At 39.9% G+C, this 72,089-nt stretch overlaps 1 protein-coding gene and 1 non-coding gene across 2 annotated transcripts; one reads left to right on the forward strand and one right to left on the reverse strand.

The window, feature by feature from the left end:
• Positions 1-20,833: 20,833 nt before the first annotated feature.
• On the reverse strand, positions 20,834-20,941 carry LOC111907650 (small nucleolar RNA R71). Its single transcript, XR_002855630.1, has one exon. It is a non-coding gene; the product is annotated as a small nucleolar RNA R71 (small nucleolar RNA).
• A 976-nt stretch (positions 20,942-21,917) lies between these two features.
• LOC111907277 (uncharacterized) lies at positions 21,918-22,364 on the forward strand. Its single transcript, XM_023903056.1, has one exon. It carries the CDS (start codon positions 21,918-21,920, stop codon positions 22,362-22,364), a length of 447 nt encoding a protein of 148 aa, XP_023758824.1.
• The last annotated feature ends 49,725 nt before the right edge of the window (positions 22,365-72,089 follow it).

Here is a 72,089-nt window from a genome sequence, read left to right on the forward strand (position 1 = left end):
GGATGTACAAGAGGTAATGGTGAAGACTCGTAGAGAAATTGAGTAAATGGAGGAAATGAAGAAGGCTTATGATAGTGGATGACACCTATAAGAAGATATCGTAAGAGTGGTATCTTGCCTTTAGAGTATGTCTTATGAAATAACAGTACGTTTAGAGGAGTACGGCACGTCTGAAGTACACCTTCGATTGGTAGGATGATGGAACGATTGATGAAATTCTTGAAGTTGTCTCATCGTCTGGTATTTCCATCACCAATCGAGTTGAAGTAGAATTGATGATTGAAGATATGCAATGAAGAATTCCTAGTAGAGTCTAGGGAAATTGTTTATGATTATTTGGACACATTCGTATGTGTTAAATTGTTTTGTGATTTTCTTGTATGGTGACTTGGTTGACTGCGGGACAATACTTGGGACGAGTATGAGTAGGTGTGAAAGGTAGTAGATGCATATACTACCGGAAGCACAGGACTCGCACTTGGATCAGGGAAAGTCACAAGGTTACCAAGAAGCTAGTGATTGATTCCATTTTATTCAAGTGTGTCATTACCCTTGTTTCGGTAGTGACTAGTAAGATGGTTGTTATTCCGACCCTAGTGGTCATATCCAAATTGAGTCCGACTACGAGGAGTTTGTTACGTGGTCTAGAGGACCAAGTTAGATGTAACATCTGACTTAAGTCAGAAGGTTGAAGTTAATGCGATTGATAGTGTCGCGCTCGTTGTTAAAAGAAGTTTGTAGGTAGAAATGCTACATGCTGAAATGTGATTATATTGCATTAGAATATGAAGGAAGGTATATTCCATTTTGGAATTTAACTCTAAGAGACCTGAGTCTAAGCATTGCATCATTCGATGAGAGGTCAGTAGAGCACGACCCATCAGTTTGTTACAATAGATAAGGGAAAGTATTTATCCTGAGAAGAAGAAGGAGTCCACAATGAGGACTTATTTTGTAACTCGAAGGTTATGATTGAAAGTCCAAGATAGTACGAAGTCAGATGCAGGATTGAGCATCAAGGTTATTACTTAGGATGGAGAGATAACGTATGGAGTCATTATACGAGTCCTATTTCGTTGATGATTCCGGGACGTAATCATCCTAAGGGGGAGATAATTGTAACGCCCATAGATCAGGGCTAGTCAATTTAGAGACGTTAAGCATCAAAAATGACTTTTTGATGGAAGATTATTTATAAAGATTAATCTTAACCAAGTTGTAGTATATGTCACAAGGTTTCCGTGCATATAAAGAACGCCGAAATCCAAGTTATAACGAAGAAGTTATGACCTGTCAAAGTTTCACGACAGAACCGGCACGACCCAACGCGACGTAAGTAGTGAATTTAAGGTAGATAGATATCTATCCTTAGTGATATAAATGAGAATTGAAGATCTCATAGATAGTAGTGCAAACGACGGAAAGACGGACGGAATCGGAGTTCAGATGAAGGAGTTATGAATTTCGAACGGAGTTTTCCTGTCCCGGCCTACTAAAGATAATATATAAGTAATATACTTATAATATATTAAAAATCAACTCAAAATTAGCCAATGGAGTCTAAACGAGAGTTGTAGAGCATAATCTCACCTTCGCGGCGATATAAAGAACGTCGAAAACGGAGTTCGTATGCGAAAGTTATGAATTTCTGAAGTTCGGGGCGCGAAACCCCAAAACTGTCAGAGCCCACGACGTGGAACAAGGTTGCCACGACGTGGCAAGTGTCCTGACACCTCCGGGAGGCCCCCAGATGCAACTTGGGATGACGCATGCAGTGACGACCAAGCCCACGACGTGGAACAAGGTTGCCACGACGTGGCAAGGGCCAAATTTGCCCTATAAATAGCTTTTAAGGGCCAGCCGTTTAGGGTTACTATTTTCTCTCTTCTCTCTCCCGTTTTGCATCGATTTGCGTGCCAGAAATACCCCGAAGCCCCGGTATTATTCTCTAGCCCCGAGGCAAGTCCCGAGATCCCGAAGATCCCGAGAAGTGCGGTTCCCGAGCCGAAGCTCTGCCCGCGAGAAGTTCGATTTTTGAAGAGATCTTCCAGATCTGCTGAGGATTACTACTTCTGCAAGTCGTAGTGCTGTCCGATCATCTTCTGATCAAGTGAGTGTATACTACCTTTCATAAACACGATAATAATACAAGTATGGTTTGAGTGTATTAAGTATATTGTGGTTTATATGTGTGAGTGTGTGGTTACTTTCTTCTAACACATAAGTATGAAGTAGTTGCTACGAAATACGTGCTATGTGTTTATATATTGTTGTTTACTTGAGGTATTGGTGGAATGGATGAACTATATAGATTTTTAACGAGTTAAACTATATATGTATTTTATATCTACAAATATGTTGGGTAGGACATGGGTAGATGAGATCCGTGAGTAGGAATCAGATCAAGAGGTTAGTTTAGATCCGTGAGTAGGGATCAGATCGAGAGGTCAGTTTAGATCCGTGAGTAGGGATGAGATTAAGAGGTTAGTTTTAGATCCGTGAGTATGGATCAGGTAAAGAGATAAACTTGCTATTAGTCCGGGAGTATGGATTAAGACTAAGTTAATTGTCCCTAGTCCGGGAGTATGGATTGGGCGCAGTTTTAGATCCGGGAGTATGGATCAGACCAATAGGTAAACTTGTTATTAATCCGGGAGTATGGATTAAGACATAGTTAATTGTCCGTAGTCCGGGAGTATGGATTGGGCGCAGTTTTAGATCCGGGAGTATGGATCAGACCAATAGGTAAACTTGTTATTAATCCGGGAGTATGGATTAAGACATAGTTAATTGTCCCTAGTCCGGGAGTATGGATTGGGCACAGTTTTAGATCCGGGAGTATGGATCCGACCAAGAGATTAGTTTAGATCCGGGAGTATGGATTAGACCAAGAGGTTAGTTTTAGGTCCGAGAGTATGGATCAGGTGGAGAGATTAGTTTAGATCCGTGAGTAGGGATCAGATAAAGAGGAAAAGTTTAGATACGAGAGTTTAGATCGTGTCGTTGTGAGGATCGATGGGGTGGGATAAGAGTTGCTTTTATATGGTTAAATTATATAATTTTGGATGTTCTATATATATACTTATATGATATAACATTGTGGGATGAAAACCCTATATGCTCACCAGGCTCCCAAGCCTGACCCACTCAGTTTTCTTTGTATCACAGGTATTAAATACGAAGACATATTTCACAGAGAGATTTAAAGGAGATATAAATCAATTGTGTAATTAAATGTAAGTTCTGCTTATGCTTATATGTCTGTATCGGAACATGACATCCCGAGGTTTTATTATTATTGAATAAAAATACATTCATTTTGAGAAATGATTTGATAAGTTATTATCATATCTTGTTTTGGGAACAAATTCCGCAACCGTATCTTTAAAAGATTACTCTGATTTTATAAAACAAAGCATAAGTAAAATCGGTCTTTTCTGGCCATAAAAATGGGGATGTCACATTATGTGTGTGTGTGCCTCATCTGTTATGTGATATATGTGTTGATTAAAGCATGCTATACAGGTTTTCTTTAAACTATGTATACAAATGTATATTTTTATCTACTAATATGTTGGGTAGAACATGGGTAGACAGTTGGTGTGTAATAAACAGATGAGAGGCCTCGTTGTTGTTTGATTGAGTCATCTAGCGGAGTTTAGATGACGACCACTGGCTATTCTAGACAGTCTTGTGGAAACATTAGCAGGTTCGCCACCTGTAGGTGTTAATGAACTTGGGTGTTCATTCGCTGTACTCCATCCCCCTCATGGTTGCCTTATTTGACTTATATTGCTGAGGTACCCCCGAAGCATGTGTTGTCGCCCCGATGAAATATTCTTAGACTAGGTCCCTTATGTTAGTTGTTTTAGGGACATTAAAGTGAGAATAACGGGAATGGGTAATTGGGTTATTGTTGGTTGGTGAAAATTAAATATGATTATTTATTGTGGGTTGAAAACCCTATATGCTCACCAGGCTCCCAAGCCTGACCCACTCAGTTTTAAATTGTATTACAGGTAGTGGCGGAAGGGCATGAGATGGATGAACCATCAAGTTGTTTTGTTTACAAGTCTGCATATGTTTATATTTGTTATATGACTTGTAATGTATTCGTTTATGCTTATTGGTCTGAATCGGAACATGACACCCCGAGTTTTGATTATAATGAAAATACATTTCTTTTATGAAATGCTTCGGTAAACAATGTTTTATCATGTTTTGTTTTTGGGAACAAATTCCGCAACTCTTTCAAATCAAAAGGATTTACTCTGAAAATATTTAAAAGCATAAATGAAAATCGGTCTTTTCTGGCCGAGATTTTGGGGATGTCACAGTCTCGCACCCTTCTATTTATAGGGGCGAGGCTTCTGATCCAACGGCTAGAAAGAGGACATGCGTCGTAGATCCGAAGGCTCGCAGGGAGGGCTCGCACGTGGGCTGTGCATGGCTCGCACCTGCGAGGGGTTCGCTGTCGCCTCCTGATTGGACCGCGATCTAGTCTTAGGCTTCGGACGTGGATCCTCCTGCGAGGCTCGGACACGAGGAATAGAACACGCGTCGGACTTCTAGTGGACCGGACTTCGGATGCGAGGGCAGGCGACACGTCTCGCCAGGTGGCTTCGGTGACTCAACAGATTTCGGATACGTGGCACATGCGAGGCGAGGGTGACGTGGCACTTCCGGGTGAAGCTTATCTTTGCAAAATTTCTCGAATTTTGTGCCAAAATCTTCTAAAATTCATAACTTTCACATACGAGCTCCGTTTTTGACGTTCTTTATATGCACACGTAGCTAAAATTACGCTCTACAACTTCCGTTTAGACTTCGTTGGCTAAATTTGATTTTAATTTTTGTATTATTATTTTAAACAGACCGGGACAAAAAATTCGTTAAAAATTCATAACTTCTTCATCCGACGTCCGTTTTCGTCAGACTTTTTACTGTTGTGCTACTAATAACGAGACCTTCGATGCTCGTTTAGGTTGTGTCGGATAAAAATCGCTCGATCTAAAATTCGAGTTTTTAGCTGTCTGCTAAGCTGAAACTTCGAAAAATCATAACTTCCTCATACGAAGTCGGATTTGGGCGTTCTTTTTATCGAGCGTCTCGCAGTTAGAATTTTTGCTTCCATGAGAAAGTCAAAGATTTTTGTTTCTCTAGGAGTGAAGATGAGTCATGTCTGTATGTCATGACTAGTGGGAGTATAGTCACTTTTCTAGTATTGTATGTTGATGACATACTTCTTATGGGAAATGACATTCCAACTTTGCAAAAAGTAAAGTCTTGGCTTGGAAAGTGTTTTTCTATGAAGGACCACAACCTATATTCTTGGGATAATAATCTTAAGGGATAGAAAGAAAAGACTAATAGGTCTTAGTCAAAGTACATACTTAGATAAGGCACTAAAATGTTATTGTATGGAAAATTCCAAGAAATGAGAGCTACCTATTCAGAGTAATGCCAAGTTGAGTAAGACTCAAATCCGTAGTACAGATGAAGATATAGAGAAAATGATTTGGGTCCCATATTCTCCGGCTTTAGGATTGATCGTGTGGCTATGACATGTACTCGCCCTAATGTATCTTTTGCCTTAAGCATGGCCAGTCGTTTTCAGAGAAATCATTGTAGAGCTCATTGGACAATAGTGAATAACATTCTCAAGTATTTGTGTATCGCTTAGAAATGAAGATGTTCCTAGTTTCCCTTTGTGAATTGATAAATTTGCAATTTGACCCTTGTGAGTAGTATGTGGGGCATACAACAGGGTACAATTAGCATACTAGTTGAGAAGCTAGTACATGGGGCGTAACTTATGTGTACGCTTAGCGTACTAATGGTAGATGATCGCAGGTCCGAAGCCTCGTACACTGTGCATACGGGGAGTATGTATGGTGTACGAGGGGGAGATAAGAAACCCTAATTTTTCAATTTGTACCCTACATAAGACATATGTTAGCCTCTTTTGATCATTTCCTAGCCAACCTCCATATCCTAAAAACCCTAATTCGTTCCATACCCCATGTTTGGTGATCTTGAGCTCTTGTGATGTTTTTGTGGAGGGTTTTGTGTATCTAGAAGAAGAAGAAAAAAAAATCTTGAAGACTTGTTCTTTGGAGAAGGGCTTTGAGACCCAACTTTATCATCCTCTTTTGGTGGCTTGTGAGGTATAGAGTTCAAACCTTTCTATTTCATTTCTTAGATCTTCTCCTTGGCATGTTTTTGGTCATTTTGGTCCTTTTGGTTGGTGATTGGGAATTAAGGACGTTTTTGGAGCTTAGCCTTATAGATATGGACATGTTAAGAGTTCCTTGTGCAAAAATGGTAAAACTTTATGGTGGCTTTGTTCTCATGCAAAAATTAAGTCATTTATTAAGCTCCTTTGAGCTATAGAGCCCCATTAAGCCATGCATGCACATAAAGTTCGCAACTTTATGTGATTAACCACCTTGGGGAAGTTAGATATGAGTTTGGATCAAATTCTTAATGGATTAAGAGCTAAATTAGAAAAGTTGGCCATGATTGGTGAGTACGTTGGGCTTATAAGCCATTCATGCAGTACAATGAGCGTACAGGCTGAGTATGCCCCGCATACTCAACACGCTTAGGTTTTATTGTTTTGGGATAGGATGGGCTTGGTTGTCTTGGGCCATGTTGGGCTATCTGGATTTTATGGTTAGGCTACCGAGGCTTTATTGAACTCTCTTGGGTGGGCCCATGAAAGGGATTGGGCCCAATTTGGAAATTTGGGCCATATTTGGGCCTTGAGTGCTTGTATTAGATTTTGGGCTTTTGGGTCATCTAGATTGGGCCTTGGTCTTGGGCCAGTTTAAGGAAGAGTAAAAAGATCTTTTATCCTGATTTGGACTCTTAGTGTGAGTCAGGATCTAGTTATTGATGGGTTGTTATTTTGGTATTTGATAGCGCGTGGATTTTGGCGGATCTACTGTCAGATTTTTATCCGTGGGTTTCAGCTATTTGAGGTGAGTCTCCTCACTATACTATTAGGTCGAAGGCACAAATGCCGACATATTAGTTTATGTGTTATAAGAAGACCAGTGGTAGCCGTTGGCATTTATATGAAAGTCCAGGATGTGGCTCCTAGAAAATCTGTATGCAAGACCAGAGTTTGGACTCTGGCAGTTAAGTCGATAAGTTGTTGTAGATGGTATGCTAGTTGTCTTTGTGAAGCTTGCATGGAAGACTAGGAGGTGGCTCCTAGAACTTGTCTGTAAGACGCAGGGTTTTGGTCCCTGGCCTAGCAAGGAAAGACCATGATACGACTCGTGGCATAATGGCAAGACTATGGTTGGCACATAGCACCTCCTATTGCATGTTTGATAAGTATGGCTCGTATTTTATGTATGGTATGTGGTATTTAAGGAACTCACTAAGCTTTGTGCTTACAGTTGTTGTTTTTGGTTTCATGTACTTCCGGTTCGAAAGGGAAGGGCCCGACTTGATTGCAGCGCATACACCAATATTTTCCGCAACCTTGAGATTTTAGGATTGTACTCTGATAACTGCTTTTATTATAAAATACCTTTAAGTGTTTTAGTAAATGATAGATGGGTGTTTTGGTTGTTTTACAAATGAAATTTTTATCTTCATATTTTGGGGTGTTACAATTTGTGAAGGACAAAGGATCTGATTCTAGTCCTTGGTGGCAGTGATACATTGAGAGTAAGTGGGTATAGTGATGCCAACTTTCAGACAGATAGAGAAAATCGTCATTCTTAATATGGTTGAATGTTTCTGTTTAATGGAGGAGCAGTTACTTTGAAAAGTTCCAAGCAAGAAACGGTGTCTGATTCTACTTATGAATCAGATTACATAGCAGCGAGCGAAGCATCAAGGAAGCGACTTGGCTAAAGAACTTCATCGGCGATATTATAGTAGTCTTGACCATTTAGGAGCCAATGTAACTTTTTTGCAATAATGAAGGAGCAATTGCTTTAACCACAGAACCAAGAGATCATGGTAAATCAAGACATATCGACAGAAAGTACCATTATATTAGACATAGAGGTGAAGAATTTCATCTCATAGTAAAGAGAGTGTTTTCATAAGACAATCTTGCAGATCCTCTCATAACGGCTCTAAGTAGGGTTAAACATAGTGAACATGCTAGGAACATTGGTTTGAGATATGATATTAGTTTTAGTAGTTAGATGATTAGTTTGAAAATTACAAAAAAGTATATGTAATTGATTTTGGTGATTGAATAATAGTGATTATTTATGAGTTTGTTTACTGCCTTTGTCAATTATTTATTCTTGTGTTTCATGTTTTACTTCCCGAATAATTTGATTATTTGAAACTCCACAGTCGCTCATACTTTAAGAAGTAAGTAGTGAATGAAGATTGTCATGAATTGGATTGTAGATTGTCTAAGGAGTTTATACATAGCAATTGTGCTTTACAACATTCATGAGTACTAGAAAATGGAGATATGAGTATTGGATAAACCCACGCTCAGAGAACTACTTCATGGATTATATCAAGAGTAATTCTGAGATGATAATATCTTATACTCTAAAATGGGGATATATGAGTTGTAATTTACAAGTTGGTTGTACATTGGTATTTTGAAAGCGCATCAGTAACTTGATGTTATAAAATATAGTGTCATGTATAATTTGGTAAGTAAAGGATAAAAGCAAATGAGTCAAAGTTTATTCGTTCCTTTTTCCCTAACAGTAAAAGGAATATCTTTGGGCCCCTTGGTGATTTGGTGTTGACTTATAGTATTGGGCCCAACCATGACTAAATTGATGTGTTCAATTAGAAGTCTTATGGCGTCATCATAAATTAGGAAATTAGGAAACACAATTTTGGACAATGATATTGATTCTAATCCATATCTTGTGTCCATACGATATCTTGTAGAATGAAGAAATATTTGATCACTTATCTTTGGACTAATGTCTGATCAGATTAGAGACTGGAGTTGCTTTTGGAAGCACCCTTTGCTGATAATTTAGAAGTTATACTGAAAATTGTAGTTATAGACTTATCAAAGTGGTAGACAGTTGGATTAGGTGTCTAATCCAATAACTAAATTGGTATATAATTGAATTATTAACAAAGTCCTTTTGAGTTTCCCTGAAACCTGATAATTGAATAGGACGGCTTTTATAGAGAGAGAGAGAGAGAGAGAGAGAGACTGATTTATTGATTTATTATATGATTAATCAATAGCAATAAATGAATTTATTAATATGTTATGAGAATAATATATTAATTGGAAATAGTATTATTTAATTAAGAATTAATAAGAAATTAATTGGAATTAGTTTTGGGATTAATTGGATTAATTAAAAGTGCAAGGACCTAAGCTTAATTGTTCAATAGTTAAAAAGTGATTGATTCCAGAATAGTCCTAGGATGGCTGAAATTAGAGGCTTCCTTAGGGTTCTAGAATATCCCTTGGAGATAACTAGGAAACCAGATAATTACTTGATTTAAGATAATATTATTTTAATCAAGTAAGGGTTCTGCAGGGTTTCTCTAGTAGCTATATATATGGCCTTTCACCCTACAATTTTCGTCCATTCACTCTATTGCTAAGAGCCAACCAGATTTCCGTTCTCCTCTTCTCTCTTCAAGTTTCCTGGTTGATAGGGTTTGGGTGTGAATCATTAGAGGAACGAGGTTTTTGATGCTAGCTTCCAAGAGTTTTTCAAGAAGGTTTGTTTGATTGTTTACTACAATAATCAAAAAGGTATGTAATCTTCTATGAATTTTGAAATTAGGTAGGGTTATAGGGTTCTTGTTGTTCAATAGAATGTTACTTTAATAGTGTTATGACTAGATCAAATAGGTTGCATGTAATCTTAAGTGTATAAGGATTTATCTGCGTTATTGCATGTAATACCCATCACTAAGAACTCTCAAAGTAAGATACTTTTCTTACTTAACAGAAGTGTATGACCATAAGGAGACCATATCAAGCTCTGGAGCTCCTCAAACTCCAAGAGCATCAAAAAATGGGACCAAAAACCAACCATCAAGGTTAAGAACATGAATCTCAAGATACCAAGGTCAAGGTGCAAGCTTTTTACCTCCAAATATCCAAAAACTTGAAGGAGATGATGGATCTAGTCTCACTATATGCTTCCTTGTACCAAGAAGGAGTTCCTTTTTTCACAATCTTCGCCAAGACAAGAGGAAATACTTCAAAATCAAGCCACCAAGATCAAAATCATGGACGATAGGTTGGGGTTTCAAAATGGAGAGATGGAGGCTGAAGGAAGTAATCTAATCCATGAGTTTAGGTGTTTATATATAATGGAAAACCTAAAAATCATGGGTTTGGGCTGCAGTGATTGCCACGTCGTGGCCCTTTTCTTACCACGTCGTGGGAACGATAATAAACATGCATTTCATAAAACTCATTCCATGTCATGAGTATCCATGTGACACGTCGTGACTTAGGCTTTTCCTTTAAAAATCTTTGCTTTGGTCCCAAACTGTCTTTAGCTGCTATATCTGGAAAATAGGTGTTACAACTCTCCCCCCACTTATTTTAGATTTCATCCTTTAAATTTTTCCTTACCGATTACTCTTAAAGCACTCTGCGAACCCTTGTGGGTTTTCGAAGCCGTACTTCTTCAACACTACACAATACTGCTCCAAATGTCAGAAACTGCAATTACAATGCAAGGATTTCAAAAACTAGGCACAAATACCATAACCGCACAGAAATTGCTAAAAGTTTGAAATCACATCTGCCATAACACTGGAAAATAAACTCAAAAAAATCATTCCCCTCAGACCCAAAGCCGACTCAATTCTTAGCGGGAAACATGTGACCCGATGTAGATCAATTCGCACACAACAAGAGCAATCCACATCAAGAAGAAATAACTTCCTTACCAAAATATGAAGTCTCTGAAACCATGTCTGACCTCTAGACCGGCACAACACCCAAAATTCAACCATGATGACCAAGGCTTACAAATCTAAACCAAAGATAATACAAAAGTTCGAACATTGCATCTCACCAACCTTGAGAGAAGCCAACCTTTTCCCTAATATCGAAGACTCCGATGTTGTGACCAATAACCGGACGAACAAACCTATCCTACAAGACAAACTTGCTCCTTCTAATGAATGGGCTAAGGAATGAACTCCACAAGTAACTGCTGAAATCGGCGCCGACACTCACATATGCACAACAAACTCCAAAAAAGCCCAATGAGAAAAGGCTAACCTAGCCTATACATTAATACGGTCCTAACAAACCTCAAGTATAAATAAAGGAATGACTAAATAGACCATGACAGGTCTGATTCAACCCATGTGAATGTTATGATCCAACTATAGTCTGACAATCACTCATGCTGCTGCAGCCCAGTTGCAGTCTATCCTGCCATGATCCAACCATGGTCTTCTATATGTGAGTGTTGTGATCCAACCAGAGTCTTACAATCACTTTTCTTGCTACAGCCTAGCTATAGTCTTTCTTGACATGATCCAACCATGGTCTTTCATATGTGAATGTTATGATCCAACCATAGCCTTACAATCACTTCCAAATCTACAACCCAGCTACAGTCTTTCCTGTCATGATCCAACCATGGTCTTTCATAAAACCTACAAGACATCAAGCAACATTGACACGAGATGGAACCACTAGTCTACTCGACCACGTCAGATGTTTAGATCGTGCTTCGAACCCTAAATCCTTCATTAGACAAGAACATGCATAGAGGACCTCACACAACCCTCGACCTGAACCTAGGCACCAACTAAAAATTACGTTGCTGCTGATGCTTCAAACATTAGAAAAAATAACCTGGAATCCTCACTATCTTTTTCCCTGATCATATCGGACCACTGAACGCCATTCTTTGTGTAAGCTTCAACTCGGACAACAACTGAAACCATCTATCCTCCTATCCTGTAATATGAAGTTCCAAAATGACCTAGACTCAGAAATATTTCCATTTGACGAAGCACTTCTCCCCCACTTGGAATTGGATAGACTTTGACAACTTCATAACCACTCTAAATTCCAAGCCAATCCAATAGCTCCACCACATGGTTCTTAAAAACCACACCTATCAATACCAAGCATACAAGGATCTGAATTCTTCAACAAAACTCAAGAGCTCCACCTATGACTACAACCCATGATGACAAAATCCAACAAGTTGCAACACACATTTACAACCTCACCACAATAACTATCCATACATACATAAATCTTCAAAATAGGACCAAAGTTGATTAAGACAATATCATTAAGTAGATCATTCTAGATTGCAACTAAAAGATCAAAAAGAAACTAAAAAAAGAGATACTGATGAAACCAATGAATGTTGCATCAAACCAAATTGGGGAAAATCGCTTGGTCAAACCTCGGGTTTTGGAACTCTAGCCGTCCCATGCTGTCCATCTGGTAGTTGCCAAGCCAAAGGTGTGCATCCAAAACCACACCATCGGTTCTCAGAGGAAAATTAGCCTTAACATGGCCTAATTGACAACAAAAGAAACATACCCTTGGGGACGCCCTCTAACTACAGTCCCGGTTGTAATGACCCTACTGACCATAACCGAAACATCCAGAAGCAGGTGCGTGGAAAATACCCAAGTGAGTCCAACCACATCTACTGTAAATCCCACGAGTCTCTTGATCTCCTGACCGAATGTCCGACAACTGAACCTTCTTGGTTATTGTTTCAAATGCTTGAAGCTAATCATGCCTCCGCTTCTATTGATGGGTCTCCAACTCCAGATATCTCTCCCTGACTGTCTCCACCAGACTAATGTGAGTCTTATGACTCGAGATACTCACATGCTCCCGGATATTCGTCATGAACATGTCATGGTAGCGAGTCATCCTCATCTCCTCTGAAGTCACATGTTGATGACAAAACATCACTCTCTCTTTAAACTTGGTGGTGATCTCATCCACTGACTCTATAGCCTGATCAAGAGCTAGATATCCCCGAGTTAACTGCTGAACTTCAACTGTCGGCGCAAACTTTCTCTTGAATCTAGTGACAAAATCCTCCTATGTCATGGAATCGACCGCTACGGTTTTGAGTATTGGAAAACCTCGCATCACCAATCCCTAGCTTTGTCACATAGAATACATGTCACAAATCTGACCTTGGCCTCCACCGGATAAAGGTTGGCGCGAAAGGCACTCTCCGCATCAGCAACCCACCGCATACTGATGACCGGCTTCATACTCCTAAAGAAATGTAGGGCACCACAAGCATCAAACTACCTGAAGGAAAACTACCGAACCATCAGATGGCCGACCTCCAAATCAGGCCGTAGAACCTGATGTGTGCATAATTAACTACATATTTAATGCATATTTATGATACTATTAGCCACATTTATACTTAATATGGAGCAAAAGATACTTATTATGTTTAAAATATGTTTTGTAGCGTCGAATACTTTCTCGAGACAACAAGGGATCATACGAGGAGTTGGAAGCAAGAAACTGGAGCAAAAACAAAAGAAGAAAAGAATATGACTGAAGACCACATCGTGGTGATATGACCATGACGTGGAAAATGGAATATTCGTGATCATCTTGCTTACTTGGACGGCACAGGATTTACTCGAAAACCATGCCATGGTGGCAGTCAACCGCGACATGGTGTTCAAATTTCCACAATTATAAAATCCCAGACATTAGGTCGAAATCAGAGGCATGATTTTGGTTTTCTGAGGTTTATTACGACTAAGAACCCTTAGAAACCCAAAAGAAGATCGAAACTCAATTGAAGCTCAAGGATTGAAGGAGATTTAGAAGAATTCAACATTAATCTAGTGGTTTGCTTATTATACTTATGTCTAGCTTAATTTACCTAGATCTATTGTGTTTTCCTACTACAATGAGAGGCTAAATACCTTTTTACTTCTATTTGGTGAAGATGAACTTGATCCATATATGTTGATTTCAATTATTGGATGATTATATTTGATATTGCTTGTATTTGATATATATATAAACCCTAATATGTTTAGTTCTAGCTTATGTTGCTTATAAATCAGATTTTGTGTGTTAATTGATCATATTAATTACATGAATATATCTTCTAATTGTTTCTAATCATTAAATAGTTAGTGCTAGGATTAATCACATCTTAGTTTAAGTAATTAAAAGCTCATAAGTTTAACTGTGTTAGAGAGCATAATTAATCTTAATTAGTGATTGTTTGCTTAACTTGATCATAGGAGAGTAACTAATATTATTCATAGTACAAATGTGCTATTATCAATTTAGTGTTTAACTTGTGCATGATCATTACTTTTTCGTTCATAAATTGGTAGGTCTAGATATTTTATCATAATAGCTAGTAAATTGGTAATCAATATAATCTATCTGTTATAAGTTGTGACAACCCGAAATTTCCATCCAAATCAAACCATTTCAATCCAATAGAAGTAGAGCAGTTGCAGTGAAAATTTAGACTTATGGAATAAGTTTGGCAGTTTTAGGGTTTTACACCTAAAGGAGTTATTAGGAGAGTGGTTGCGCTAGGATTTTGTGCAACACTGTAATTCCATTACTCTAGGTCATTAGAATCCATTCCGAGAATAAAAATATTTTCTGCCAAAAATCTCAGGACTATAAATAGAATTCTGAACCAAATTGGTTCATTATTTGATTTCCAATTAGAGAAAAGTCAATTTCTCTCTCACGGATCTTCGGGTTTTCATCCCAGATTGTGAGTCTACTTTCATAGATGTGTTTTAATACTTGTTATATGCTTAATAACATTATTTACATGTCCAAAGTACAAGATCCGGGAGTTTACCGCCCAAGAACGTTCTTGGGGAGTAAACTCCAAAATCAAGCCTAAAGGCCACCTAGTCCCATTTCCGTGTTAGACATCTAACTAAGGACTTAGTGTATGATCATTAGAGGCTAGAAACAAATCAAAACCAAGTAGTTTGAGGAGTTTACAACCAAGGAACCACCTCTTGGGCCGTAAACTCCAAGTAAAGGGCACAAATGAATGCCTAGTGTTCCTTTAGCCTTAGAGCAAGAACCTAGAAGCCTTAAACTCATATCTTAGACCAACAAAACAATTAGAAACCCACTTTGGAAGGGATTTTACGACCAAGATGCTCCTTAGGCCGTAAACTCCAAGATTTAGGGCCAAAACCCCTTCAAACTCTTCCTAAGGCTTAGTCTTCATTTTTAGCTAGTACCTTAATGTGTTTAGGACCTAGAAAAATCATGAAAAGCTCAAGTGTTGAAGAGTTTACGGCCAAGAGTATTTCTTGGGCCGTAAACTCCTTTAAAGGGGTCAAAGGACACCCTAGACACTTCCTTAGGCCAAGAGACTTTTAGGGCAAGTACCTAGATGAGTTTTAGACTAGTTAAAATTCTTAGAACCTCATGTGTGAGGGAGTTTACGGCCCAAAGAGTTCTATGGCCGTAAACTCCATCAAATGGTTCCATTTAGTGCCTTAAACCTTCCTTAAGCCATGTGTTGAAGCCTAGACTTGTTCCTAGAATTGTTAGAGACTTGAAAGGACAATAAGAACCCTCCCAAGGGAGTTTACGGCCGTAAACTCCAAGGGAAAAGGGTCTTTGGGCCGTAAACTCCCCAAAGGAGTCAATGTGGTGCCCAAACACTTGTATAGCCTTGAAACAATTCCCCTCTAAGGTTGTAGTACTTCTAAACTCCATTTCATGACTTGTTTGAGAGTTTACGGCCAGGAGCTTACTCCCCTGGGCCGTAAACTCTAATGAATATGGTCTTTTGACCTTAAACTTCCATTAGGGGCATTGCACTCCTTTGTTGCAACCCATTAGCCTCCTAGCACTTGACCAAAAGTGTTGTCCTCGTGCTTAAATGTTATACTTGTATAGTTAGTGATTAAATCTCTAATTATTTATATACATATGTCTTCATATGTAATTAGGATCATTGTGTGTGTCTAAGTCCTCACTTGACACCAAGCACTTGTCCGATCCTTCCGTACGATAACAACCCGTTCAATTCCAGTCACATACTGCAGGTGAGTTCATACCCCTTAACTAATGTTTTAAACTATTTTAAATGTTTTATGGGGGGGGGGATACAAGTAGAATCATGCTACTTTTTATGTCAATCACATGTGATTAGTAAGTAGGATTATATTACTTATTACATCAATCACATGTGATTAATATACAGCATTCAAAAGATTTGGCTACTCATTAGCCATTTTACCAAACAGTTTCCTTCAAATGATTTTTATAAACATTTTATATGTTTTCAAACTACTTATTACACTGTACTTCTTACTCTGTTTATCATACTTCAAACTTATTTACAACTGTGTTTCAAACAAATGTTTCTTTATACTCAAAACTGTTTTATTATACTTATGCCTTCAAATTGTTTTATAGATTGACATCAAGTCGATCTTCTCTTAAAATAATATTTCTGTTTCAAATGTTTTACAAAACTTATTCATGCTTTTATATTATAAATTGCATGCCTCTATATGTATAGTTATATAAGAAATGTTTAAAAGACTTAGGAAGACTATCCACCCTATTTCCTTTTCGCGCCTTGAGATGTGGTCTGGTGGGACATTGGGTATTCGTCCGAAAGTCGTTTAAAGATTTGTTATATATCATGTGTACATATATAGTCATAAAAGGTCTTTCCAATTCATCCTATGCCCTTGGGTAGCAAGGGTATACATCCACGTCCATACGTACTACTTAGATTACTTGTAAGCTACCATATGGGTAGTTCAGGAAGATACTAGAACCATTACTAGAACGCGATATCATACAATGAGTCAACTCATTCATGAGTCAATACTTTCTAGAACATTACTGTACATTACATATACATCTATACTAGGACGAGAACATATACAATTATACTTGAACGCTTACATTACTATACTTGCTAGATAGAGAGAACACACATTACAGCTAGCACACTTAGAACATTACAGCTCATTAGATTGCTATACTTGGTAGAACAGTCCATTACATTATAGCTAGAACAGTACATTACATTTACATATACGAGAATACGTCGATTACTGTGATTTAAATCGGAGCATGACTTAAAACCTCATGACTTGAGTTGCGGCCAGAGTCTCTTGAAGGGGGAGCGTTGAGTTTGCGTATAGATTCTATAATGGATTGATTATCCTACGCCTTGCTACTAGCTACAGCTGGACCTGCAGGTCTGCGGGTGCCAAACGTCATACATTGTTTTCGACCATCCTTATGTCGATAAAATCAGTCCATAGTATGAGTTTGTGTATAGATCTATGCTGGATTGACAATCCTACACCTTGCTGCTAGCTACAGCCGGACATGCAGGTCTACGGGTGCCAAACGTCATTCCGTTATTACGACCATTCGTATGTCGTTGTTACAGTCGATAGTATGGCGCAATTTATCACATAGTGCCTTTGCCCAAAATCCGGCCTGAGGTAGTTAGTACGGTAGTAATCCTTTTAGAGCTACGTTTAGTACTACGTTAATTTTTCCAGTACATATTTTAGTGATAACCTCACTTAAACAAAATTGTACAAACTATATTTTTGGATAATGATAGTTATACTTTGGAAAAATACTTACTCTTACAAGAGACACACACACAGAGAACAGTTAAGTCTTGGTAGAAGACTCCTTTTGTTACTAATAGGAATCATAGGGATTTCTAGGGATTTTCAAACATGTACAGTTGAGCTACAAACATTTTCATACTTATACTAGCTTTCTTTCAAAGCAATGTCAAGTCTTAGAAATTATAAGTTTTCACAAATTAAGACACATTAATACTTATGATCTCACTAGCTTTATAGCTGATACTCGCTTTCAAAATTACTTGTATCCTCAGGTCATCATAGACAGGTACCGATGCAAGGAGAAAGGAAGATGGAGCTTATTCAAGACTTATTTTTCATTTTGATTTATGCTTCAGTGTATATCAAGATTTGACAGAATATAATTGTATAATAATTATTTTATTAATGCAATGGATGATGTTGTTGCTTGTTTACTACTTTACATTGTTGTTGATATTATACATGACGTCCTCCGCCCCAGAACGTTTCCGCCGTTCTTGCTTTTGGGGTGTGACACATTGGTATCAGAGCATTGTTTATAGTGAATTAAGTATATCAACCCATAAAAGATATACTAACTATAAATACATAAGGGATTAAAAATACTCTGACCAAGAGTTTATACTTTAAATAGTAAAATATTTAAGTAAGTATACGTGCTGCATTCATACTAAAATCAATGTCATTAGGACAGTACAAAAGAATTATGATTGTTGGGCAACACAAGTGGGCTTAGAGACATATGGTCAAAACTGGGAAGATATAGCCTGATCACCTATATTATCCGAGGGTTGACTAGCATGTGCCTAAGTTTAAGTGTGTGGTTGCAACAATGCTAAAATCTTACCAACCCTACCACAATGAGAACAATAGAACATAACATTAAAAATTTAAAATACTATAGGAGTATTTGGTGTTACTATAAGTACTTTATACTTGAGAATTAAAATGGGATCTTCATTACTAAGTTAATAGTTGCTAAGTGGATACACTGAGGCTACATGTAATTAGGATGTTATAGACTCAGAATCTGTGATAATTTTGCCTTACCCCTATTCTGTGTGAATAAGGAGTTAAGGTCACTTATTCAAAGGTCTATCCTGTTTAGATTACACATAGCTGGTATGCACTTCACAAATAGAGATGTAAGTAATGAAGGTTGTCTAAATAATTATCTAGATAGTTCGTCTAATAATTATCTTCTTACCCTAAATTCTCGCATAGAAATCATAACTGGACTCCATCCCCTTGACAACCAGTATCTTCCGAATGAAGTCATAGCTGGTTGGTTTGGAGAAGAACCAGAGAATGATCATCCTATCCCCTTGAATGATCACCATGACGAAGACCTTTCGTATGATGCTAACCCCGAACCAGAGGTTGAGAACCTACCCCAAACAGCTCCTTTCCAATTCCTAACCCTCTTCCGGCTTTTCATGGCCCGACCCTGAGTGAGTGGAATGCTTGGAAACAGGGAGCCAAGGACAATATCAGTTTATGCTATTTGATGGCGACCGAAGCTTCTATGACGTGAGCAATGAGTGCTTAACAAATATAGTCTTGCCAATCTTGGTCTGCAGAGTGGCCTGAATTGAGATTCAAGACAGTACAGCCCTACGTCAGATTTTAGAAATAGTCGCCTATGCTAGAATGCATACCCTCCACACCATTCATCTAGAGGATGCTCACAAGAGATCAGAGAGAAACCATGAAATCCTGTTGCAAACACTAGCTGAATCACAAACCGAAGTCTTAGAACTCCGAGTACGCTAGAAGGTGTTTGAAAGACACCTACTTGACATGGAACGTCAATTGGCTGAACTAATAGTTCACCAGAGGGATGACCGTCGCCAGTAGTAGACGCTTTACTTTATTTCCCTTATAAAAAGGAATCGTTTTCTGTCTATGCCCGATGTGGCATTTTCTATGAAATTATCTTGTTCCGTAAGTACTTTAGTTAGGTCTTTATACTGTCAGGAACTATCTTCCGTGGATATGATGTAAGACCTTTACAAGGTCATTTTCCCGAATCTTTACATCGTGAATATCAAAGATATTGACAGCCGACTAACTTCTGTGTCATTCTTCATCCAAGTACTTTTATCTTACTTTCATTGGAGTCTATCTGAATCATACTTTAGTCAAGTCATTGGACTATGGTGATTTATTCCAAGAGACACTTCCAAGTCTCTTTCAGTGGTTGGATCTTGTTATTCACCAACCCACGATACCTCAGCTCGAACGACAAACGTCTTGAGACCATTCTACGAACATACTACCCTACAGTACCAGGACTGCATCATAGGGATGTAGGTCAAACCTTAGCGAACACACTTTCATTCTTTACCAGGACTGCATCATAGGGATGTAGGTCAAACGTTAGCGAACATACATTCATTCCTTACCGGGACTGCATCATAGGGATGTAGGTCAAACTTTCGAGATCATACACTTACTCTTTTCATGAACAATCTAAGTACATCAGGGTCAACCAGAATCGCTCACAAATCTTTACTCTTTCATGTTACAGAATCATGTCGTCATCCGGAAACAACCAGCCAAGCAACGATACCTCTACTTTCCCCATGGATGCCGCTACCTTTCAAACGGTATTTACAGCTGCCGTAGTGGCTGCAGTAACCGCGGTCATTGAGCACCGTAGCACTATCAACACGGTCGATACTGCTGATGGAAGAAGGACAAGAAGGGCGAATCTGCTTTCCACAAGAAGAAGGACAAGAAGGGCGAATCGGGATATACTTTCAAAACCGACAAATTCAAACTTTTTAAGAAGACTCCAAGTAAGAAGGAAGTAGGATACGAGCCATAATCCCCTACTGAAGGAAGTTTAAACGATTTATAGTTAAATATCGGAGAAGAAAAGTTGGCGGACATAACAAGAATGACGATGGGCGACTACAAGAAGAGGATACGTGAAGAACATGGGTTAGGTCTAGTTCCAACCGAGATACTAGCCGAGAGAAGTTTCAAGCTCAAAGGGCACATTTTATCCATGCTCAAGGATATACCTTTCGCCGGGAAAGAGTATGAAGATGTTTTCAAACATATTGATGAGGTTAAAGATATTGCAAACTACTTTCTTGTTCCTAATGTGCCTAGAGAATCTGTGTTACTAAGGATGTTTCCGGTGACTTTTACTGGTGAAGCCAATGTTTGGTTGAAGTCTCTTGCACCCGGATCCATTACCATATGGGCGAGTCTTTGTGATGCTTTTACTGAGCAATTTAGTCCACCTTCATATATTTCAAAGCTTAAGAAGAAGATAACCTACTTTCAATAAGAGGTTGGTGAGTTATTGTACTAAGCTTGGGAGAGATACAAGGGATTGCTTAGAAGTTTGCCCTCAACATGATATTAATGTTCAACAAGAAATTTCCATCTTTTATGATGGAGTTAATGTAACGACTAGAAAACTTCTAGAATCACAAGGGCCAATGACGAAGAATGAGCCGATAATTATAAAAGAATTGATTGAAGAATTTGCAAAGCACTCACAAGAGTACCACAACCCACAAGACGATGTTACAAGAGGAAAATGAGATGGAGGGAATGAGAATTTTGCTGCAATCATTGCTAATCCAGATTTTATGGATATGCGAATGACAAAATTAGATCAATCCATTCATGCCATTACAGTTGGGTGTGATAACTTTAGTGGTCCACATTTGACCAAGGATTGTGATTTGGATGAAATTGGGAAAAAGTAAGCACAAGTCTTCTACTCAAGTGGTGACAATTATGATGAATATTGGAGGAATCCCAAGAGGAGTGGTTTCCATATGAAGAGTATAAGAAGCAAAAGGATGAGAAGTATATACAAACCGGTACAGGCTTCTATAAAAAAGCAACCACCACCCGAAAAGAAGATGGATTTCGAGTCGACACTTAATAGATTTATGGAAGTATCTGAAAAGAGACATGATACTACTGATACCAATGTGAGAAATCATCCAGCTTCCATCAATAACATAGAGACTCAACTTGCGAAATTAACCACACTTGTGAATGAGAGGTTACCACCTAAAAACCAAGACCCAAAGTCACAACCTCATGTCATGGAGATCTACACCGAAGAAGAGGTTCATTTTGATCCAATAATGACCCATGAAGTAGTTACAATTCAACCCAAGTTGTGTTTTGAAGAAGAGAAACCCGAAGCCAAAAGATCAAAAAGTGAATCATTTTTTGTTGATTCACCACGACGTGGTGCCATGAACATGTCGTGGTCTTGAGAAGATGAAAATATTACGTATTTTCATTTGTATCAGCCTCCTTTTCTATTTCCATCTCAAGAAATCAAACATTCTCTGGAGCCCGGACAATGGAAATTTATGGAACAAGTGCTCTCACTCTCGATTAACGCTTCATTCCTCAAATCAGTGGCGAAACTTCCCAAGTTTTCAAAAGATGTTATGATCAATAGAAAGGAGTTGGAAAAAACTTCAGTAATAGTTCTTAATGAGTTATGTTCATCCGCGATTATCAAAGGATTACCAATCAAGATGGGAGATCCAGGCCAACTCACACTGCCTTGTAAATTTGGTAATTTAACTTCTAATAATGCTTTAGCCGATTCGGGGGCGAGCATTAATCTAATGACATACTCTTTCTACCAAAAGCTCGAACTACCAAAACTACAAGACACAAGGATGACCACTCGAATGGCAGATCACTCGACCACATACCCACAAGGAATCATTGAAGACTTACTAGTGAAAGTGGGAAAGTTTGTTTTTCCGGTTGACTTTGTGGTTCTTGACGTGAAGGAGGATGAATAACTTCTAATTATTTTAGGAAGACCATTGTTGAGTAAAGCAAAGAGCATTAGTTGACATCCCCAACGACGTGTTTGAGTTTCAGTACACTTTATTTAAAGAACGGTTCTTTGATTTATTACGATCTGACACATTTGCATTCAAATGAAGAAGGTCCAGAAGTACTGTTTCCATCCTTAATACGAGAAGTCCAAGCTTTCCACACATTTTCAAACTTCAATCTCACCACTACTACCCAAAGGGAGTATGTTCCAATTCTTCCTTTTTAATTTTCTTTCATTGTTTAAGTATGCAATGGGGACATTGCATCATTTAAGTGTGGATTAGGGGGTTGAATCTAGGAAAACAAGCATTCTAATAAAAATTGAAAAATGACTAGGATTTAAAAAAAATATTAGAAAATTTTGAAATAATAATCTAAAATTTAACCTAGTTAAAAAAAGTTGTAATGTTGAGATCTTGGTTGCTAGTGTTATCTTGGACGATCCAATGCGAGCTTCAATGTTTATTTGAGCCAATACATGTTATAGTGTATTTATGGCTTCCATGTCCCGGTGAAATCATGGAACAAAAACACGAACTTGCTTAGTTCGAGGGTGCAATATGTTTAGCATCATGTACCAGAAATGTATCTAGAAGAGCTTATGTAGTCACTGCACCTTAGACTAATACCTCTAACCATTAAGGGTTAAATTACCATTTTAATCAAGATTGAAGCATGATGCGACTATCATTTTCGTAAGTGGTTGGTGGGTGATCAGGTAGAAGAGACACATTTTAGGGTATGTATAATCCAACATAATACAGACTAAGTAAGTCATTTAGAGGTTCCATATGTAAGCAAAAGGAGTTACGTTGGACTCCTCTAGACCGTAATTTATTTACACAACATTTTCATTGTAGATTACAGAAGCAACCCCTCAAGCTTAGTTCATTTATACTCTTGTTTAACATTTAATATTTTAAGGGTTTTTCAAGTTTCTGAAATCATCGATTTAACCCTAGATATCTCTAGTGGACTTTTCTGTTAAAACTATTTTAAAAATATAATTGGCATACTCAACCATGAACACTACAAGAACATACTTTTGTGCCGATAGAATCTATTCTGACGACATGTGTCGTCGGGAAAAACAAAGCTATACCGACGACATGTCGTCGGTATAGGCTTCTAATAACTTTGACCAACTACCTTTGACATATCGTTGGTATTGGGTTTAACCCTAATAGAATTTAGTCTATCGAGTTCATTTGCAACACTTATGTGTTTTGTTTCTCTCCCAATTTCCCAATAAAAAATCATGCTTCCGGTCACTGCCCTTCTGTAACACCGTGATTTCCAAAAACAAAATTTTCATTTAAATAATCAATTTAATGTTAAAACACTTGTTTAAAATCTTATTCTTATTCGAATTACAAACATAGTTCCATTTCCATTTGAATAGGCAACCAGGATCCTCCAAAATACAACTCTTTCCTCGGTGTGTACAATCGAACCGTTGCCATCCCGCGTTACTGTAAGAACCTGAAACCATGTAACATAAACAACGTAAGCACGAAGCTTAGTGAGTTCCCCAATATACCTTACGCACATACGCCTTCCGGCCCGGACCTTTCGGTCCACATAACATATCGCCTTCCGGCCCGGACCTCTCGGTCCACTTAACATATCGCCTTCCGGCCCGGACCTCTCGGTCCACTTAACATATCGCCTTCCGGCCCGGACCTCTCGGTCCACTTAACATATCGCCTTCCGGCCCGGACCTCTCGGTCCACATAACATATCAACATAACACATGTAACATAACGCACATAACACATAAGCCATACATCATACCGTTCTTTCTGTCACATAAAGTCTCGCCTCCCGGCCCGCATAAGCATACATCGCATATAAGCATTCATCACATATAAAGCATCTACCTCTCTAGTCATAGCATAAATATAACACATACGACCTTCCGGCCTCACAGTCAAACCCTTCCGGGTAAAGTATAGTGAGAAGACTCACCTTGCGGACACTGGAAGATAGCAACTCCGGAAATCTCTTGCACTTGATCCTCCGAGCTACAAGCTCCCTGTAACAACATATATCCCTTAATAATACTTCTATCTCCCACGTTATCTGACCCTAAGAAATCACACCAGTCAACTCTGGTCAACAGTCCATTGTCAGCTCGACTGGACTCGGCGAGTTCCCTGGCGACTCGGCGAGCCTGGTCGTCCTTCAATCCTCTAAGATTCCCCTTCTACTCGTCGAGTATCCTCTTTGACTCGACGAGTCACTCCTGGAAGAATCGCTGGGCCACCCCGACTCCACTCGCCGAGTCTGAAGAACAACTCGGCGAGTCCCAGTGAATCTTCAAGCTACTCGCCGAGTCTGATCATCCGACTCGGCGAGTCCACGCCATGCAGTCGATCAAACTGCTTCCTGCGATACTTATTTTCCCGAATATGCAAACATGGGACCTTCTGGACCTCTAAGGGTCCTAATACAAGGTTATAAACATTGGGTAACGACACAACAATCCATCTAATCTCCAAATGGGTTTCATAAACCCTAAATTCGTGTACACATCAAAATAACAGGAATGATCCGAAACATTACCTGAAAACATACTCTCTGTGTCCCCAACCTCAGAACTCGACCCCCTTGATCTTCCTTTGGCCAAAATCCTTCCTCTTCTTGCACCACAATTCCTTCAAAGTCAATAATGGCCTTCTAGTTTGCTCCAGATGCCACAGTCGTTTAGGGTTCTCCACAATCGGCCAAAAGACGTGAAATGACGACACAACAACCCTTATATACGACCCAATACGAAACGGCTAGGGTTTCTGCTGAACAGCGTCGACTCGCCGAGTCCATACCTGGACTCGTCGAGTCCAGTCGCGAACCCGCGACCAAATCTGCGACCCTACTCGGCGAGTCTGGCTCCAACTCGCCGAGTCTCCCCTTTAAAACACCCCAAAATGCAATTTAACAATACTTGAGATTTTGGGCTGTTACACCTTCAATGACGACGAGCTAGTATGCTTCTTAACCATTCATTTCTTCTTTTCTAGTGATTTCTCAAGTTGTTTACTCTGATTTTTTTTGGTGGGGGGGGGGGGGGGGGGGGGTTCCGGTTGGTCTTCACAGTACTTCACCGTTGTCGGCCTCTACATCTTATGGTGTACATCGTCGGCCCTTCACCACCACTCATATCACCAATGATTTTAAGTTAAATTTCCAGTTTCATTTTGTTCTGTTTTAGGATGTTTTTGGAATGTTGTTGTGATGTGTTATGTAGTTGATTTCTGTTTATGATCATTGTGATGTATCAAATTAAAGACATGAAACTGAAATTGGGTATAATTTGTTCGATTCCGTGTTTAGATGTATTCTATATTTGTATAAAATTAGAATTGATGTATAAATTTAAGGTGCTAAGATTTATTAGTTTATATCATTTAAATGTATTTCATAATTGTATGAAATTGGAATTGAATGTATTGTATACACATATGATTGAGTTAGATGTTTAGGTTTATTAGTTTAAGTGCATATAAGATGAAGTGATAAAGTTGTTAATTGATAAGTTAAATTGTATGTATATACATGATATTGATTGGTTTGTATTATAAACTGCTTAATAAGTAAATGCTTAATATGTTTTGAAAGTGCTTGATTTTGTTAATGACTTAATTATTATCATTATGACTTTAGCTTAATTAGGTAACATGATTGTTTAAAGTACCATGTTATTATTGAAAAAAAAGTTAATTTGTTATATTAGAAAAAAAAACAAAATTTTAAAGTACAATGTTGTAATTGAAAAAAAAACAAAAATAAGATGTTATAAATACTATAATTAACAAAAGTATGAAAATAGAATGTTTTAATAAACAAACTAATAAAAGTATCTTGCTATTAAAGAAAACCTAATCACGAAGGTTATTAATAGCAAAATATTTTTATTAGTTTGTTTATTAAAGCATTCTATTTTCATTTGTTTTTTTATATTTATATTATAAAACTAACTAATAAAAGTACGATGCTATAATTAACAAACAAAAGTGTCATGCCATAATTATCAATCAAACAAAAGTATGATGCTATAATTAAGAAAAGTATAAAAACATGTTGAATCATTGATTTTTAGTTTAACTCTCTTATTTATAATAATTGATTATTGAGGATATATTTCTTCATATATCCCAAATACAATCTAACTTCCAATAACTATATATACAAAATATTTTTTAATAATGAAAATGATGGGTTTTGATACAAAATATAAGTGTGTATTTCATAAAAATCGGTCAACGGAAGAATTAAAAAATAACAAGTTTACTTTGAAGTTTATAACAAAACCAAACCATCTAGGATCCATTTATAGATGTTAGAATGATATTAAAACAACCAAAGAGTGTTTTAGAAAGACAACCTTTGAAGCCTTTGAGCCTACTTGGTTTTGGGATGTTGATGAAGATAGAAAAATCAAAGAGTATGATTTTCTCTACTAGTATTCACCATCAAGATCAAGACACTTGGAATGATAGTTCCTTCTTGTATTCTTGAGTGTATTAAGCCTTTAAGTACTTAAGTCAAATAAGCAATAAATGAGACAACTCAAGGGAGCTTCTAATTCACCAAAATCGCTTTTAAAGAGAGAAAGGTGTAGGAAGATAAGAATTTTCGTCCATAGTGGAGAAAGACAAGAAAAACTAGTAAAAAACTCATACAAAAGCCTTCCTGTTATACTCTCATGAAAACATACATTTATATCATAATAACCTAAAGTATTGGTAGCCTTTTAGAATCATGGTGGACATAAGAAGAAAGTTGACAAGCAACTTCTCTTCTTATAATAATAATTTAGCCCGAGCCTTCAAAGAAGACAAAAATTGCCTAACTAGTAATGTAGAAGGATTGTTTAACTTTTATAAACTCAAAGTTTATAAAATATAAACTGTTTTTAGGTAAAAAAACAAAAGGATCCAACTAGTCCAAAACTTTGTACATGACTTATTAAATCATATCGTATGATATAATAATTAGTTATACCCACTTTTAATTATTATTTTCACATAACAATAATTATTCTCAAATTAAGTACAAGAATTGATATTATTTCTTAATAATCATATTAATAATGAATATACAAAATGTGCCAACTTATTATTAGCAATATCACTTAAGAATGATTATTGGACATATAGTTCAATCATATCCCACTTGCACAAGATTCATTACAAACTGACATAGACAATAGTTGGTGTGTAGCAATAGGCTACTGCCCCTAACAACATATGAAGGGTTCCATCTTATCAACAACTAATTCCATGAGATATGGGTCGCAATCAATCTCATATGGTGTTCAACTTTTTTGTAATGTCTTAGATGTCTAACTCTCAACGAATCAGAGGAACAAATCCCATCTTGACTACATACGTCGATCATGTAGTTCGTGTCATACCCAATGATGGCTCTTATGTTGAATTTTACAGAACAATGTTAAACCATGTCAAAGCACAAATTCCAACACTTCAAGTCCCAAATATGTATCTCAGGTCTAAGAATACAAAGATACAACCTGGATCAAAACCTTACTCATGATGATGATCCATAAAGTGATTTTGATGTCAGTCAGGCCCATTACTTATTCTCTTAATCAGGTACCTACGAATTTGGTAGTAACTCTTGCTATTCTCATCTCTATGAGAATCATCCAATCCACTCATATTAGTCTTACCTCATCGATTCTCCCACAACTATGAACAACTATGGACATTTAGAATAACCTAGTTATTCAAAGATTTAAACATGCTAATATAGAACACAATAATTATTTAATGAAATACTATATCAAATATATCAACTCACTACAATATATGTTGCTTGTGCTGTTCCAATATCCAAATACAAAATTTTAATCAAATATGTCACACCCCGGACCGAGGCGGCGGAACACACTCGGTTGTGCGACTAGGTTCATGGATCACAGGTAAACTGAATATATATAGCACACGTACAATAATAAATAAAATAACATTCGTATTCCATCTTAATGTTTGAATACAAGGTTCTTACTGATAATAATAGTACACGAATTGCCTTAACAGATAAGTAGATAATACAACAACTAGTAAACTAGGTCGTCTGTAATCCAATCCGTCTTGAATGCATGTTTAATGATTTCATGAGAATACATGTAGTTTTGAGGGTCAAAACAAGGTTGATGAGAGTTACATGTTTTTTGATAATAACAATAATACTTTTAAAAAGTCTAAAAAGTACTTCCTGTGTAAGTATAAAAATTGTTAAAACTGTGTTTGTAAAGAATTTTTAAAAGCCAAAATGTATCTTTGTATAAGTAAATCCATACTTAAAACTGTGTTTGTAAAGAATCCTTGAATATACTTGAAAACTAAATTATACTGTTGCATAAGTAATTCCATACTTAAAATAGTTTTGAAAGCAACCAAGACCATGGTTTGTAGTGTGTGTCTGTGTGTGTGTGAGAGAGAGAGATTCTAGTTAATGTTCATAGTTAGTCCTATAAGAAAACTATGTGACTGAATGTAGCCCCCCCAACACTTCATTGGATGTTGTAGTTACAATAGTAGACACTTATCACCCACTTTAATTAATCGGTCGAGGTTGTAGCTAGCAACCGCATGTGGGGATGTCACCCCTGTATAGATCTATACATATGTATCTCGCTCCGAAGATTAACGGTTATAGTAGTATGGGTATGCTAAGTGTTAAGACCCAACTAATGAATATAGTCTCACTAAAAAACCCTTAACAATGTAACGTGAATAGCTCTCAACCGTAACTTATAAGTAAATAAGTTACACGGAAAAATGAATTGGATAGAGTTTGTAAAAGACGAGTATATGTGGTACGTATGTATAGTGTAAGGCACTCGCTTTCATAAAGACGTACGTCTCAAAGTACGTACATGTATAAACTTTATGTATTTAAGCATACAAATATACATGCATAGAAATAGTTTGAATCCTTGAAACACTACGATAGTTTTGTGACGTGCTTTTTATGACATACAATGTCACCGAAATCATATATTTTTGTATCATATAACATTTTTTGTGTGGGCTAGTTATATCACGATAAAATAACTATAATATGTATATGAAAAAATTATACTAGTTTATTTGTAACAATATGTTACATTGTCAAATAACATTTTTATAAACTAGACTTGATGTATTTTCGCATATAATGATAATTTGTTTGCATAATCATAGGCAAATATATCCCCCTTCCCCGAAATAATTAGAAATATAAAAAGGGGTCGTAAACACTCACCCTTGAAGTGTGAGTTTGATTTGTACGAAACTAGTTTAGTTTGAGAAACTTGTCGTGAGAAATCGTAAAGCCACGATTCTTGAACTTTGAAATACTTTCGGGACCGTTTTGTTAGAATTTACACTATAGGGGTTGATTTGTAACTTCACTAAACTATAGTGGCTGTTTGGTAATTTAATTAACCAAAGTAGGACTGATTTGGTTAAAACAAATCAAGGGAGGGGTTGTTTTGAATAAATGAAGTCAATGTTTGGGGATTGGGACTTATTTTGAATAAATATTCAACAAGGGGGGTTAGTTTGGCCATTTTATAAAAATCCAATGATTTTAGGGCTTTTTTTGTGCCCCGTCTTTTGTTCGATCGGTCAAAGGAAAGGGAATATTAACGAAGGCAGATGAACGAAGGCGGCAAGAAGGAAGCACTAAGGCAGCGGCGCTGCTTCGGGTTTCTTGCTCGTCGCAGGTCACGAAGATGGCCGAGGGAAACCTCCGGTGATTGCAGATCCCTCGCAAGCGGAACGAGTGCCTCCGATGGTCGACGAGACCGAAGAATGATATGGGAAGAAGCAGCGGGGTTGCGCTCTTTCTCCTCCGACAGTGAGGTGCGAAGGGGAAGGGGAGAACCTAATCCGCTTGGAGCGATGCGAGCAGCAACAGCAGTGCAAGTGAGGAGGCTGCTCTGGCAGTCTCGTAGGTTGTTTCTTTCTTTGATCTGGTAGCACACACGCAGGGGAGGAGGAGTTTGGCTGGTTCGATTGGCAGGAAAAAGAGGAAGAAAACCAAGAGGCTGCTGCCCCTTCTTGATTTCGCTGGGAACAACCATCTAAGGGGCGTTTGTTTGATGTTTAACAGGAAAGGACGAAGGAAGAATAAAGGGGATTTTGTTGTTCTTTTTGTTTGCAGGTAAACACGAGAACAAAAACAAAAGTGTTCTTGGCTGGAAACGAAGAAGAAGACAGAAAAAGCTGGAGGTGATTGGGTATCTTGATCATCCATACCTCCACAAAAAAACGATTTTATCATTGTACAATGTACAAGTTGTGTTTGAGTGTTGATTTGTATCATTGTAGAGGTTGTGTTTGAGTGTTGTCTTGGTTAAAGAAAGAGGGCAAGGAAGTTTTAATTTTTTTTTTGGAAACCACAGATATATTAAAAAGCCAGCAAGTGACTAGATCATGGGCAAGGTATAAGGAGATTACAAATAACATGCTTAACAAAAGTTAAAAGGTGAAATACACTGATCAATCCAACTACCACACGAATTAAAGCTTATGCATTTAAACCACGAAAACAATTGGGAAATAATATCATCCGCGATCTTTGTCGGAGTCGTAATCACCTTGTTGAATGCCTTGTTGTTCCTTGCCATCCAAATGTGCCAAATCATGCAATAAAAGACTCTAATGAGGATCAACTTCTTCTTAGGGCAATTACCCGAAAAGCAACAAAGTCAAGATATTCTTCCATGTTGGAAAATCGCCCACCAGTTATGCCTCACCATTTTAAAATGCAATCGCGTGTATCTTCTACAACCTTACAAGTTACAAATAGATGGTCCACCGTCTCTGATTCAACTCCACAGAGTGTACATAAATTAGACTTCACATTAATACCCCTTTGAACAAGCTTTGTTGCAACCGACACTCTCCTCAAGACAACACACCACACGAAACTACACACTTTGAGAGGAATTATTTTTGACCATTCAACTATTGGGCCATTGTGTGAACTTGACATGTAATCAATTCTTGTAACGCCCGCAGATTCGAGCTAGTCAATTTCGTACATATAAAGAACGCCGAAATCCAACCTATAACGAATAAGTTATGACCCGTCGAAGTTTCGCGATGGAACCGGCACGACACCGGGAAGCGTAAATAGTAAATTTATGATAGAATGGATTTTAGCCTAAGAAATCTAAACAAAAGTCATAGAAGACGTTAAACCGAGAGCGTCCATAAAAAGAATGCCTAAATCTGACTTTGTATGAGGAAGTTATGATTTTTCGAAGTTTCGGCACCGAAGTTCGAATATTAGATCGAGCGGTTTATAGCCGACACAGCCTAATCGAGAATCGAAGATCTCGTTAATAGTAGCGTAACGATAAAAAGATAGACGAAAATAGACATCGGATGAAAAAGTTATGGATTTTTAACGGACTAATCCTGTCCCGGCCTGTTAAAAATATAACTTTTAAAATAAAGTCAAAATTAGCTAGCAGAGTCTAAACAAAAGTTGTAGAGTGCGGTCCCGCCTACGCGTAGATATAATGAACGTCGAAAACAGAGCTCGTACGTGAAAGATATGAATTTTTGAAGACGGGAGTGCAAATTGCAAAGCTGGGTGCGAGGGGTATGCCCAACATATCCAAAGTACGCCTCGCGTACGAAGAGCCTACGCTGCGCGGTCTAGCTTCCTTGTGCGGTCTAAAGGTGTCCACATTACTCCATCCGAGGGTCAGCACCTGTCCACTACGTCTAGCGTACTTTGAGGAGTATGCCCAGCGTTCAGAGGAGAGGGCGGCTATAAAAGGGCTGCGAGGGCAGCCGACCAATGCACACAAAATCCATTCTCTCTCTCTCTCACTGCTTTCTCTCTCTCTAACCCATTCCAACTGCCCTAGCACTCGAAGGAAGCCCCGAGACTCTCGTAATCCCGAGAAAAAGGGTCTTTCGGTTCAGAAACGCTGCTCCAAGCGAAACCCGGTTTTCAATAAAAACCCGTTGTAAGTGAGCTACGCCTACGCTATTTTTAATATAGCTTTTATTTAATTATAGTAATGTTACTAGGACCTTAAAATAATTATTTGGGCTATTATTATGAGTTATAAAAGAGTCGTTATAATATCTTTTAACCACTCGTGGTACGGGGAATCTGGTTTAAAGGGTTGCATATAGTTGTTGGATTTCAGAAGTGCTATATACCAAAATGGTCATGCCCTCCGGTGTTTTATGTTTGACCCCTGTCTGTACATGTGGGTGAAGAGTATTGTTTAACGGTTATATAATAGTAAGAATAGTTAGACTATTAATTAGTCTCAGTGAATATTACACTAAACCCTAGTGGTAATGATAGTAGTTTTGTTGAAGAAAATTATTTAAAGAGTAACGAAGTGATGTCCAAGTTTAGAATCAACACCTTAACAAGTGAGTGCATAGTTACTTTCATCTTACACATAGATTTGAAGTATTTGTTGGATTAGTGTCCAAGCCCATAACTATATTTGGTATGTACTTGACCTAGTTGTGCATGGTCATTTTGGGTTGCTTTCACCAAAGCAACTTAATAGGATGATTTATGGAGAAAGATGATTAATTATGATTTAGTAATATATTATATGAACAATATGTTAAAGGAGAAATCATATTGTTTAATTAATATTAGTCAAATATTAATTAAGAATCAATTTTGTGACTATAAGACATTAATTAAACTTAGGGGACTGAAATTGTAATTATAAGATAATTGAAATTGGGCTATGGATCACCTTGGAACAGAGGTTGGACGCATTCTATGGGAAGCCCATAAGGAATTCGTCCAAGGGGTGTTCTAAAGGGAGTCCATGGGCTGCTTGGAGCCTAAGCAGTCAAATTAGGGTTTCCTTGTTTGATAACCCTAATTGCCTCACTATATAAAGACCCCTATGGCCCCAAAAACGTGGTGAACTCTTTTGGAAGAACCCTTGGACGTTTTTGGTGATCCTCCTCGTTCTCATTAGTCATTCTCTTGCTCTTGGTGTTTATAAACCATTAGATGAGTGACATTTGTGACTCTAAGCTCCAAGGAAATAAGATTGAAGAGATTCAAGCCATTCCACAAGATGTAATCATCTAGATCTGTTCTTGCATGTCAATTTTAAAATTAGTATGCTAGATCTAGGGTTTATAAGTCTTGGATGAATTGCACGTATAGTAGAGAAACCTAGATCCAAGCCTTAGGGGTTGCATGAGCACATAGGATGTTCTTTTGTATAAAACCCATCAGTGGTATCAGAGCCAGGATTGGTTTCTGTTGTATTTGATGTTTACATGTTCATCCATTGCTTGAAAAATCGATTTCTGTCCACTGCTCGACTGAACTCGACGAGTCACTTGCTGGACTCGGCGAGTCCAGACAGTGACTCGACGAGTCCCGGAGTCAGACAGAGGGAAAATCGGGATTTTTGCTATTTTTGCTGAGGGGTAATTACCAAAAATGTTTTTCATCAATAAAATCCAAATTTTATCAATATTTGGTGATTATCCTTACCAAAATAGAAGATAATTGTCAAAATTAAGATAATTACTTGTTTTATAAGATAAATATTAATTATTTGTAATTTTGTTTTGAATTATCTAGTAAGAAATTGAATTAGGTCAAATTTAGATAACTACCAATTATTTGATTAATTTTAATTATTTGTGATTTGATCTAGATAGTTTTGAAAAGTTTCAAAAAAAGCCCTCAAGTTTTGGAATTAAAATTTTTTGATTAAAAGTTTAATTTTGAAATATTTAAATTCTAAACCCTAATTATTTGAAATGTTTCAAGACTTGCCCTCAAGTTTTGGAATTTAAATTTTAATTAAAAGTTTAATTTTAAAATGTTAAATTCTAAAACCCTAATTTTTGAAAAAGTTCAAGTTGCACCCTTATGGTTTTATTAGATTAATTAAGTATATAATTAAAAGAGAGATAATAAATTCATAATCATATGGTTTACATTAAATTAAATTAAAAGTGTAATTTGTTAAATTAGATTACATAGTATTTTAAAAGTGTTAAATATACCCTTATACTATACATATAAAATTAAAAGTCTAATATTATATATGTATAACTTAAATGTCAATCTTACCGTTAGTAGGCCTCATTCACGAAGCTGGTCTATAAGAGGTGTTTAAGGAAGCGGCCTGTAAAATGACCGTCATTGGGTATCCACTCTTACCCACCGCACTCTTGACTAGTGGAGGGTCTTTAGTCGAACGGGTAGAATAGGGCAAACCCTTTCCATTAAAATTATAATGAATTATAAAGTAACTAAATGTTTTTACAAAATTCCCAATCTTAGTTACTTTAGGCAAAAATGAATTTGATGCAATTCCATAAAATTACACTATGTACCCTTGCTGAGACGTTAGTGGAGCGTGTGTGGTTAACCGGCACACTAAATGGGTTCTAAGAAAAGGTAGCGAAGGGTGACTCAGGGTTTGTCATAGTTCGGTGGAGCGTGTGTGGTTAACCGGTACATAGAATAGGTGACTGTAACATTCGGGGCACCATGTAAGTTTGCATGGTTATTCACACCCTGTTTTGTGATCCTCGGCATCCCAATCACAAAACGAGGGGCATATCGAGATTTAAACATGCCATTGAAAAGTTCAATGAATCTTAAAGGATCTAGGAGTTTTCAATACATTTAAAACTTAATCTCTTTTTCGTTTTTCATGGTGGAAAATTAGTGAATCATCATTCACTTACCTACAAATGTTCTGCAATTTGGGTTACGACATCCCTCTTTCTCATTAGTCATTCTATTGCTCTTGGTGTTTGTAAACCATTAGAGGAGTGACATTTGTGACTCTAAGCTCCAAGGAAAGAAGATTGAAGAGATTCAAGCCATTCCATATGAGGTAAGCATCTAGATCTGTTCTTGCATGTCAATTTCAAAATTAGTATGCTAGATATAGGGTTTATAAGTCTTGGATGAATTGCATGTATAATAGAGAAACCTAGATCCAAGCCTTAAGGTTTGCATGAGCACATAGGATGTTCTTTTGTATAAAACCCATCAGTATTTTATATAAATTACGTGCTATGTGTGCATATTATATGTATACTTGCTATCTATGCTGGATGAACGATGTTATACATGTTATAAATGATTTAAACTGTATGTGTATTTTATATCTACAAAATGTGTTGGGTAAAACATGGGTAGATGTACTAGTTGCTGTGTGATAAAATAAAATAATGAGACGCCTCGATGTTATTGATGATCCAGTCATCTAGCAGAGTATAGATGACGACCACAAACTATTCTAGACAGTCCAGTGGAACACTAGCAGGCTCGCAATATGTTGGTGTTTATTTGAACTGTGTGCTCACCAGCAGTACTCCATCCCCTACATGGTTGCCTTATTTGACATGAATTGCTGAGGAACCCCTGAAGCATGTGTTGTCACCCCGATGAAAGTTCTTAGACTATGTCCCTTGTGTTAGATGTTTTAGGGACGTAGAGTGAGGATAACGGGAAGGGGTAATCGGGTTATTGGTTTGATAAAGTTAATAAACTTATTTATTGTGGGTTGAAAACCCTATGTACTCATCAGGTTTCCTAACCTGACCCACTTAGTTTATTTGAATCACAGGTGTCGATATGAAGTTACATTACACTAAGAGATTAAGGAGATATAAATCACTAGTGATTATGAATCTAAGTTTTATTTTTGCTTATGTTTTTGTATTGACGATGACATCCCAAATGTTTTATAATGGATAAACATACATTTCTTCGGAAATGCTTTGATAACGTATTTATCATCTTTTCTGGGAACAAATTCCGCAACACTTTTATTTAAAATGTTAATCTGATTTTCAAACAAAGCATAAACAAAATCGGTCTTTTCTGGCCATGAAAAATGGGGATGTCACAATTTTCTTCCTTAATATGTTCACCGTGTATATACCATCAACATTGAGATTGAATCTAAACCCCATCACATTGGGTGTGATTATGATATTGTTGAGGGATCGAGGGGTATATACCCAGCTCCTACAAACTTATTGCCATAATGGCAAAAATGGTCCCTCCCTCCAGAAATCATTTCAAATTAAATCACATATTTACCCTTTAAACCCCTCCTTCAGAAAACCCTTACAAATTAAGTCTGAAATTTACCTTTTTAACCCAGCCTCATGAAGTCCTTTACAAATTAAGTCTAATACTTACCAAATAGCCCCTTATCCTCCAAAATCTTTTCAAAAAAAATCCCAAAATTACTTTTTATCCCCCGAATAATCCGATTTATAACATTTGGCTCCCCAAAATTAACACCCCACTTAGTAATATGGATTTAGGGCGACTATACGTTCATCAATATTATCTATTTATTTATTTAATAAATAGGATGTTACATGTGAAGCATTTGAGGCGTCACATTTGAGGTGTTAGGCTCTTAAAGGTCCAAGGAAACAAACTACAAAAAAGGTAGTCAACTAACTAGTTTTGTTATACAAGTACCCATGTTTTGCATGCTAGTTAGGATAATGCTCTGGAAAATCAAATTGCATGTATAATTAGAGAAAACATATATCCAAAGCGTTTAGGGTTGTATATGCACCTTAAGGTTGTTAGAGTGCTCAAAACCTATCAGTGGTATCAGAGCCTAGGATTGTTCTCTATTATACTTGATGTTTTATTGGTTTTCAAAGTTGGAAAGATCGAATTTCTGCATTATGACAGGTAAACTCGCCGAGTCCACTCAGAAACTGACCAACTCGACGAGTCCAGCTCATGCACTCGCCGAGTTGGTGCTCCTGTGTGCAGAATTTCGAGTTTTTGGCAGAAATTGGATTAGGATCATTATCCCAAATTGTTTTTTGAACCGTGAAATCTGTTTTTTCATAAGGTAATGATCATGCTTGTCCAATTAAAAGATAATTGTCATAATTTCAAGATTTATATTAGTTTATATGATTAGGCTAATTTCTTGAAGATTGATGATATAAATTATCTTATGCTTATGAGTTTAACTAGATCATGTATGAATTATTTGATTATTGTGTTGATTAAATTAATGATCTAAATGGTTTTAATGGAATCCATAACTTGTCCTCAAGTTATGGAAAACCAAAAGTCTTTTCTTTAAAAGTCATTAAACTCATAAGTTAAGAAAATGAAAGGTTTTGAATAGTGTCAAAACTTGTCCTCAAGTTTTGGAATTTGTAAAGTCACACTTATAAATACTTTAATTCCAAACCCTAGAGTTTTAAAAATTTAAAATTCAACCCTTATACTATTATAATATTATAGGGTTAATAATTATATATATATATATATATATATATATATATATATGTATGTATAAGACAATTTAGTGTTACCGTTAGTAGGTCTCATTCACGAAGCCGGTCTATAAAGGGGGTAAAAGGTTACTTCCTATAAAATGATAGTTAAATGGGTGTCCACTCTCACCTACCGCTTCCTTGACTGGTGGAGCGTCGTTAGCCAAACGGGTAGGATAGGACATTAATTCTCGTTAAAAGTTAATTAAAATTATAAAGTAACTAAATGTTTTATTAAATTCCCAATCTTAGTTACTTTAGGAAAACGTGAAATTGATGCTAATCCATGAAATTTCACTTTTCACCTTGCCAAGTCATTAATGGAGCGTTTGTGGTTAACCGACACATTAACTTGGACTAGTAAGGGTGGCAAAGGGTAGCTTGGTGTTTATCATAGATCGATGGAGTGTGTGTGGTTAACCTGCACATTGATTAGGTGATAAATGACATTGAGTGTACCAAGTTAATTTGCATGGTTATTTACACCTTATTTGTGATCCTCGGTATCCCAGTCACAAACCTGAAGGGCATAATCGAGATTTAAACATGCCATTGAAATTTCAATTAATCTCAAAGGAATCTAGGAATTTCAATCCAATTAAAACTTAATAATCTATATCGTTTTTCATGGTGGAAATTGGTAAATCGTCATTTACCTACCTTCAAATATTTTGCAAGTTGGATTACAGCATCCTTCTTCCAAATTGTAAAATATTGTGTTGGGTCATAGCCTTAATATTTTATTTGGGTGTTATATTAAGGTCTTTTGTCTAATCTACACTTTGTCTTTCTTTCTTTTCAGATGTCTTTCAACACTGCTTCTGGCTCTAACCCTACTAGCTCCTTTTCTCTCATGAACTTGTGCGGGAGAGTCATCTTTTATCGTTCCAACTTCAATGACTGGATTAGGAACATCGGGATGGTTACTCGCTATGAGGACAAGGTATATGTCCTAGACAAGGAGATTAAGGAAATCGATGAGTCTTCTGCTACTCCTGAGGAGATCGCTGAGTTTAGGACTCATGAGAAGGATGCCACCAAGGTGTCTTGTATCATGTTGGCCACCATGACAGCTGAAATCCAAAAGTCTTATGAGGACTTCTACCATTTTGAGATACACCAAGACCTGATGGAAAGATACCGTCAGAGTGCTCATCAAGAGAGGTATGAAATCATATCTTCCATGATAACAACTAAGATGAAGGATGGTGAACCCATCACGACCCACTCGCAGAAAATGCAAAAAGTTTGTGGACCGTTTGCTAAAATTGAATGTGAACTTCGATGAGGAGCTAGCTATAGATATCATTCTACAATCCTTACCTCCATGTTATGATTAGTTCCGCATGACCTATCATATGAAGAAGGAGGAGGTCACACTTAGTAAACTTCAAGGGCTTTTGAGGACTGCTGAAAGTAGTCTCAAAGGTAAATCGGTTGTTACTACTCCTACCACCGCCCCTGTTCTGGAAATTGGAAAAGGGAAGGGGAAGAAGAGGAAGGCTCCCTCTAAGAGACGCAAGGGAAAGTCTCTTGATGGATCATCTTCAAGTGGGACCAAGTGTAACAGCTCAAATTTTCAAATAAATTTTTCGTTAAAAATAAAACATCATTATTCAACAAAAGGGTTTATTCCAAGTTTATTTCAAAATAAAAATAATAAATCTCCAGGATCTCCAACAGTGGCAGTGTGTACGTGTCACGCCGGCGCCTTCCCACGGTCATCACTAGTACCTGAAAAACATAAACACAACTAGTAAGCATAAATGCTTAGTGAGTTCCCCAGTATACGACTTACCCACATACGCCTTCCGGCCCGGACATTTCGGTCCACATAATATTGCCTTCCGGCCCGGACCTTTCGGTCCACATAACATTGCCTTCCGGCCCGGATCTTTCGATCCACATAACATTGCCTTCCGGCCCGGATCTTTCGATCCACAAGATAATTGCCTTCCGGCCCATGCACATATATAACACATAACACAAATACTCTAACACATAAAGCACATATATCATACCGTTCTCACTAACACATAAAGTCTCGCCTTCCGGCCCGTATAATCATACATCACATATAAGCACACATCGCATATAAAGCATCTATCTCTCTAGACATAGCATGAATATAACATACGCGACCTTCCGGTCTAACAGTCAAACCCTTCCGGGTGAAGTATAGTGAGAAAACTCACCTCGTAGTACGCAGGCTATAACCTCCTCGAGCTACTCGCACACGATCCGCTAGTCCGCAGGTTCCCTATAATACCACAGCCCTAGTTAATGATCTTATCAAACAAGACAACTGACCCCTCTAAGAGATATACAGGTCAACGGTCAATCTTGACCAGACTCGTCGAGTGCAAAGGGTGACTCGACGAGTATAGACACCCTGACACCACTCGCCGAGTCTGAAGAACGACTCGACGAGTTCTAGTAGATCTTCAAGCTACTCGCCGAGTCTGAAGAACAACTCGGCGAGTCCTAATGAACCTTCAAGATACTCGCCGAGTCTGAAGAACAACTCGGCGAGTTCTAGTACATCTTCAAGCTACTCGCCGAGTCTGATCATTGGACTCGGCGAGTCCTCGCCATGCAGTCAATCCACTGCCTCCTGTACTTCACATGATTACGCGGCATATAGATATGGGACTTCCTGGGCTTTCATATATACTATTACAGGGTTTTTAAAACACTTACACAACAACATAATATATCAAACCCTTAAATGGGTTTCCTAACCCTAATCACGCATTCAACGTAAAAACTACAGATTTTCGACCCGAATAATACCTGGAACGTGTTCCCTGTGTCCCCAAGCCTCCAACACTCAATTCCTTTGATCACTAACTTGCTTCTCCTTGTCTAGCAACTTCTTCAAGCCTCCTCAAGTCTTCTCTCTTGCCTCAAACGCTCACACGCTCCCAAGATGTCTTCAACCGGCCAAAAGACGTGACATGACGGCCATAAGATCGTTATATACGATCAGAAATGAAACGGCTAGGGTTCAGCTGAAACAGCGTCGACTCGCCGAGTCCTTATTTGGACTCGTCGAGTCCAGTCGCGTATCTGCGTCTGCGACCAAGACTATGACCCTACTCGGCGAGTCATGCACCTACTCGCCGAGTCCCCCTTTAAATATACCCAAAAATAATTTAAATAAATACCTGAAATTCCGGGCTGTTACAACTCTCCCCCACTAGAACTAGACTTCGCCCTCGAAGTCTCTCATTCTGCGAACAACTCCGGATGTTGCTCCCGCATTTCTCTTTCCGGCTCCCAAGTCATCTCCGATCCTTTCCGATGTTGCCACTGAACCAACACCAGAGGTATCTCCTTGTTCCGTAGAACCTTGATTTTCCGATCCCTGATAGCTACTGGTCTCTCGGCGTAATTCAGGCTCGCATCCACCTGAATATCTTCTAACGGAACCACTGCTGCCTCATCGGCTATACACTTCCTCAACTGCGACACGTGGAAGGTATTGTGAATCTGACTCAGCTCCACTGGCAACTCCAACCGATAAGCTACCCGACCTACCCTTGCAATTACCTGAAATGGACCTATGAACCGGGGCCCCAATTTGCCCCTCTTCCTGAACCGGATCACCCCTTTCCAAGGAGAAACCTTTAGGAGAATGAAATCGCCGACCTGGAATTCGAGCTCGGACCGGCGTCTGTCCGCGTAACTCTTCTGTCGGCTCTGGGCGGTCAATAACCTCTGCCTCACCCGTTGGATCTGCTCAGTCGTTTGAAGTACAATCTCTGTACTGCCCAACACTCTCTGTCCCACTTCTCCCCAGCAAATGGGAGTCCGACACCTCCTACCATACAACAACTCAAAAGGTGGCATACCAATGCTCGAATGATGGCTGTTGTTGTAGGAAAACTCAGCCAGCGGCAGATGCGCATCCCAGCTACCCCCGAAGTCTAACACACACGCTCTAAGCATATCTTCCAATGTCTGGATCGTCCGCTCGCTTTGACCGTCGGTCTGGGGATGGTATGCGGTACTAAAATGCAGTTTAGTACCCAACTACTCATGGAATTTCTTCCAGAACCTGGAAGTGAAACGTACATCGCGATCCGAAACAATCGAGGTCGGCACTCCATGCCGAGATACTATCTCTCTCACGTACAACTCCGCCAACTTCTCTGCTGATGAACTTTCACTAATGGCAAGGAAATGCGCACTCTTTGTTAGTCTATCCACAATCACCCAAATCGCATCGACTCCCCTGGCAGTTTTCGGCAATTTGGTGATGAAATCCATCGTAATCTGATCCCACTTCCACTCAGGGATCTCCAAGGGTTGCAACTTACCGTGCGGTCTCTGGTGCTCGGCCTTAACTTTACGGCAGGTCAAACACCTCTCCACGAACCACGCAACGTCTCTCTTCATGCACGGCCACCAGTACTCCTTTTTCAAATCCAGATACATTTTCGTAGCACCGGGATGGATCGAGAATTTCGATCTATGTGCCTCCTCCATCAAAATGACACGCGTACCGCCCACGAATGGCACCCAGATCCGACCCTGAAATGTCAGAAGTCCCCGCCCATCCGTAACGAACTCCGAAATCAACCCGACGACCCGCTCCTGTTTCTGCATTCCAGACTTCACAACCTCGGCCTGTGCCCCACGAATAGCATCTAATACCGGAGTCATCACCGTCAATCTCAAACACACATCCCGCAATGGGGTACTCTCCGCCCTACGACTCAATGCATCGGCTACCACATTAGCCTTGCCTGGGTGGTATAGGATCTCACAGTCATAATCCTTAACCACGTCTAACCATCTCCTCTGGCGCATGTTTAGGTTGGGTTGATCCATCAAATACTTCAAACTCTTATGGTCCGTGAATATGGTACAACGAACCCCGTACAGGTAGTGACGCCAAATTTTGAGGGCGAACACTACTGCCCCCAACTCTAGGTCATGCGTAGGATATCTCGCTTCGTGAGGCTTCAGCTGCCTCGATGCATAGGCTATCACATGGCCCCTCTGCATCAACACTGCACCCAGTCCTGAAATCGATGCGTCGCAATATACGACGAAGTCCTCCATCCCTTCAGGAAGGGCTAATACTGGTGCTTCGCACAGTCTTTGACGAAGTGTCTCGAAGGAAGTCTGCTGCTCGGGTCCCCATGAGAATGTAACACCCTTTCGGGTCAATTTGGTAAGTGGCACTGCGATCTTGGAGAAGTCCCTAATGAACCTTCGATAGTACCCTGCCAACCCAAGGAAACTCCTGATCTCCGAAGGTGACTTTGGTGCCTCCCATCTCATCACTGCCTCCACCTTGGCCGGATCGACCAATATCCCTGCCTGATTTACAACGTGCCCCAGAAATTGAACCTCCCGTAACCAGAAGTCACATTTGGAGAATTTTGCATATAGCTTCTCCGACCTCAGTACCTCAAGGACCTCCCTCAAATGTCCCTCATGCTGCTCCCTCGACCGCGAATACACCAGAATGTCGTCGATGAATACAATCACAGACCGATCCAGCATCGGCCTGCATACCCTGTTCATGAGATCCATGAACACTGCTGGGGCATTGGTGAGCCCAAAAGGCATCACCACGAACTCGTAATGCCCATACCGCGTCCTAAAGGCTGTCTTCTGGACGTCCTCATCCCGCACCCTTACCTGATGGTACCCTGATCTCAAATCAATCTTGGAAAACCAAGATGCCCCTTGCAACTGATCGAATAGGTCATCGATTCTTGGTAACGGATAGCGGTTCTTAACTGTCACCTTGTTCAGTTCCCGGTAATCGATACACATCCGGTTTGAACCATCCTTCTTCTTGACGAACAAAATCGGTGCTCCCCACGGGGAGCTACTCGGCCGAATAAATCCCTTCCCCAACAACTCTTGAAGTTGCGAGAACAATTCTTGCATCTCTGGAGGTGCAAGACGATAAGGCACCTTTGCAATAGGCGCCGCCCCTGGAACTAGGTCGATACCAAACTCCACTTGCCTCGCAGGAGGTATTCCCGGCAAATCCTCGGGGAAAACATCTGGAAACTCGCGCACCACTGGAACCTCCTGCAATGTCTTCGGTCTCTCAGAACTCTCCCGCGTATCCATCACATACGCCACGAAACCGTTACATCCCCGCTGTAGGCATTGCCTCGCCCTAGCAGCCGAACAAAAAGCTGGTCTCGAACGGGTACCCTCGCCGTACACCGTAAGAACTCCCCCACTAGGGTCTCGTATAGTCACCAACTGACGCTCGCAGTCGATGACAGCGCTGAATCGGCTCAACCAGTCCATGCCTACAATGACACAGACATCCCCCATCGCAATAGGAATGAGGTCAATCGGAAATGCGACCCCGAAGATCTCTAGCACACATCCCCGAAAAACCTCCGTAGCACAAATCACCCTCTCAGCCGCAATGGAAACGCTCAAAGGCCGACTTAACGGCTCACGACTAATGCCGATGTGCTGACTAAAAGCTAACGATACAAACGATCTACTCGCACCCGAATCAAATAATACTAGAGCAGGCATAGAGTTCACAAGGAAAGTACCTACACATACATTAACATAAGCATAACATTTCGACCTTTAATTAAATACATGAAAGATAACATACCTGCCACAACATCGGGCGCAGCGCGGACCTCCTCCGCAGTCAGCTGAAAGGCTCTCCCGCGAGCCCTCGGAGCCTCGACCTTCACCGGTCGGGTCTCAGTAGTCCGGGTAGCAGGTGTAGCTCCCTGACGAAGTTGCGGGCACTCGGCCTTCCGATGGCCCGTCTGGTTGCAGTGAAAACAAACCATAAACCCCTTAGGGCAATCCCTGGCAATATGTCCGTCCTTGCCACACTTGTAGCAACCACCGGTTCGACACGCCCCCTCGTGACTTTTGCCGCACTTCGCGCAAGTGCGACCCTTCAAACCTCCCACCCTCGAACCAGCGAACTTAATTCGCTTGGCTGCCGGCTGAGACTGGGCCGGCCGTCGATCCACCTGCCGAGACTCAGCCTCCTCCCTCGCTTGAGTCTCCAACTCAATCTCGCGCTTCCTGGCGTTCGCCTGAAGCTCAGTGAAAGTGCGATAGGTGGAGTTTGACACAAACTCCCGAATCTCCCTCTTCAAAACACCCAAATAGCGGCTCATCCGTGACTGCTCCGTAGATACCAGCTCGGGGCAGAACATTGCCCTCTCATGAAACTTCCGTGTGATCACTGCCACGGAATCAGTACCCTGCTTAAGGGTCAAGAACTCCTGAATCAACCGCTCCCTCTCTACCGGGGGAACGTACTCATCCCTGAACATCTCTGTAAACCTCTCCCATGTCACTGCCGTAATCTCTGCCTGAGTGAAGTTCACCGTCACGAACTTCCACCAATCCTTCGCTCCCAGACGGAGTTGGTTCAAGGCGAACCGTACCCTCAAGTGTTCCGGGCATGAGAAAGTATAGAAGCACCCCTCGATGTCGGCGATCCACCTCATGGCTGCGATCGGATCCTGCGTCCCATCAAATTCAGGGGGTTTCGTGTTGCTGAATTCCCTGAATGGTAATGAATCACCCCCTTGCGGCCTGGCAGCAGCCACCGCTGCGGTAGCGGCAGCGACTGCAGCTTCAGAAATTGCGGCGCACCGCTCCTCAAACTCCTCCATCAACGTGGTCTTAATAGACCCAAACATCTCCGGGATCTCAGCCCGGACCGCCGCAGCTACCTCTTCCTGAATAATCTGACGAATCTCCTCGTCACTCGCACCGCTCGAACTCGCCCCATTGCGTGTGACAACCATGATGTCTCTGAAATACAACATAAAATCATCAGAGACTCCACTAAGTACAATTGTACTCGATACGCGCCCTACCCAGTCTCCGATTTCCAGGGAGTCTTATTTGAGCCTTCCACTGATCCGGTGCCTTCGATAGTACGGGCCCAATACTACCGACCACACCGTATCAGCATTCGTCCCAAATCTTCCTCCCCAAATCCCGAATAATGAGTACTCTACCTCTATTATGCACTATCTACTTACATGCTACCAAATATCTCATATAAGCAATCCCCTAGACTAAGGCATCACAAAACAGGCAATTCTAGTCCTATCATGTATACCTAGTCCCCTAGCATGCATAACAATTCATAATTCAGTGCATAACATAAACATTGTAAGGTATTCTGGGGATCTTTACCGTTCGGACGCTGGCTGCTCGTACACACTGTTCCACCCTTGTTTTTACCGCCTTGTCCTTATCATTTTAAGAAAAAGTTTTTCTTCAAATCCTCGGTCTGAGTTCAGTTGCACCCAAAAGTACACCCGAATCCCTCAAACCAAGGCTCTGATACCAATTGTAACAGCTCAAATTTTCAAATAAATTTTTCGTTAAAAATAAAACATCATTATTCAACAAAAGGGTTTATTCCAAGTTTATTTCAAAATAAAAATAATAAATCTCCAGGATCTCCAACAGTGGCAGTGTGTACGTGTCACGCCGGCGCCTTCCCACGGTCATCACTAGTACCTGAAAAACATAAACACAACTAGTAAGCATAAATGCTTAGTGAGTTCCCCAGTATACGACTTACCCACATACGCCTTCCGGCCCGGACATTTCGGTCCACATAATATTGCCTTCCGGCCCGGACCTTTCGGTCCACATAACATTGCCTTCCGGCCCGGATCTTTCGATCCACATAACATTGCCTTCCGGCCCGGATCTTTCGATCCACAAGATAATTGCCTTCCGGCCCATGCACATATATAACACATAACACAAATACTCTAACACATAAAGCACATATATCATACCGTTCTCACTAACACATAAAGTCTCGCCTTCCGGCCCGTATAATCATACATCACATATAAGCACACATCGCATATAAAGCATCTATCTCTCTAGACATAGCATGAATATAACATACGCGACCTTCCGGTCTAACAGTCAAACCCTTCCGGGTGAAGTATAGTGAGAAAACTCACCTCGTAGTACGCAGGCTATAACCTCCTCGAGCTACTCGCACACGATCCGCTAGTCCGCAGGTTCCCTATAATACCACAGCCCTAGTTAATGATCTTATCAAACAAGACAACTGACCCCTCTAAGAGATATACAGGTCAACGGTCAATCTTGACCAGACTCGTCGAGTGCAAAGGGTGACTCGACGAGTATAGACACCCTGACACCACTCGCCGAGTCTGAAGAACGACTCGACGAGTTCTAGTAGATCTTCAAGCTACTCGCCGAGTCTGAAGAACAACTCGGCGAGTCCTAATGAACCTTCAAGATACTCGCCGAGTCTGAAGAACAACTCGGCGAGTTCTAGTACATCTTCAAGCTACTCGCCGAGTCTGATCATTGGACTCGGCGAGTCCTCGCCATGCAGTCAATCCACTGCCTCCTGTACTTCACATGATTACGCGGCATATAGATATGGGACTTCCTGGGCTTTCATATATACTATTACAGGGTTTTTAAAACACTTACACAACAACATAATATATCAAACCCTTAAATGGGTTTCCTAACCCTAATCACGCATTCAACGTAAAAACTACAGATTTTCGACCCGAATAATACCTGGAACGTGTTCCCTGTGTCCCCAAGCCTCCAACACTCAATTCCTTTGATCACTAACTTGCTTCTCCTTGTCTAGCAACTTCTTCAAGCCTCCTCAAGTCTTCTCTCTTGCCTCAAACGCTCACACGCTCCCAAGATGTCTTCAACCGGCCAAAAGACGTGACATGACGGCCATAAGATCGTTATATACGATCAGAAATGAAACGGCTAGGGTTCAGCTGAAACAGCGTCGACTCGCCGAGTCCTTATTTGGACTCGTCGAGTCCAGTCGCGTATCTGCGTCTGCGACCAAGACTATGACCCTACTCGGCGAGTCATGCACCTACTCGCCGAGTCCCCCTTTAAATATACCCAAAAATAATTTAAATAAATACCTGAAATTCCGGGCTGTTACACCAAGGCTGGTTCTGTTGCTCCCTCTACCATTCCTAAGGAAGCATAGTGTTTCTATTGTCATGTAAAAGGGCACTAGAAGCAACGCTGCCCCAAATACTTGTAGGATGTTAAAGATGGAAATGTTAAGGCCACCCATGCAAGTATTTATACTAATCTATCTAATAACTCATCACATTCTTGTTCTTGGGTCCTTGATACAGGCTGTGGATTTCACATTTGTTCTGATGTGCATGGCCTGAAAAGAAGTAAGGATGTGGAGCACAGGAAGATAAACATGATCATGGGGAATAGGAAGGTTTCACCTGTCACTAAGATTAGAGCTTACTCTTTATTGCTTAGTAGTGGGTTAGAGTTAGATTTGAATAATTGTTGCTACTCGTCTGAAAGGGCGAGAAATATTATTTCTTTTCATGGTTTGTACAAACAAGGTTTTAGTTTTTCATTGATAATGAAATTGGTGCTATTAATGCTTTTTTATAATGGTGTTTTTTTTTATTTTAAAGCATTACCTTGTAAAGATCTATATGAAACTGTGATGGTTGTAGACAACTTAGGAAATAATGTGTTGCACATTGATTCTTCCAATGAATTGGATAAGGCATGCTTATGGCATTGTCGCCTTGGACATGTCAGCAAGAAGTGCATAGGCCAAATCCAAAAGGCTAGAGTTTTGGAGTCATTTGACTTAAGGCCAGATTACACTTGCTAACCTTGCTTACTTGTAAAGATGACCAAGTCACCCTTCATTGGTACTTGTGAAAGGGGTGAAGGTTTGTTGGACCTCATACACACCGATGTGTGTGGACCCTTTAGAACCGCCACAAGGGATGGTAACTGCTTCTATGTGACTTTTACAGATGATTACAATATATATATATGTGGCTATGTCTACTTGATCAAACATAAGTCAGAAACCTTTGAGAAATTCAAAGAGTTTAAACAAGAAGTGGAGAATTAGTTGGGCAGGAAGATAAAGATGCTCCAATCCGATCGAGGTGATGAGTATCTTAGTAGCGAGTTCCTTGACTATCTTAAGGAATGTGGAATTGTTTCACAATTGACGCTACCTAGGACACCACAACTTAATGGTGTGGCTGAGAGGCGCAATCGAACCTTGTTGGACATGGTTCATTCCATGATGAGTCGAGCTTCGTTATCTATCCCATTATGGGGGTATGCCTTAGACACTGCCGCCCATATCCTTAATCTAGTACTAACTAAAAAGGTTGCGAAAACACCTCACGAGATGTGGACAGGGAAGGCTCCCTCGTTAGCACACATCAAGGTTTGGGGTTGCAAGGCTTTTGTGAGACGCGAGACTCACGACAAGCTCGAACCTTGTAGTGAGCGGTGTATTTTCATCGGCTACCCAGATAAGTCCTTTGGTTATCTCTTCTATAGATCGAGTGACAATGTTGTATTCGTTGCGAGGAGAGGAGTCTTTTCCGAGAGAGAACTCATAGGCCAAGGAAACAGTGGGAGGCAAATTGACCTTGAAGATCTTCAAGAGTCAAGCAGTGAAGGAACCTCAAACGCTAGCGATCAACCTGAGGAGGAAACTCCTGTTGAGTCGATTGACGAATCTATACCTCTGAGGCGTTCCGGTAGAGTTAGTGTTCCACCTGTGTTGTATGGTTTCCATATAACATCTGAGGGTGATACATTTATCAGTGATAACACACTGATAAATTTGGATGAACCTAACAACTACAAGGAAGCCATGGCAGGCCCCACGTCTGCTAAATGGAAAAACGCTATGGACAACGAGATTCAGTCCATGTATCGCAATCAAGTTTGGAACTTGGTTGACAATGTACTGGGTCGTAAGACAGTCGGGTGCAAATGAATCTTCAAGAAGAAGACCGACATGGATGGGAAAGTACACACATACAAGGCGCGAATGGTTGCGAAGGGATTTACTCAAACTCCGGGAGTTGACTATGATGAGACCTTCTCACCTGTAGCGAAAATTAAGTCTATTAGGGTTATGCTAGCCATAGATGCATTTCATTATTATGAAATATGGCAAATGGATGTCAAAACCGCATTCCTTAATGGAAAGTTGGCTGAGGATGTTTACATGAGTCAACTAGAGGGTTTTGTCGATGCAAAGTACCCTAATAGAGTGTGTAGGCTTGAGAAATCCATTTATGGATTGAAACAAGCATCTCGCAGATGAAATCTTTGTTTTGATGAGAAAGTCAAAGAGTTTGGATTTTCGAGAAGCGAGGATGAGTCCTGTGTATATGTCAAAGCAAGTGGGACTATAGTTAGCTTTATGGTGTTGTATGTGGATGACATACTTCTCATAGGAAATGACATCCCAACCTTGCAGGAGGTTAAGTCCTGGCTTGGGAACTATTTCACTATGAAGGACCTCAGAGAAGCTGTCTATATTCTTGGGATAAGGATATTGAGAGAGAGGAGTAAGAGACTAATTGGACTTAGTCAAAGCACCTACTTGGAAAAGGTGTTGAAAAGATTCAGCATGATGGATTCCAAGAAAGGTGACTTACCGATCCAGAGTAATGCCAAGCTGAGTAAAACTCAGAGTCCGAGTACAGAGGTTGAGATAGCTGAGATGAGTCGAGTACCATATGCTTCTGCTGTTGGCTCGATCATGTATGCTATGACTTGTACTTGCCCTGATGTGGCCTTTGCTTTGAGCATGGTCAACAGATATCAAGGGAATCCTGACAAGGGTCACTGGACTGAGGTAAAGAACATTCTCAAGTACCTGCGGAGGACTAAGGGCTGGGTCCTTACTTTCGGTGGGAGGTATGACTTGAGAGTGGTGGGGTATAGTGACGCCAACTTTCCGACCGAAAGAGATAATTTCCGCTCTCATACGGGCTGGGTATTTACGTTGAATGGAGGAGCAATAACTTGGAAAAGTTCCAAGCAGAAGATAGTAGCTGATTCAACTTGTGAATCGTAGTACATAGCAACAAGCGAGGTGGCTAAGGAGGCAATATGGTTGAAGAACTTCATTGGAGACCTTGGAGTTGTACCAGCTATAAAGGATCAAATGGAGATTTTCTGTGACAGCGAAAGTGCATTTGCTTTAGGCAAGGAACCAAGGGATCATGGCAGATCCTGACACATCAACAAAAAATATCACTCCATAAAACATCAGTTAGAAGAAGGACTCCTCGTAGCAAAGAAGGTATCATCATAAGAGAAACCCAGCAGATCCCCTCACGAAGGGACTGAGTAGGGATAAGCACTTACAGCATGCGAGGCACATCGGGTAGAAGGACGATATTAGTTTTAATGATTAGATAGTTTTGAAACTTGTAATAGTTGAAATGTAATTGAAATTTGATGATTAAATAAAATGTGTTTTTTATTTATATAGTAATGTTACTATCTTGTGTCAATTATTTACTATTATTTCACTTTGCATGTTTTGACTTCCAGAATAATTATATTATTCAAATTATCCATAGTCGATCATAATTTGGAAGTAGGTATTGAGGCAAGATTGTCATGAATTTGGCTTGTAGATTGTCTGGATTGCTACAACATTCATGAGTGCTCATAAGGTCTGAGTATTGGATTAAACCTACGTTCACTTGTATCACTTCATGGAATTTATCTCGAGTGATTGTGAGACGATAATATCATATAAGTCTTCAAACCAAGAGATATAGTTGTTGACTATGAGTTGGTTATACATTGATAGTACGAAACTGCATCAGTAACTTGATGTTATAAAACATGTTGTTGTGTATAATTTAACGAGTAGTTAGTACAAGCATATGAATCGAACTTTATTTGTACCTTTTAGTCCTTGGAGGATTAAAAGCGATATCTTGGGCCCCTCGATGATTTTGTTGTGACTTATGTGCCGGGACCGGTCAAAACTAAATTGATGTGTTCGATTAAGTTCTATGTCAAACAAATCGGAAATCAATAAACAAACTGTTTGACAATAAGTATGACGTTGTTCCATGTATTTGTATGGCTGATATCTCGAGAACAAAGGATTATATAATCACTTATCTAAAATGGCGCGTCATAGTTCAACAGAGGTTTTTCAGAGCTACGATTGATAGTTAGTGTTTTAATTCGTACTTGCAGTTATAGTTATTAGACTTATCCAAGTGGGAGACTATTGGATTTAGTGTCTAAGCCCATAAATATAATTGGTATGTACTTGACTTGGGAGTAGCATGGTCCATTTGGATTTCATGACACCAGAACAATTTGTAAGGATGGACTTTTTAGAAGAGGATATTTATGATTCATTAATATATTATAAGTGTTGAGTCCATTTGTGTTGCGTCTTGGGCCATATATTTTGTATCCGGATTGGGCCTGTGCATCCGTGTCTATCTAGATTAGTTCCGTTGTTATCTAGATTAGCTGTTAGGGTTATAGTATATATATATATATATATATATATATATATATAGATATATGCATGCATGTATGCGTATATTAAGAGAGTTGTTAATCACGTTGATTCTTGTAACCCTAAACACCTCTACAGATTGAAGTTCTTTATCGAGCTCTTCTGAGGTGTTATCACATTAATCATACGACATATTCAGTGCCATACTTGAGTTCTTTATTACGTTCTTATTTAATATCCTGCTTAGAATCATACGATCCTAAAAGAACTTTGTTCTAACAATTGGTATCAGAGCAGGAGACTGTGTGATCAATACACATTCCTTCTGTATTCATAATACTTTAGGGTTTCCACTTTTATCATATAAATAGAAGTCGTCATCTTTATATCGACGACAACTCTGTTTTTTTTATAAAACCCTAATCTCAAGTTTATAGGTTTGATTCTAGCAGCTCACCATGTCTCACGATGATTCGCATACAAACCCCATTAAAATCTCAAACAGCGCATCAGATCAACAACCAGAGTACCCATACTCTATACTCAAGACTATGAAGTATGGGCTCATCACTTTGAAGATTACGTGGTTGGATCTGAAGACAATGGCTATCTCATCTGGGAAGCTATCACTCTTGGACCGTTTGTACATTCGGGAACAAACACGACTACTAAGTCGCAAACGGATTACAACAAGTTGGTGACGGATGTTGAGAAGATGCCACAAGATGAGAAGGACAAGCTCTTGTGTAACGTTAAAGCCATGCGAATGATAACATTCGCCCTGCAATCTGACACCTTTCGGCTAGTAGGTTCATGCACAACTGCTAAAGAGATCTGGGATAGGTTGAAGGAACTTTACTCAACTGATGAAGATCTGGAACACTCCATTTAAACTCTGTTACTGTCAGAATTTGGAGTTTTCGAACAGAAACCTGAAGAGAAGCTTGTACAGACCTTTGATCGGTTCAATCATCTCCTAAGTAAGATGATCAAGCATGGGACAGAGAGAAAGCTGATAAAGCAGAAAGTAACGTTCATGAATGGGCTGAGACCAGAATGGATGGCTGTGGTTTCCACTGTGAAGGCGCATGAACAGTTCAAATCGTACTCGCTGGCGAAACTAGTAGGTATACTAAAGTCTCATGAAAGTGTTGTAACCAAGGAAGAGAAAGTGGTCTCTGGTGTGGGATCATTGGCTCTTGTTTCTAAAGGAAAAATTATTGCAGAAGAAGAAGAAGAGTCAAACATGTCAGAGTGCGACCTTACAAGTGAGGAGTATGCCTTGATGGTCACAAATCCAAAGAAATTTGCAAGGAGAAAATTTCCCGTCAGCAAGAACCGAAACTGGCAGGGAAGTTATAGTTCTGAGAAGATGAAGGATGAACCGAAAGTCTCCTCTCAAAAGGATGAAGAGAAAAAGGAGAGAAAGCTTGCTGGAGACTCTGGATACGACTGCAACTGTTGTCACGGCAAGAACCATTTTGCCAAAGATTGCATGTTGAGAAAGATGGCTGAGAAAAGAGAGGGTGAAGATGATGAGGCGTATTATATGCGAAAATTAGAAGAAGTCAAGAAGAAAAAGGCGTCCAACAGCTCGATGAATGCCTTAATCGTGCAGGAGAATGCTGGGGAAGATGAGTTCGGTGGCGTAGAAGTCTGGTCAACCGACTCTGAAGACGAAGAGGTTAGAAGGCCTACTCATGGAAAGGCGTATGTGGAAAAGAATGAAGGTTCGGGTGGAAAGTGCTTTATCGTCACTGCTGGTCCATCAACCGAAAGTGCAGATACAGAACCGAACCTAACAGAAAACAAGTGTTTTGCGGCCAAGCCAGTGAGTGAGAAGATCAATGACTGTGATCGATTGATCAAAAAGGTACATTCTATTCTTGAGTCTCTTAAAATTTCAAAAACTGATTATCAAGAAGAATTAAATGAATTAAACTTTAAATTTTCTAACCTAACTAGTAGCCTCATGCAAACCCGCTTAGCGAGTTCTAACCTAACTGACCAACTCGGCAGGGTGTCTTCAAAAAGTGAGGAAAGGAGAATGTGGATTGAGCTGAAGGAAGCAGAGTTAGTTAGAGCTAGGGATGAAAGTATTTATTTGCAAAGAGACAATTTAAAGTTATTAAAACAAAGAAATGTTTTCTGTTTAATTGCTAAGCGTCTTTACACTAATATTGCTCAATTACATTTAAGCTGTGAAATTGGAAAGAAAATTCATAAAATGATTTTGCCCTTTCTTGAATTTAAGGGAGATGAAGTTATAGCAGAATGTGAATCAGAAGTGTCCTCTGAAGAGACATCAAGTTCGTATAGGCTAGGTTTGGATAAGATAGAAACTTTCATCGATTCTAAGGAACATAAAAGTATGTTAAAAAATATCTTAGATGAAAATGATAGGCAAAAGATTAAAACTGAAACTATACAAACATTCGATCTGTCAAATGCCAAAACTGTTAAAGATAATAAAATAAACTTAGATAATTCGTCTGAATTTGATGCGGAAAGCGAGATGAGTGAAATCTCAGTAGAGGATGAAGTTGATTGCTCTAAGTTTATGAAAAATGAAACCGAGAATGAAAAACCTCTTATATCAGAAAACTCCGTTGAGTTTGCTCGTCTGTGAAAAGAACAGAAACCAAAACTCAAGGAAAAGGCCTTGGTCTATCAAAAAGTTCAGATCGTGCCAAATCAGGTTTATGCTGTGACTAGGGTCACTCAAAGGCAAATGGCAGAATTAAGAAACATAGTTGACGAAGATAACGCTGAAGGATGCGAATACTATTTCTGGTCTGCTCCTATTGACAACGCAGACGAGACTGTGGGACTATCTGAGAAAACCACATGGAGAGTCAAAGGTAGATACATACCAGAACCCATCAACAAACCCTCCAGTTTCGACATTCCAAGCACAAGTGGAACCAAAGATGTTCCTGAGGAACCAATGGTTGAACCTGATGTTCCAATCAAGAGGGAAGAACCGAAAGTTCAAACTAAGAAGAGTACAGAATCTAAAATGGAAGGTAAGACAACTATAACTTAGAAGGAGAAACCAAAGGCCAGCTTCAATGTTCACAAATCGCAGAAGGAGCTAGCTGAACAGAAATGCTTGAGAAATCAGAGATATGCCACGAATCTGAATGAAAGGAAAAGGCATTGGAATTCTCAAAATCCCAACTATGAGCCTCCCAGGAAAGGATCCATGGACAAGGGAAAAGAAAAGTTGAAGGAAAATTTCAGTCCAAATTCCTACTATTCCAAATCCTAGAACTGAAAGTCATGTCTCGGTCCTGAACCCACTTTCGGTCCTCGACCTAGTTTTGGTCCTAGACCTAGTTTTGGTCCTAAACCCAGATTCGGTCCTCAACCTAGATTTGGTCCTCGACCCAGATTCAGTCCTAAACCCAGAATCGGTCCCAATCCTAGTTATGGATCCTCCAAGTCCCAAGTTGAAACAAATTATTTAAAGGACATCAAAGGAAAAGGAATGGTATCAGACTCTGAGAAGGAAAATAAGAAATCCTCCACTAAACCTAGGAATCAAACGAAAAATCCTAAACCATCAAAAACAACCCCAACTGATACACCAAAATTTAAAGAAGATAAAACAAAAATCAAGGTGTATACCATTAGAAGAAAAGATCAAACCACTCTTATTAAACAAACTTATTTAGTTGATGTTTCTGTAGTAATTCCTTTATCTGTGAAAAACTCACCAGGACCCAAGAAACTTTGGGTTCCTCAATCTGCTTGAATTTGCAGGTAATCAATGACGAGCAGTTTGACGACGAATGGTATATAGACAGTGGTTGCTCGCGTCACATGACAGGGAGGAAGGAGGAGCTAAGAGAGTTTCGGTCCCTGAAAGATGGTGGATTTGTGAAGTTTGGAAACAATTCCTATGGAACAATCAAAGGATACGACATGATATCTAATGGAGACTTCTCGATCAGAAAGGTGGCTTATGTAGAGGGATTGCAACACAATCTCATCAGCGTGTCGCAATTAGTTGTAGGCACAGGTTTGAAGGTATCATTCGATGATGAGGGGTCTGAGATAATGGAAAAACAATCCAAGAAGGTATTGCTGAAATCTGGATGAAAAGGAGAGATGTACCCTCTGAATCTTAACCCAATTTGAGGGACGCCAGCTATCTGTCTGTTGTCAAAGGCAAACACCGATGAAAGTTGGTTATGGCGTCGACGTCTATCACACCTAAATTTCAAAGACATCAACAAATTAGTGATTGGTGATCACGTTCGAGGCCTTCCTCTTCTCAAGTTCGAAAAGGAACATTTATGTGTAGCATGTGAGATGGGTAAACAGAGTAGAAGAAGCCACCCTACACGCATCAGTACTAAGATAGTGGAAGCACTTGAACTGTTACACATTGATTTATGTGGATCTTCTGCTATTGAGAGTATCGGTGGAAGTAAGTACATTCTTGTCATTGTAGATGATTTTTCACGCTTCACTTGGGTTTTCTTTCTTAAGCAGAAATCAGATGCTACTCCCAAGCTGAAGGCATTCATCAAGCAAGTGGAAGTACAACTAAAGAAGACAGTCAGAAACATCAGAAGTGACAATGGTCTGGAATTCAAGAACAAGGATTTTGAGAACTTTCTGGCTGATAAGGGGATAACTCACAATTTTTCGGCCCCTTATACACCACAGCAGAATGGGATGGTTGAAAGACCAAACTGCTCGTTATGTGAAGCAGCCAGAACCATGCTAAATTTCGCTTCCCTACCTTTATACTTCTGGGCTGATGCAATTGCCGCTGCATGCTATACTCAGAATTGGTCCTTGCTCAACAATAGATTCTCCATAACTCCTTATGAGATCTTAAACAATAGGAAACCGAATGTCAAATTTTTTCATATCTTCGGTTCTAGGTGCTTTATTTTTAATTCTAAAGAGAACCGAAATAAGTTTGATGTTAAAGCCGATGAGGGCATATTTCTGGGTTACTCTCTGTCATCAAAATCATACATGGTGTTGAATAAGCGTTCCAAAAAAATTGAAGAGACTTGTTATGTCACCTTTGATGACAATTATATGCAGAAGGTTCAAAGGACTAAAAGTGCCTTAGGAGACATATTCCCAGAATCTGGACAGGTCTCGGTTCCAACATCCAACTTGTTTGAGGAATACATTCGGCTATTTGATGAACCAGAAAAAGCAATTCATTCAGAGGCAACGACAGCAGATAACAAACTTGATAATCTCAAGAAGGTCATAGACGAAGCTACTAAAGAGATGGAAAGCGAACCACCAAGTACTAAGTCATCAACAGGCTCTCCAAACAAAGAATCAACGTTCCAGGGGGAGAGCTCTACAACTTCAAAGACAACCGAAGTTTCTGTAGAGGGGGAGAATCCAAGTTCATCCCCAACATCTAAAGGTTCAGATGATAGGGAAAACACTGATCCAAAACAAACAAGTGATAGTCAAATCGAGGGGGAGAAACCAACTTCCACAAGAACTGCAGACTCTGATGCTGACAGAAATTTCACTTCGCGAGTCGAGGGGGAGAAGGAGAAAGAAAGTGATAGTTCTACTGACGAAGGTGAGGGTGATCTGTCAGATGTTGAAATAGAAGTAGAAGCTGAATTGAATCTAGAATATGATCCAAGCTATCCTCCATTAGTGAAATGGACAAAGGACCATCCCAAAGAGCAAATTATTGGTGAAACCTTAGAAAGTGTTCTTACTCGATCTCAACTGAAGGCGAAACAAACTGCATTATTCTCTAAAGTGGAATTTTGTATGTTTAATTCGTTTATTTCCAAAATTGAGTCGAAAACTGTAAATGCTGCACTTGATCATTCAGATTGGGTTCAAGTAATGCCGGATGAGCTCCATGAGTTCGAACACAACAGAGTTTGGAGGTTGATTCCTACACCGAAAGATGCTTCTGTTGTCGGCTTGAAATGGGTGTTTAGAAATAAGCTGGACAAAGAGGGGAATGTCATTCGTAACAAGGCTCGATTGGTGGTAAAAGGTTATTGTCAAGAAGAAGAGATAGATTATGAAGAAACCTTTGCTCCAGTAGCAAGGTTAGAATCTATCATAATCTTCCTTGCATATGCTGCTCACAAGAACTTCGAAGTTTTCCAAATAGATGTCAAATGCGCTTTCTTGAATGGAGAATTAGAAGAAACCGTTTATGTTGACCAACCGCCTGGTTTTGTGAATGAAAAATACCCTGATCATTGCTATGTGCTGGATAAAGCTATCTATGGGCTAAAACAAGCACTGAGACCCTGGTATGAAACGCTAACTCGCTTCTTGAAAATGTCAAAATTTAAACAAGGTTCGGTTGACCCAACCTTCTTTCGTAAGAAGGAAGGCGAACATTTGATGATTGTTCAGATTTATGTTGATGATATCATCTTCGGCTCCACGAATCCTAGCTTAACAGCTGAAATCAGGAAGTTGATGGAGACTAAATTTGAAATGAGCACAATGGGTCCAATTAACTTTTTCCTTGGTTTGAATATTAGACAGGGACCAGAAGGTATCTTTATAAACCAGGAGGCATACACCATGAACTTATTGACAAAATTTGGAATGAAGGGTGATTCAAAAGTGAAGGTTCCTATGGAATTTGGCACTAAGCTAACCCCATCTCTGGAGAAACCTGCTGTGGATATAACACTTTATCGTCAAATGATAGGGTCCCTTATGTATCTAACGGATAGTAGACCAGATATTATGTTTTCTGTTTGTTACTGTGCCAGATTTCAAGCCAATCCAAGAGAACCTCACATGCTTGCTATGAAGAACATTTTTCGATATCTGAAGAAAACTTCATCTCTCGGTCTCTGGTATCCTGCAAGATCTGGATTCTTCATCCAAGCCTTCTCTGATGCTGATCTAGGAGGATGTGGACGGGACAGAAAGAGTACTATAGGTGGATGCCAATTTCTTGACGGGAAACTTGTTAGTTGGCAGTCCAAGAAACAAACCTGTGTTTCGTTATCCACAGCCGAAGCTGAATACATTGCTGCAACATCTTGCACCTCTCAAGTGGTTTGGATTCAAAGTCAACTAAGAGATTATGGGCTAAGTATGAAGAAGATTCCTCTCTATTGCGACTCTGAAAGTGCAATTAGGATTTGTCATAATCCAGTGCAACACTCAAAAACCAAGCACATTGCACTTAGGTATCATTTAATCAAGGATCATGTAGAAGATGGGAACGTGGAAGTACACTTTGTTCGATCTGCTGATCAACTGGCTGACATCTTTACTAAAGCCTTACCAGAAGCAACCTTTAACAAAATCTTACAAGGCTTGGGCATGATGGAAGGAGAGTCGGTACCGAATCCTCAAATCTCTCATTAAAAATTAGACAACCGAAATGGACAGACCGCTCGGTCTATTTTGGCTCTAGACTTTTAGGGAACCAAAATGGACAGACAGCTCGGTCTATCTCGGCTCCGTAATTTTCTGGAACCGAAATGAACCGAACGCTCGGTCTATTTCGCTTCACTCATTTCAAGATAAGGTTTCGGTTGTATATTCTGTGCATATCTTTCTTTTGATTTGAACTTAATTATTTTATCTTTCTGTTTTTATTCTTTTTCAGAAAATTTCAAAATTTCAAAAATATTTTATCTTTCTGTTTTTATTCTTTTTCAGAAAATTTCAAAAAAAAAATCCAAAAATATTTTATCTTTCTGTTTTTATTCTTTTTCAGAAAATTTCAAAAATCCAAAAATATTTTATGTTTCTGTTTTTATTATTTTTTTTAGAGAAATTCAAAACTTTCATTAAGTTTTATTTGTCTCGTATGTTTGTCTGTTTGGTTTGTTTGGTGTGTTTCTTTACTTTTCATAGGTGATATGAATACCCGTATAACCGACTGTGGATCTAAGGAATGTATGATTCAATTTCAAAATGAACAAGTTAAGGGTTGTGACAACCCTATATTTTTCCAAAAGCATTGTAACGCTCGGAAGCTAAGTACAACGAAATTAACCTCGAAAATAAAGTGTTCAAGTATCTAAGTTGGGATGCATCGAATATTAGATATCATGCCAAGGTTTCCAAAAACATAAAGAACGCTCAAAACCGAGTTATATTGAAGAAATTATAACCACTCGTATATTTACGACACGACGTTAAGACAATATTTGACATAAAAAGTAGAATCTCAATAAAATGCATTTTAAAGCCTTAAGTATCTAAACAAAAGTCGTAGATCTCGTTGAAAGGTGAACGTGCATAAAAAGATCGCCCAAATTGGACCTCATATGAAGAAGTTACGAATTTTCAAAGTTTCGTAACGGTAGTAGAGGGCTAAAAACTCAGATTGAAGATCGAGTGTTATTTAGCTAACGCAACCTAAACGAAAGTTGAAGATCTCCTCAGTAGTAATAAAACAATAAAAAGACAAACGAAAACCGACGCCGAATAAAGAACCTATGAATTTTTATCGAACTTTAGGAGGCCCGGCCTATTAAAAATATATCATTAAAAATAAAGTCAAAACTAGCCGACGGAGTCTAAATGAAAATTGTAGAGCATAATCTCACCTACGCGTGGATATAAAGAACGCGAAAAACGGAGATCGTACGCGAAAGTTACGGAATTTAGAAGTCGGAAGCAGGGATTACGCCCCGCGTACTCTGGGAGTACGCCCCGCGTACTAGACCCAGAGTCGAGTCCCATCGGCCCGCCCAAGCTACACTTAGCTAGCCAGGAGTCGTAAGCCATGACGCCATATTACGCCCAACGTAACGACGTACGCGCCGCGTACGTGAGTACGCCCAGCGTACTCCAAAATTACGCCCCGCGTACTCACTCTTCCAGCACTATAAATAGATGGCATGAGCTCGAGTCTTTGCACACCTTTCTCAAATCCCCAGTTACTCTCACACACTTCCAAGCACAAGAAGCTATCCCGACGACCTCGGTTTCCGCACTCGAGCCCCGACGAAAGATTTACGCTGCAGAGATTCCCGAAGAGCCCGACGACGCAACCATCCGCGGACGAAGTTCTGCTCAACCCTAGCCTCTCTCTTCGAAACGAGTGAGTTCATACCCCTACTTTCCAATTCTTTTCATGTTTTAGGGGGGGGGGGGAATACAAGTACATTACAAATCGAAGTATCATTTTTATAATATCGTTCTTATAGAGTTTTGATACAAAAATAACTTTATGTTTAAAGAGATATTATATCACCAGGTTGTTATTACCAAATGGGAACATACTTTTGGCAAACTATAATGAGCATAGTATTCAAGTGATTCATCCATTTTACATATACATCTCGACAAATGAAATGCTTTCAAAAGAAGTACAGTCTTTTATAACCATGCTATTGACAATGATGGCCTGTAACAACGTTCTTCAGGCGTTGGAACTGTTATGACATTTGTCACCCCAGGCCTGCCGGCCTAGCTGTAGCTAACAGCTTAGGTGTGGGATTGTCAATCCCGTATAGATCTATACACAAGTATCACGCTCCCCCTACAAGGGATTATGATATATAATACAGGACTTAATAATGCATACTAGTGGCTCTGGCAGAAATAAGAGGGATGAAGGAACAACAAGCGGATCTTGAGAGGCGACTAATGGGAGTCAAACGGTCGGATGCCGAGTCTAGCTCCAAACGCCGCAAGTAGAGCTTGTTCGATGCCCAACAATTTTGTTATAGATTAGGATTTCGGATAAAAGTTTTTCCTTTATTTCCCTGTTGTATCCGTAATCGGAGATCTCTAGGAGGATCAAATTTTCCCAAACAAGATATGCAATGTAACACACCTCAGGTGTGACCTATATGTATAAATATAAAGTATTTCTTATTATATACCTCTCAGAAATTTCGAGTTTTAAATTTCTATGCCTACCTTGAAACCATAAACTAAAGTCAAAACAAATTACAAGATGCAACTAACACACGATTGTCAAAACATTAGAAACTTATAGTATTCATTCTTATTTTTCTCTACCAGAACATGCCTCCTTGTAGATCAACACGCAGAAACTCAACTTCAACACCACCTCCACCACCTCCTCCAATTATGGACACCGTTATGTTCCAGACTGCTGTAACCGCTGCTGTAACTGCAGCAATGGCACAAATGAGCAACAACGGATCGGGGGGAGGAACAAACAGTTTTACAAATGGCCAAGGTCAAAGCCGTTCAGGGGTATGCACTTACAAAGACTTCACCAACGGAAAACCTATTCCCTTTTACGGGACTGGGGGAGTATTGGCTCTATCTCAATGGATAGAGAAAACAGAAGCTATATTCGAAATCTGTGCATGTCCTGAAGAAAGCAAAGTAAAGTTCGCCGCTTTTACTTTCTCTGAACGCGCCCTGACATGGTGGAACGGCCACGTCCAAACACTAACCCTGGTGGTGGCAAACTCCATGGGTTGGGAAAACCTGAAAAGAATGCTCCTTCGAGAATACTGCCCAAGAGGCGAGATTCAGAAGCTTGAACAGGAACTGTGGAACCTCTCGATGGTAGGATCGGACATAGCTGGTTACACCAACAGGTTCAGTGACTTAATAACTCTTTGCCCAGGAATGTTAACCCTGGAGAGCCAAAAGGTTGAGAGATACATTTGGGGACTATCACCCCAACTTCGAGGAAGTGTGCTAGCTTCCAGACCCTTGACTTTCGCCAGCGCTAAGGAACTAGCGCAATCTCTTGTTGATCATGGTGTCTGTCAAGGAGTCGCGGCGATTATGGCTGAACCAACCAAAGGGAACAGCAACAATGAAATCAATGCCAACAACAACAACAAGAAGAAGAAATTTTGGAACAAAAGGAAGGGGCAAACTTCACAAGAACCTTCAAAGAAACAAATGGTTGCGGTTCATGCTGCTACTACCCCCACCACAACTCCTGCTACCTCTGCACCAAGAAAACCATATGCAGGGATTCTGCCCAAGTGCAGCAAGTGCAACTACCATCACCATGGTATTTGTCGCGAGATGCACTGCAAGAACTGTGACAGGAAAGGGCACACAGCCCGTTTCTGTAAAGCACCGGCACGACCAATTACTCAGGTTTCTGGCACTGGGGTAAGCCGGGCATGTTATGGGTGCGGAGAGACTGGACACTTCAGGAGGGATTGTCCCAAGGAAAGAAATATTGGCGGTGTGGGGAGAGTGCTGGCAGTAGGACAGAGAGAAGCAATAGCGGACCCCACGGTGGTTACGGGTACATTTCTACTCAACAACACTTATGCATGCATACTTTTTGACTGCGGTGCGGAGAGAAGTTTTGTGAGTCATAAATTCAAACACCTACTTAATCAAGAACCCCAACCACTCAATAAAATATTCACTGTAGAAATGGCAAACGGTAAAACAGAACACGCAAACGATTTATACGTAGGGTGCACACTAAATTTAAACGAGCACTTGTTTCAAGTCGATCTTATGCCCATTTCCATAAGAAGTTTCGATGTCATCATCGGTATGGACTGGTTGAGCCTTCACCATGCCGATATCCTTTGCCACGAAAGGGCTGTTCGCTTAAATCTACCAAACGGCGAAACTCTTGTCATTTATGGCGACAAACCTAGTTCAAGTTTACAAATCATTTCCTGTATTAAAGCACAAAAGTATCTTCGTAAGGAATATCATGCCTTTCTAGCCCACGTAGTAGACAAGAAACGAGAATCGAAAAACATTAAAGATATTCCGGAAGTCTGCAACTTCCCAAATATTTTCCCAGAAGATCTTCCAGGAATCCCACCGGAACGGCAAGTCGAGTTCAGAATCGACTTAATCCCCGGGGCTACCCCTGTAGCAAAGTCGCCGTACCGTTTAGCCCCAGCCGAGATGCAGGAACTATCCAGTCAATTAAACGAGCTGCTGAGCAAGGGATTCGTCAGACCAAGTTTCTCACCATGGGGAGCGCCAGTCCTATTTGTGAAGAAGAAGGACGGATCCTTTCGCATGTGCATCGATTATCGGGAGCTAAACAAACTCACGATCAAGAACCGATATCCCTTACCGCGCATAGACGATCTATTCGACCAACTTCAGGGAGCAAGCTACTTCTCAAAGATCGATCTAAGGTCTGGTTATCACCAACTGCGAGTATTGGAAGGAGACACCCCCAAAACGGCTTTCCGAACACGTTATGGTCACTACGAATTTGTAGTAATGCCCTTCGGATTGACGAATGCTCCAGCAGTGTTCATGGACTTGATGAACCGAGTATGTCGTCCCTTCCTGGACAAGTTCGTGATCGTGTTCATAGATGATATACTCATCTATTCAAGAAGCCAGGAAGAACACAGCAAACACCTCCGCCAAGTACTGGAAACATTAAGGGCAGAGAAACTTTACGCAAAATTTTCCAAATGTGAATTTTGGATTCGGGAAGTGGATTTCCTAGGACATGTTGTAAGAAAAGAAGGAATACACGTGGATCCTTCCAAGATAAAGGCAATAGATAATTGGACTACTCCAAGAACCCCTACAGAAATCCGGCAATTTTTGGGACTCGCCGGGTATTACCGAAGATTCATACCGAACTTTTCAAAGATTGCCAAGCCACTTACCACCCTAACCCAGAAGAATGTGACCTTCGACTGGGGAGAAAAACAAGACAGCGCACTTCAGACACTAAAGCGAGCCTTATGTAGTGCGCCCATCCTAACCTTGCCAGAGGGAACGGAGGACTTCGTGGTCTATTGTGATGCATCAAACCAAGGACTTGGGTGTGTCTTAATGCAAAGAGGGAAGGTCATCGCCTACGCCTCAAGACAACTAAAGACGCACGAAGTGAACTACACAACGCACGATCTTGAGCTAGGAGCAGTCGTCTTCGCTCTGAAGATATGGAGACACTACCTCTACGGCACAAAATGTACAATCTTCACCGATCATAAAAGCCTCCAACATATCCTCAATCAGAAAGAACTCAACATGAGACAAAGACGATGGGTAGAACTGATAAGTGATTACGAGTGCGAAATTCGATATCACCCTGGAAAGGCTAATGTAGTGGCTGATGCACTCAGTCGGAAGGAGTACTCAGGACGCCGAGTGAAGTCCCTAACTATGACGATCCATTCACACCTGTCCACGAAAATCAAGGAAGCCCAAATAGAAGCCTTGAAATCCGAAAACGTGACAGGAGAAGCCCTAAGGGGAATGGATAAGAACCTTGAGACCAAGAGCAACGAGATTCGTTATTTCATGGATCGAATTTGGATACCGAAGTTTGGTGGATTTAGAGAAATCATTATGGACGAAGCCCATAAAACACGATACTCCATACATCCCGACTCCGATAAGATGTATCTCGATCTCAAGAAGTTGTACTGGTGGCAAAACATGAAAGCCGAAATTGCTACCTACGTGAGCAAATGCCTGACATGTGCCAAGGTCAAGGTGGAATATCAGAAGCCCTCGGGTTTATTACAACAACCAGAAATACCTGAATGGAAGTGGGAGCGGATAACCATGGATTTCATAACAAAATTACCCAAGACAACAAGCGGACTCGACACCATTTGGGTAATTGTCGACAGGTTAACTAAGTCAGTGCATTTCCTACCGATCAAAGAGACGGATAAATTGGAGAAGTTAACAAGGACGTACCTCAGAGAAATTGTACGACTGCATGGTGTGCCCATATCCATTATATCGGACCGAGATAGTAGATTCACCTCAAGGTTCTGGCAGTCGTTACAAAAAGCTTTGGGGACAAGGCTAGACATGAGTACCGCTTATCACCCACAAACCGACGGCCAGAGTGAGAGAACTATACAAACCCTAGAAGACATGATGAGAGCTTGCGTAATCGATTTTGGCAAAGCATGGGACACACATCTACCATTGGTCGAGTTCTCGTACAACAATAGCTACCACACCAGCATCAAGGCTGCCCCGTTCGAAGCCCTCTATGGCTGCAAATGCAGGTCACCTTTGTGCTGGGCCGAAGTGGGGGACACGCAACTAGCAAAAGGACAAGCAACTGACAACACGCTCACTGGACCAGAAATCATAAGGGAGACTACGGAGAAAATTGTTCAAATCCGAGAACGTCTAAAAGCATCAAGAGATAGACAAAAGAGTTACGCAGATAAGAGACGCAAACCCTTGGAATTCCAAGTTGGAGACCATGTCCTACTCAAAGTCTCACCTTGGAAAGGCTTAATACGCTTCGGAAAACGTGGAAAACTGAACCCTAGATACATCGGACCATTCGAGATCCTTGCCAGGATCGGTCCAGTGGCTTACAAACTTAGACTACCTCAGGAGCTCCACAACGTACACCCTACCTTTCACGTATCGAATCTGAAGAAGTGCTTATCCGACGAGACCCTTGTCGTCCCTCTAGACGAAATTGCAATAAATGAAAACCTCCAGTTTGTCGAGGAACCAGTAGAGATCATGGATCGGGAAATCAAAAGGACTAAACAAAGCCGCATACCCATTGTAAAGGTCCGCTGGAACGCCAAGCGAGGACCTGAATACACCTGGGAACGCGAGGATCAGATGAAACAAAAGTACCCGCATCTTTTTCCAAAACTGTAAACGCTATCTTAGAGTAAATTTCGGGACGAAATTCCCTTAACAGGGGGATGATGTGACAACCCTATATTTTTCCAAAAGCATTGTAACGCTCGGAAGCTAAGTACAACGAAATTAACCTCGAAAATAAAGTGTTCAAGTATCTAAGTTGGGATGCATCGAATATTAGATATCATGCCAAGGTTTCCAAAAACATAAAGAACGCACAAAACCGAGTTATATTGAAGAAATTATAATCACTCGTATATTTACGACACGACGTTAAGACAATATTTGACATAAAAAGTAGAATCTCAATAAAATGCATTTTAAAGCCTTAAGTATCTAAACAAAAGTCGTAGATCTCGTTGAAAGGTGAACGTGCATAAAAAGATCGCCCAAATTGGACCTCATATGAAGAAGTTACGAATTTTCAAAGTTTCGTAACGGTAGTAGAGGGCTAAAAACTCATATTGAAGATCGAGTGTTATTTAGCTAACGCAACCTAAACGAAAGTTGAAGATCTCCTCAGTAGTAATAAAACAATAAAAAGACAAACGAAAACCGACGCCGAATAAAGAACCTATGAATTTTTATCGAACTTTAGGAGGCCCGGCCTATTAAAAATATATCATTAAAAATAAAGTCAAAACTAGCCGACGGAGTCTAAATGAAAATTGTAGAGCATAATCTCACCTACGCGTGGATATAAAGAACGCGAAAAACGGAGATCGTACGCGAAAGTTACGGAATTTAGAAGTCGGAAGCAGGGATTACGCCCCGCGTACTCTGGGAGTACGCCCCGCGTACTAGACCCAGAGTCGAGTCCCATCGGCCCGCCCAAGCTACACTTAGCTAGCCAGGAGTCGTAAGCCATGACGCCATATTACGCCCAACGTAACGACGTACGCGCCGCGTACGTGAGTACGCCCAGCGTACTCCAAAATTACGCCCCGCGTACTCACTCTTCCAGCACTATAAATAGATGGCATGAGCTCGAGTCTTTGCACACCTTTCTCAAATCCCCAGTTACTCTCACACACTTCCAAGCACAAGAAGCTATCCCGACGACCTCGGTTTCCGTACTCGAGCCCCGACGAAAGATTTACGCTGCAGAGATTCCCGAAGAGCCCGACGACGCAACCATCCGCGGACGAAGTTCTGCTCAACCCTATCCTCTCTCTTCGAAACGAGTGAGTTCATACCCCTACTTTCCAATTCTTTTCACGTTTTAGGGGGGGGGGGAATACAAGTACATTACAAATCAAAGTATCATTTTTATAATATCGTTCTTATAGAGTTTTGATACAAAAATAACTTTATGTTTAAAGAGATATTATATCACCAGGTTGTTATTACCAAATGGGAACATACTTTTGGCAAACTATAATGAGCATAGTATTCAAGTGATTCATCCATTTTACATATACATCTCGACAAATGAAATGCTTTCAAAAGAAGTACAGTCTTTTATCATCATAAATCTGTTTATACCTAGTAATGTGAGACAACTTCATGTACGTTCGAGTATGCATTATTAAGTCCTGTATTATATACCATAATCCCTTGTAGGGGGAGCGTGATACTTGTGTATAGATCTATACGGGATTGACAATCCCACACCTAAGCTGTTAGCTACAGCTAGGCCGGCAGGCCTGGGGTGACAAATGTCATAACAGTTCCAACGCCTGAAGAACGTTGTTACAGGCCATCATTGTCAATAGCATGGTTATAAAACTCACATAAAAGTATAAAAACAAGTTAGATTTACGAGACTCATACATGCATTTCAGTTTTCCATTTTATTGTTAATACAAATTTTATCACAATTATTCAAGCATGGAAAACACTAATGCACTCCAACACGGGAAACTTTTCAAATCATTTATAGAAAATATTGGATTTTCTGAAAACCTCGTTCATCGATTTACTATCAAAAAGGACATACTTTTCAATGCAAAACACTTATGAACTCACCAACTTAATTGTTGACATTTTTCGAAACCACTTGTATTTCTCAGGGAATCAGTAATACAGGTAACCACCAGCTTTTGGAGAAGGAAACACTAAAGATGTTTTATTATTGAACATTTATCATCTCATTGTAATATTCTTTTGCTATTATGTTTAACGCAACAACATACGTTTTCATTATATATGTGATGGTTGTGTTACTTTCTTTACAATATTCAATGGTTGTGATACTACGTGAAGTCATCCACCCCCGAATGTTTCCGCCATTCTGGTTTGGGGGTGTGACAAGGGTCCCTAGAAGCATGCTGCTGCATGTTGTCTTAAGCCTCTACGATCTTGAGCAGGCCTTAATGATTCGATCTACACCTATCGTTTCTTCCAAATCAGGCTAATTTATACTACTCGGTCTAGAGCTACCTTACTCTTCTCATATGAGTTAAGAGTTTCTCTGCTCTGTCAGGATTATCTAGCAGAAGGTACATTTGGTTCTGTAGCCACCTCCTTATATTCTCCATCTACTTTTGGTTCACCAAAGTAACCCTTGAGACTCTCGGTCTTTACCACTGAGGTTTATGGTTACACAACATCTGTGTTTGTGATCTTAGATACGTTTACCATGTGCTGAGTGAAACCCAATATCCAACACCAAAAATGAATTGACGGTGAATTATATATTCAAGAACTTACTGGTTCCCTAAGGAAATCTCTCTTTTTATTTTTGTATGATCTTTTATGAAATTGTCTACTACCAAGGCATTTCTTCCAAAGAGATCCATTTTTTTTTTTGAGATTTCTGTTTTCTCTATAGTCACTAAAACAATATATCCCACCTACCTGTTCTACAGACCACATCGTTCTCACAGGTACTTCTTCCAACGCTCGGTTTTATGTTAAAACTCGAAGTTCGGTTGAAGATAAACTACCCTAAGCCTATGATTACAAGAAACCTTTCAATGTTTATTAACAAACAGTTGATCGTATTTCTCGGGAAACCACACAAGCACTTCAAGTCTCTCTTGACTTTGAAGGAAGTGATTCTTTCCCGGAATCCTCTACTTTCTGTCTAATAATAAGACATCACTCACATCCCATACATGTTTGATTTGTTTCTTTATTTTTGTCACACTTATGCACGGAAATTTTTATTTTCCAACATTCTGGTTACTATTTGGTTTGAGTTTTGGGTTATCTATTGCAACCAAACAAGGGGCTATTGTGGAATTTCAAACGCCGATTGAGGATAAGATTTAGGCGCGTGAATTTGAACTGTTTCTAAAGCCATGCGTGCTGACGTATACCTGCGAGTAACCACACTGTCATATCGCGCTTTTTCAGGCGACGTTTTAGTGATCTCATCTTTATCATCACGGTTTTCTCTCTCTCCAGGCAATGGTATATAAAGGGTTGAACGTTTTATTTGTCTTTTACCAGCACTCAATTCTCTCAGACTTAAACGACAAGTAAACACTGTTCATCCTCTTCTTCATTCATCAATGGCGACTTCCTCTTCAGTACATGAACAAACGACATCATCATCCTTGCTCACCATTAAACCTAACCAAAATATGATCATCGAACTTAATCTGTTCTTGTATGACTCATATATGCTGCATGTTGTGGAATGTTTAAAATATTCCCCCTGGTTTTAGCCCTAACCCAGGTTGAAGCAGTCCCAATGTCGATGTTATCACAGGTTTATTCCACAACGAATTATGACAAAAACAAAGATCGTATCTATTTTACCATCAACGACAAGAAGGCTTCGGTTTCAAAGGTGAAGTTCTGTTCGATTTTGAATCTTGTAGTAGATTCTTCTATCATCTTGCCAGAATTTATCACCACATCTCAGCTATTTTCAATGATGTACAAGATGGGGTATGCCGACGTGCTAACAACTATTACCAAAGTGAAGAAATCTTGTTTACCATCTCAGTGGAATGGCTTGCTCACTCTACTGATTAAGGGTTTAGCAGAACGAAGTGGTGGTTCCGATACTACTAGCATGGGTTTTCTCGCTATTCTTTACGGCCTCTACAACGGGATTAATCTTGATTATGGCTCTATAATCTGGTCTCAGGTGGTGCAGAGTCTCAATACATCGACACGGCATTTTGAAGTTTCATGTGGGCGTTTTTGGACCCTGATTACAAGGAAGGCAATTAATTCTTTAGAGATTCTGATCATGTAGGATGCTCTACTTGCTTCTATTGCCACATTCCATACAAAGAAGATAATTCTCTCTAATCTGCTCAAGTTTCCTCATTATGGAACGATTCCTGAAACCATGTATCGTGGTGTTACGGAAAAGAGCAATGTCTTGGCTGACTATAGGAAACTTCCTCCTATCGGACCGAGAGTTCTATCTCCTGAGCAGCAAACAGCTTTGGATGCACTGGAGAAGCCTACCAACAGAGGAAAGAGGGTTTCAAAGAAAGAGGATCCTGAAGAACGTAAGTCCAAGTCCTCTAAACGCAAGTCTGGTGAAGGAGATACTTCTCCACCGAAACAGAAGAAAATAAAGAAGATGGCTCGCAGACCTAGAGACAACACTCCTCCATGATCTCCTACTCCACCAGAATCTCCAAATCACAACAGAGTTCCAACTCCAACCCAATCGCCGAAACAGACTGTTCCACTTTCTGTTCCCATTGTTACTACACCCCTTAACACTCAAGCAACAACTTTGCCTGTCCCACCACCAATTACTTCCGTTCCTATTTCTAGTGTACCCTTATCTTCTCCACTTATAACCAAATCAACAACCACTACCATTCCCAAATCCACAGTGGAAGTCAATGTATCTGATACAGGGGCTACTACTGTGACTGAAACTCCAGTCATTACCAAACCACCTTCACCAACCGCATCATCTGATTCTGGTGCTACTCTTGGGGGAGACGATGAGGAATTTGACTCGATCTACTACAGTCCTTACCAACTTACAACTGATGATGAGACTGATGCTCCTGTCACAGGTCAACAAATACCGGGCATTCATGAGAAGTTGGATCGATTGCTTGACAACAGCAAAGCCTATGGTGGTGTTGTTCTTAAAGCATTTCTGGAGACAGCCATTGAGCAGTATACTCTGGCAATTGACAAATCTACGAAGGCAGTTAATGAGTCTACCTCCATCTATAAGCAGGCCACCAAAGAAGTTTCTGAGGTTGTTCATACAACTCAGATTTTTCTTGAGTCGTTGAAGTCTCACGCTGACACCCATGCAACAAACTATCAATCCTCTGTGGACTCCTTTTCTAAGTCTCTTCACGATGAAACCACTAAGTTTGAGGCTGTACGCTCTGAGCTCAAAACAGAAACCACTTCTTTCTTAAAATCAGTGGATTCTCGTTTTGATGCTCTTGCTGCTAATCTTGCAACAGAGAGTGCCTTGAAGGAGGATTTGGCTAAACAGCAAGCAACAATTGATGTTCAGAAAGTGCAGCTGGCCCAAGCGAAGAAAGAAATTTCCTTGTTGAAAACTCAGAGGGCTGTTTATAAAAGTTGTGCAGGAGATGTGAAAGATTTGCTGACAAATTTGCTTGAAGCGTATGATCCGATCTTAACTCTGA

The sequence above is a fragment of the Lactuca sativa genome, chromosome 7 (assembly GCF_002870075.4).
Source record: "Lactuca sativa cultivar Salinas chromosome 7, Lsat_Salinas_v11, whole genome shotgun sequence".
In the NCBI taxonomy this organism is placed as follows: domain Eukaryota; kingdom Viridiplantae; phylum Streptophyta; class Magnoliopsida; order Asterales; family Asteraceae; genus Lactuca; species Lactuca sativa.

Coding starts and splice junctions, on each gene's coding strand:
- LOC111907277 (XM_023903056.1), top strand. CDS start 21,918: ATGGAACAAGTGCTCTCACTCTCGATTAACGCTTCATTCCTCAAATCA.